The sequence below is a fragment of the Homarus americanus genome, unplaced genomic scaffold (genome assembly GCF_018991925.1).
Source record: "Homarus americanus isolate GMGI-L3 unplaced genomic scaffold, GMGI_Hamer_2.0 scaffold24260, whole genome shotgun sequence".
NCBI classification, from domain to species: domain Eukaryota; kingdom Metazoa; phylum Arthropoda; class Malacostraca; order Decapoda; family Nephropidae; genus Homarus; species Homarus americanus.
Genome location: NW_024721079.1, coordinates 8292073 through 8356138, shown reverse-complemented (window position 1 = coordinate 8356138; position 64066 = coordinate 8292073). Strand labels below are relative to the sequence as shown.

Sequence of the window (64066 nt, the reverse complement as noted above, 5' to 3'; positions counted from 1 at the left end):
CTTTTTTGGTAGATTTTAGTGTATATAAACAGAAAATAATTTCAGTTTCAATATTTTGCAACCTTTTGCTAGGTAAATTTTAGCGTGAAATTTATCGAAAATCTAACGTAAAGCTGCATTAGTGCATTACAATTAAATAGTGAACATTGCTTTCTGACTTCATTCTTTAACAACCCAACTAACAATATTTTTTTCTGTTTCAGATTCTGATGCATTTATAAGTTGATAATATTTGCGATGGCTGTGTGTCAGGACGAGGAACCAAAATCCAGCCATCTCAGTCACTATCTTGGGTCTGGGAGAGAGCTCCTGAAGTCGGAGTTGCCTACATTGAGAGATGCTTTGAGATACGGTGTTTTAATCAGGCAAATCAGTGAAAAGAACCAAAGAACTTACACAAACAAAGACATTGCCAGTGATATGACCAAAGCTGTCTTGGCACAGTACACTCTGGCTAACGCTCAGTTCAAGCCTCCAGTCATAACAAGTCAGAAGAAGATTAGAGAGACTGCTAGCCAGTTGGGAAAAGGCAAGAGATATCTCTCTGGGAGAGGAAAACTTGCAGTTAAGGACAGCTTTGCCAAGCAACTGGACCAGTTATTTGACATAATTACTTGCAAGTGCCCAATTGTTCTCTGTCCTGAGTTTGGATGCGATCGTGACTGTAAATCCGAGGCCCACATCTCCTGTATTTGCAAGCGTGAACTGAAGATTCCTGTGATCGAACTGGCATTTGTCAAAGCACAGAGAGAGAAGACTGGCAGTATAGGGGCTCTCATGATTTCTAGCCAAGATATTCCGGAGTCCAAGAGACAGGAGGCTGCCACAGAGAGACAGAAGAGGAGAAGAGTTGCCGAGGAAAAAGAGACTTGAGAAGGCCCAGGGTGAGGTAAAAAGGCCGATGATTGGAGTCAAGCTGATTCAGAGTTTAATGACTTCCCCATGGCTGATCCGAGTGCTGACCAGGAGAATGGTGACTTTGTCCCTAACCCAGAAAAATAATGATCCCAAACCTTCCAGGCATAAGATTCGAATAGGAAAGATATCCGAGCATAGCTCTGGCCAGCATGCGACACCACACTGGTCTCAGAGAAACTGCAGAGATAGCAACAGCTGCCTGGATTGACGGTGGTTTGATAACACCTGATGATGTTCACCTGGTGATAGATCATAACAAAGTAAGGAGAGCTCAGGAGAAACTTGTCAGTAACCTAGAAGAGGAGTTTGATAAGGGGATAAGAGAAAATGGAATCAATTGTTTGTTCTTTGATGGGAGAAGGGATGACACTAAAGTGTTCATGAAAGTTGGAGATTCTGACAAGTTGTTCCCTGCCATGGTGAAGGAGGAGCACTACTCCTGCTGCAGTGAACCAGGAGGGAAGTATTTGTGGCATTTCACTCCAGAGAAAGATGACATCAGGAAACCAGCTGAGATAGTGACAGATAACATTGTGAACTGGCTCAGAGAGAGGAACGTAGACCAGACCCTGCAGGCCATTGGAGGGGACAGCACCAACACGAACACAGGGTGGCAAGGGGGGTCATACAGTGGATAGAGCGGAAGATTGGGAGGAAGCTGGTCTGGATTGTTTGTGACCTCCACACCAACGAGTTGCCACTCAGACATCTGATCCAGGAGCTGGATGGCAAGACTCTTTCAAACAACAGATGGTCTGGTCCTCTTGGCAAGATGCTGGACTCTGCCACTGAGTTAGAAATAAATCCGAGCTTTGAAAAAATCACAGTTGGCCCTCCACTCGTTGAGCTTGCACATACTGTCATTGACGACCTGAGTACTGACCAGTACTATGGTTACATGATTTGCAGTGCCATCAAAACTGGGGTCATGCCTGATAGACTTGCTTACCTGCAGATAGGTCCAGTCTCACATTCTAGGTGGCTCACAACGGCTCTCAGGTTCTGCAGAATTTGGGTCGCTCATCATAAACTGAAAGGGAACCAGCTTCACAACCTGAGACTTATTGTCCAATTCATCGTGAGTGTCTACTTGCCAAATTGGTTCAACACCAAGGTCAAGTCATCGTTCTCCGAAGGTCCGAGGCATGTTCTCTTCCAGCTTGAGCTCCTGAGGAGTCAGCCAAGGAAGGTTGTTCAGATTGTGGAGCAGGCTGTGAGGAGATCTTCCTGGTATGCTCATCCCGAGGCAGTTCTGCAGACAATGCTCTGCAGTAAGGATGAGGAGGAGAGAAGAGTGGCAGTCAAAAAGATCTTGGATATGAGACTTATGAGAGGATCTGGGCATGACGAATCAGTTGGTGATGATTCCTTCAGGGTCAGGAAGACTCCTGAAGTCAATCTAGGTGCCAAGACCCTCACTGATCTCATAGATCTGGATAACATCCAGGCTGGCAGTGAGCCCCCTCTTACCTGCAGCCTCACCAATGTTCAAGTCAGAGCTTTCCTGGACAACCCCATGCATGTCCCTGCCTGGCCCTCGCACACCCAGAGTATAGAGCGTTGTGTACAGCAAGTGAGCGAGGCCAGCAGTCACGTGTACAGCCAGGAGAGGAGGGAAGGCTACATCCGAGCTCAGGTGGTCAGCAGGGAGGTGATGAGTAGAAACAGAAGCAAGAAAGACATGTTCTCTATGGTGTGCAACAACACCGGGTCGTAGTAGTAAAACCGGTTTTTGTATTTGATGATTTTGTTTTCTAAAGGAATATTAAATTTAATAAATGTGTCAAGATCATTCGTTTCACTATTCTGGATCATTTTCATCCTAATAAATTAACCTGATACATTTACTTTACTTTAAATAAGCTATTTAGTGGTGTTGGTAAAAGGGTGGGAATACTGAATTTTCATAAGATTTCAAGTTAAAATTTACCAAGCAAAAAATGAAAACTTTTCAAATCTGAAGATATCACATGATTCTGCACATAGAACTACATCATTAATACCATGGGCCGATTTTTCAAACTCAAAAAAAAAAATTCGCCTCCGTATGACACACCCTACTAGTCCGTGTCACTTGGGCCTTCCTATAGGTACCTTGAATTCTCTCTTAATGCTATCTGTATACATACTTAAGATTATATGCATGGACACTGGTATAATTGGTATAAAACAACATACAGCATACGAATTACCCCTTCCAAATGTTTACCGTTTTCTGTGACACTCCCCACTAGAAAACATAGATACTCCCATAGCGTGGAGAATTTGAATGTTATGCAGCTGTTATATGAATCAGAAGAGATTATAGGGATCAGTACTAATGTACAGTGATCCCTCGGTTAACGAGCGCCTCGGTTAATGAAATTTCGGTTCACGAATTACCTTCCATAAGATTCTTAACTTCGGTTAACGAGCATTCCCTCGATTAAAGATATTCCTTACGAGCGGCCCCCCAACATGTTTTCGCTTGCACACTAGCTGTGGTATTAGTCCACCAATACAGTAATCGGTACTAGAGCTTAAATTCCTTACCATTTTAGTAAATGTCAAGAAGTTTGTACTATTCAATAATTTTAAGTCTTATTTTAAATTTTTTAGTAATTTTAACAATTATTTAACATAATTTAAGTACAGGGAAACTAGTGTTTAGCGCGCCAAACAGCCTGTCAACACACCATACAGGCCTCAGTCTCTGTGTCTTTTCAGTGGAGGTAACATCTTGCTTCAGACTCTCTTCAACATAAATGCCTTTTTTCTGTGTTTCCAGTCAAATTATTGGTAATTTTGAAATATATTTTACATATTGACAATATATAATGCAGTGCAGTGTTGATTTAAAGAAAATAATCTTGAATTACACCAAGTGAACTAAAATTTTATGGGTGAAATGGCGCCATGGGGTTCCACCCCAATTCCTTCTCTTCTCCCTTCTCCTCCACCCCTATTCTAATTCCCATCATCATCATCATCATCCAGGAGCCTTCTACATACACACCTCAAAGTAAGTGTACTTTACTACCTTTTGTTGACTTTCGGCAATTTTCGGTGAGCTGGACCCAATTACCCAAATACCCATTGAAACAATGGTTTCGGTTAACGAGCAACCTTCTGGAACGAATTGTGCTCGTTAACAGAGGGGCCACTGTACGGTATACTTTGGTCGGATTTTTTAAATACTTGACCTTATGGGACCTCATTCATATTGGCGGGCGTTTGTAAGTCTGGGACCCCTTGTCTAGGACTCAAAAAAGCCATTTTCCAATCACTGGGGTACCATTTGCTCATCCAGGCATTTACAGAAGAGGAACTTCTTTTACTTTTATTCTCTTCGCCACTGATCGGCTCGTTAGCCGCTTGGGTGATCGGTCACGTCTCTGATTACTTTTCCTTTTCATTTATCCTCTTCACCAAAAGATCGGCTCGCTAGCCACCCTGGCGATCGGTCACGTCCCTGTCAGGCACTGTTGGCAAATACTGGGCATGCACCAGCTCCTGAATGTACCTGAACCCGCTCCAGTGTTGGTCAAGTCTTGTCTTGAAAGAGCTCGCACTCGGTGCCGTCACAACACTCATTGCATAACTTTCTTAGCACTCTGGGATGCACCGTGTCAGTGCTGGGACTCATATGAACCTTTAGCTTTGACAAATTATTTCTTATACCATCTTCTGAGAACACAATGTTGGTTAGCACTGTGTCAAACTGTCTGTCCTCAAATGTAGGAAGATTGTTTGCATCTTCTCTTGTAAACACTGAGGAAAAGAATCTGTTACAACGCCTCCGCCTTGTCCGAGTCAGAATCTGCGTAACTACCATCTTCAAGCCTCAGGTCCGATAAGCCCACTTGCCATAATTTTGACTTTGGAAAGCAATAAAATGCCTTTGGGTTTGACTTGACTTCGCTCACAATCTGCCTCTGGAACTCTTTTTCAGCTCTTCTACTCTCTGACTTTGCTTGGTTCCCAGATCTGGCATACAACCTCTTGTCCTGCTTATCATTTGTCCTAACCATCTCGAATTTCTGAGTTTTCTTCTTAACTTTGCCGGTCTCCTTGTATTCCTGGAGGCACTGGGTTTGATCTTGGGAATATATTTATTGATCAAATGCTTCACTTTACCTGCTATGATATTCAGCATAGTGTCTGTGTTCTTATATCTTGGTGAGTCAGGCCAGTGAATAGCCCTCATCTCCTCCCTCATCCCTTCGTAATTACCCTTGTAATATTTTAACCTTGGCCTGGTTTTGTCACGAACCAAGTAACAGTTAAATTTGATGGACAACGTTTCGTGGTGACTGGTGCCAATGGGGGCTAGGTGTTCCAGCTTGGCCACTGTACCCTCCTCATTAGTCATGATGAGATCCAGTGGTTTGGGTGTTTGGTCCCCTCTGTAATGAGTCATATCTTTAACGTGTTGGAATAGAATATTGTCTCTCAGAGTTTCTAGAAAAAGGGTAGTGGGATTATTATTGCCATTTGGCGTGGTTTCATGTCTCCAGTCTATGTCGCCAGAATTAAAGTCCCCCATAACTAGGAGGTGGATAGGGTTGAGTGCCTTTGGTTTAATAAGCTACAGTTTGGGGATCTATAGATACATCTGACAATGAGTAAGTCTCCCTTTAATTTAATTTTACACCACTTTGATTCTTCAAAAACATCCTCAGCTTGCACTCTTACTTAGCTTTCTCTAAGGTCTTGCCTAGCATAGATAACCACGCCCCTTTTGCAAATTGCTTCAGAAAGGTTCATAAATGAGTCATCCATCTATATCAAACTCACATTCCTCCAGATCAATTCTCCTATTCTTGTACAATTCTATCACACCTACTATATCAGGTTGATGTCTCTAACCTTGGTAGTGACTCCTGCCTCTTCCCATTCTCAGCAGCTGCCTTGTTTACTAAATACAGTGGGATATGCTATAACGAATCTAATTGGTTCTAGAACCTTGTTCGTTATAGCATTCGTTCCTTATAGGATTAATCCGTTCCAGGCCCCCAAATACAACCACTTAACACTGAAAAATATAATATAAAATAGTAAAAATTGTAAAAAAGTGCATAAATATGCATCTAAACCCCTGAAATAAAGAATATCATTAATACTTGTAATAAAAAACAATAAATTATTAAAAAAAAAAAAAAATTTAAATAATGTTCGTTGTAGGAGTTTCGTTCGTTATAGCATTCTCAATTTTATAGGTAAAACCGTTCGTTATAGGAATATTCGTAGTAGGATCCGTTCGTTATAACATACCCCACTGTACATTGTATTTTGTGGGGTGTGGTCAGAGATGACATTGTTTACATGGAACTTGCCTCCCACCAAACATTGCTGGTCTTCTTAATCTAACCTGATGATGTAACTAAAAAGGATAAAAATCATATAAAAAACAGGTGATCATCCAAGTGGGATGACGCCTTTGAAGGAGCTCAGACTTGGTGCCATCACAACACTCTCTGGCAGATTTTTCCAAGATTTTAAAATTTTCACCCTGAAAAAGTTTGCCCTCAAAATTTTCTGTACCTGTGGCCTCTTCAACCTTGACCTTTGATCCCTAGTGGGGTGGCATCCACCAGCCCCAGGTATGTATACTTGACTGAGTAGTGCCCTCCGAGATGTTTTAAACTTCAATTAAGTCACCCCTTGCCCGTCCATAGTATAAGTTAGGTAGTTGCAGGCGTTCTAGTCTCTCTGGGCAACTAAGGAACAGTAATGCAGGCACCAGTGTGGTGGCTCTCCTTTGGACATTTTCAATAAACTGAACCACACTTATTACTGTCAATACAATAGTTTTCATGGCAGTAGGCGTAAATAATATTTATGAGTATAATATCATAATGACCTAACACTAGGTACACATGGTTCCTCTGTCATCTCTATCATGATGGTCTCGGCCAGCCAGGCACCGCCACCAATTGTTGCTAATCACTTTGCCAAAGACATCCTAATTCTCACAAAGTGGAACTGTCAAAGGTACTGGCTTACTGTACTTCAGTGGTGTGGTGAGGGAGGGGCCCTGGGGGGTCCTTGGGTGACTGCCAGGTTAGTAATTACTGACCGCTATGGGAACGTTATGAATCATAACTTTACTGTAACCAAATGCTACTCCAAACACCACTGTGGTAATCTCTTAAAAGTTAGTTACATCATTTATAAAATTGATTAACTGCAAATTTTCTCTGAAAATCACCAATGTAAAATCGAAGTACAGTAAGGTCTCAAAGTACACATATCCAGAGTACGTGACCCCACTTATATGTGGTCGACCCCGATCCACCCTTATGCATGTGATAGCTTCTACTACATTATCACTACAAATAATTGTAATTTAATTCGGGAATTCTTAAATTGCAGGTGCCTAAGTTAACAGTTCTTGTCCTTTTCTGGTTTTATTTAATATTACACACCAAGTACACTGACAAGATATGAGAGGATATTATGTGAATCTTTTTGAGGGAAAACTGCGAATATATAGTATAGCTGCACTTACACTCACATTTATAGTCATATTGTTGTATTTCAGACATCTACAACATGCTGTCCTGAAAAAGTATCCAGAATTAGTCTTTCCAAAAATATGGATGTGATACTATTCAGAAATAGTTACCTTAACTTGGAAAAAAAATCAACACAGGGCAAAACCATTAAAAAAGATGGCATTCTGTTACAAAGAATTTAACAAAAAAAAATTGAAAAAAATTGATTACAATAAATGGAAATTATAAAGAAATAAAAAACTATATCCATTTTAGGTTAAATCTTTCCATTGTCACAATTTCCCAAAACAAAAACACAATGCATCATGTTTCATGGTACATGTACAGCACATAAGGGAATACAAATGCATAAACAGGGTCTGAAGCAACTTCCTTAAACATAGTTTTAATATCTTAAAATATCAGCTACCACATCTTCCATGGCAGACAAAATTACCTCACAAAACAACAATCGCAGGTATACAGGGGGATCTCGTTATATGAGAATTCGATGATACGAGGTTGAGGAATTTGCACCTTATATTTGCTATTCGAGCGATATTGTTCAATGATACAAGAAGCGAGTACAGTGATGACTGGGATTAGTTGTACTGTACTACAAACTTTTTCCTTAAAAAAACCCATAATTTTGAGCAACATATTACTGTACTAACTTTGTACTCAAATGTATGACATTAAAGGACTAAAATTTTTATCACTTGTGCAAACTTTATTATTATTATTATTATTATTTTTTTTTTACGGATATTAGCCCACCCGGACACAGGTCACTGACCCACAGCAGGGCCTGGGGGATGATGATGATGATGATAATAATAATAATAATAATAATAATAATAATAATAATAATAATAATAATAATAATAATAATAATAATAATAATAATAATAACAATAATAATAATAATAATAATAATAATAATACTAATACTAATACTAATACTGTACTAATACTAATCATAATCATAATCATAATAATAAAAATAATAATAATAATAATAATTCATAGTAAATCAAATTTATAATAGAAAAAATATTAATAAAATAATCATGATAATGACAATAATAATACAGGTTGACAACCCTTTATCCGAAATTCCGAAAACCGAAAAGCTCTGAAAACCGAAAGGTTTTTTTTTGGAGCAATTTTTTTTTTTACTGGGATAAGCCCACCCAGGCATACTGTAGATCACTGACCCACATCGGGGCCTGGGGGGCAAAAATGTAATAGTAATACTAATTATAATAATAATTATTACTGTATAATAATAATTATTCATAGTAAATAAAATTTTTAATTAAAAAATACACCAAAATAAAATAATAATGATAACAATAATAATAAAATATAATAATAAAATTTATAATAATAATAATAACAATAATACTGTATTAATAAAATAATAATAATAATAATAATAATAATAATAATAATAATAATAAAGAAATACAAGAATGAAAAAAGATAAAAAAGTGAGAAACACAACCTACAAGTAGACCTATGAATTATTATTATTATTATTATTATAATTGTTATTATATTTTCGCCCCTCAGGCCCCAATGTGGGTCAGTGACTTGTGCCCGGGTGGGCTAATACATACACACAAAAACAAAAAAACAAAAACTAACCATTCTGAAAACCGAAAAATTCCGAAATCCGAAATGCCTCTGGCCCCAAGGATTTCGGATAAGGGATTGTCAACCTGTAATAATAAAGAGCCATAAAGAAATACAAAAATGAAAAAAGATCTAAACTGAGAAACAATATACAGTATGTATGTTGTGTTGTCAATAGTAAGAGAAGCAATTGGAACTCTGCAATTGTGTGTAAATGAGGCAGAAAGTCAGATCAGCAACCTGGGACTTGGTGATGTTTATAATAAAATTAATCACTATCTTACAAGGATTCCAGCAATGCACGATATATTCTACTAAGTCTAGTCTGTGACATTTTATAAGATAAAAACTTTAAGCCTAAAACTACTGGCTGGGAGGATGGGGATGAGGTGAGGTGTTGATAGACGGGAGGGGGGGGGAAGTTACCAAGTGCATAGTTATCAGTCAAGTAGAGGGAGTTTACAAATTGTCACTGAATTGACTTGGCAGAATATAACTAACATTGCTGGAATTCTTATAAGATGGTGAATAATTTGAGTATAAACATCCCATAATTTGCACTAGACAAAATAAAATTAGTAATTAACTTAGTACATTTGAGTACAGGTTTGCCCTTAGGACAATTATTTCTTTTACCTTTTTCACAATATGTATTTAGGATGGTGTGTGCATGTAAATGGGTAAAAATAATGAAGAAAGTTACGTATATCTACACGAAAATACGAGTTGAAAAACAACCATATCACCTCACAGCTTGGCCCAGTAGGCTGGTGTTTGCTGTAACAAGTCTAACTTGGCTACAGTGCTGCTCAGTTTACCCAGCCGAGTAGGCAGAACAAGCAGTGACTTGGTCTGTGACAACTCTCGTGACATAGATGTGCAGAGACGTGTTTGTGAGCCACTCAGCCAGGCCGCGCACCCCACCCTTACATCCCTACCGTCCTCCACCCTCTCCCTTATCGCAGTGTTTGAATCTGCTATCCCAGTTTGTCCGCTCGTACTGAATTGCATTTATTTACTGTCATCTCGATACTCGGTGCGCGTGTATGCATTTCTATTTAACCCCTGTATTATTACCTCCGTTATACGAGTTTTTGCTATACGAGCAAACTCCAAGGAATGTATCTACTCGTATCATCGACATTTTACTGTACAGTGAAAAAAGTGAAAGTGGGCCCCATAAGTATGACCCCATTAATGGCAATGTGGATACAGCACACTGTACACAGTAAGTCCTCGCTTAATGTTGTTTCGGTACTACGTTTTGTGTTGTCACGGACTACTTTCTACGGCGCATCACCCGCTCGTCTGGCTGCGCTACACTCTCTCGGCTCGGTGCGCTGCTCTCACTTGCGGAAAATCACAGCGTCCCCAAGTGACACCAAGCCAGTCTCTGTTACAACTTCACAGCATTCGTGCGTGCTTAAGTGTTTTCCTTGCTCTAAAACTGTACTCTAACCATTCAAAATGGCTTCCAAGCACCCATTAAGTGCTACTGATGTTAGTGTAGTGAAGAGGCAATGTAAGACCATTACCCATGCTATGAAAATGGATGTATTAAATCGATTTGAAAAAGGGGAACGTGCTGTGGACATAGCCGCTGTGCTTGATCTATTCCTCACAACAATGCGCACTATCTGGACCAACGCTGACAAGATTAAGGTGATAGAGTAGGTGGAATAGATGCTGGCAATGTGGATGGAGGACTAGAATCAACGCAATGCCCCTGCGAGCCTTATGGTTATCCAGCATAAGGCTAGATCCCTGTTTGACGAATTAAAGGCAGAAGAGGGAGAAGGATCGAAGGAAGAGACCTTTACGGCCAGCCGAGGATGGTTTCATCGATTTAAGTGTTGCTATAACTTCCACAATATTAAGATGACTGGTGAAGCTGCCAGTTCAGATATGGTTGCTGCCGAGACATCCCGCCAGAATTCAAACGGATTAATCAGCAAGGAGGTTACTCACTGAAGCAAGTCTTCAATGTGGATGAGACTGGTCTCTTTTGGAAGAGAATGCCTGAGAGGACCTATATCTCCAAGGAAGAGAAAAGAGGGCCAGGTTTTAAAGCAGCCAAAAAATGCTTGATGCTGCTGCTTGGCGTAAACGCTGCCAGTGACTTCAAGCTGAAGCCTATGCTGATTTCTCACTCTGCCAACCCACGGGCCCTGAAAGGTTACTCTAAGGATCATCTTCCTTTCATTTACAAGGCAAACAAAAAGGCATGGATAACCGGCACCATATTTAGCCAGTGGTTAAGCGTGTACGCCGTCCCTGCACTAAGGAATACTGTACCAAGGAGAACCTTAACTCAAAATTCTTCTGATCCTTGACAATGCTCCAGCTCATCCTCCCAATCTTGACGACTTGCATGACAGTGTAAAAGTTGTATTCCTGTCTCCCAACATGACAGCACTGATGCAGCCTATGGACCAAGGTGTCATCGCCACATTCAAGGTGTATTATTTATGCCTTACCATGGCCCAGCTGCTCAAGGCTACAGACGGAGAAAATGAACTAGTGATCAGAGAAAATTGGCGCGGTTTCAACATTTTTCATGCAATTGACAACATTGGTAAGGCATGGGAAGAGGTTTCAGAAAGTTGCCTGAATGGTGTGTGGCGTAAATTGTGGCCCTAGTGCATCAACAGTTTTACGTGATTCACGGACTTCGTTCCAGTTGTGAATAGGGATATCCTCAGCTTGGCTAGACAGGCAGGCTTTGATGAGCTGGAATCAGAGGATCTTGAGGACGTCTTGGCATCCCATACAGAAGAGCTCACCAATGAAGATCTGTAACAATTTACAGAACACAGTCCCGTTGAAAATGACAACGACGAAGAACCTCAACGACCACTAACTTCAGAGAGATTGGCAGAATTGTTGAACATGTTCCAGCAGGCAATGCAAATGCTTCTGGATGACGACCCAAACAGAGAACGTAGCTCAAAGGTTCAACGCAGCATTGAGGACAGTCTTGGTTGCTACACCGAGATCTATAAGGAGAAGATGAGTAGCACCAAGCAGTAAACACTGGATTAATTTTTTCGTCGCGGGACAGCAGGAGCCTCTTCACAACAGCCGGCAACCGAGAAGGAGCAAACAACAACGGATGAGGAGCAACCAGCGGTGGAGGAACCCCAGTCAAGAGCAGGAGGAGGAGGAGGCAGCCGCAGTGACTCACCACCCTCCTCCTCCGCTCCCGCCATCCTCCTCCTTCGCTTCACTACCCACCACACACTCGCTCTACCACCTCCGCCCATCGGTGAGTTCCAATACAAACTTAGTACTGTAGTTCTATATACTATTCTCTATAGAAATGGCAATAATTTTCTGTATATGCAACTTTTTCATGGGGCAAAGGAAGGCTCAGGAACGTAACTCCTGTATTTTATCTATTTCTTATTGGGAAAATTGATCCACTTAACGTTGTTTCGTATGACGTCGCATTTTCAGGAACGTAACCCCGACGTTAAGCAAGGACTTGCTGTACTAAGCCTTTGGTACACAAGAAGGCAGCATCGAAACTTAGGCACCCATTTACAGCTGGGTGAACTAGGAGTGCCCGGGGATCAAACCACAGACCCATGGAACAGGAGGCGAGTGCTGTATCCACTTAACTGCCGCACTTCGTGTATACAGTACATCATCCGAAAATAGAAACACTGCTTTATTTAATACATAAGTGCTTCATATTTGAACCAAATCTACCTCGCCCTTCTTGTCATGCCATCCACAAATGAACAATGGGGCAAAATGAAGAAGTTCATAGACAAGCATCTCATACTTAGTACTGCACAGATGAAAAATTAACAAAATTAAAAAAATTAATAGGAAAAATTAAAACCTAATTTTATTGTTTCTGTATTATTTAATCATGGTGCACAAATTAAAATAAATAAATATTCTCAAAATTAAAGTATCTTTTCACTAGTCTGATATTCAATATATAAAATAAAAATTTCTGATATAAACTATGTAAAATATATATTCTTCACTGTATAACATTCATCTAAATTAGAAAAATAAAAACTGTGAGGAAGGAGAGCAAATTAAAAACTGTGACTCCCTGTACGTACTGTACTGTATATTTATCATAATCTAATTTTAAGAATTCTATATTGTACTGTATATTATAAAGTCAACATTGATTTTATCCATTAATGAGAAAAAATATACAATATTTCACTTTTAAGTGCAATATATACTGTACAATCAACAAGAAGTCAAACACTAAACACTTGGAACTGTACAAATCTTGCATATCTCTCTCTTGAATGGTATGATAACTGGAAATTTTCACATCCCTATGTAAGAACCAACTATGGTCTGGCTTATATGCACAATGATTACACAAGTACAGTACAGGTAACCCTCAGTATAAATGAGATCTGCCTGCCAACTTCTTTATTATGTATCATATACATTTTGAAGAAAAACTTTGGAATGACTGACATTTGTTCTATATGAGGCACATAGAACCAAAGTCGGATAAGCGCCATAAATGAGATACTGTACCGTACAGACAGTCCACGGGTTACATACGAGTTCCACTCCTATGGAAGTTCTTACATCGAAAATGTACTTTAGTCAAATCACATACAGTATTACCCCGCTTTACACGGTTTCACTTTCCGCGATTTCTCATTTACACGGTACCTTGCCAGAACAGGACTTTCCGCGGTGCATCTACTCATATACGCGCAGTGAAGTATATATATATTTTTTTTTAGCTCGTAAAATTCATACAAATTACCCGGCCAGAATATAATTTATGTTGCTGGAATTCTTACAATATGATGATCATTTTGAATATACACATCATGGATTTTACATAAGACATACAAATTTTAGATCTAATGTAATAATTTGGTTTAAACAAAGCAAATATTTTATCGTTTGTGCAAAATATATGAAGTTTACGTTCAAAATATTCCCTGACCTGCAAGGAATCCAGAAATGTCAATTATATTATCCTAACTTTAGTCTGAGGTATTATTTATTACTAAACGTTAAAATCTAGTGTTTTCACCCAAACATTTCTCAGAGAGGTAGGAGCTCGTGAGCTGGGAAGAGGGGGGGGGGGGAATTTGTGTCCATTATTTGAATGGACATTAACCTGGCGACTGTATTTCTCTTAAATATTAATTGTGAGAGCATACCATCATAAAATTAAGATGTTATTTTTACTACAACATAGGTATTGTGTCGGAAAAAGTGGGGTTTGGGGGTCGGCCCAGTCTCTATTGGAATTAATCCCATATGTTCTGTTGTTCACTTTACGCGGTTTTCACTTTCCGCGGTACCCTGTGGGTTCAATTGACCGCGTAAATCTTTACTGGGTACTACTGTACTGTGTGTGCATACTGAACTTGCAGAACAATGTTTAAAATCCCACTTTATCATAGCCTAAGTCCTTATATACATCTAAAACCACTTAATTTAAGAGAAAAGTTGAAATAGAATGAAAAAAATACACAATAAATAAAGTAAAAAATAATTCAAGTAAATAAAATATGGTAAATTTAAAAGTTTAACCTTGTTCATATCGCCGGGTGTTCGTAAGTCGGAGGTACGTAACCTGAGGACCTCCTGAACAGAGAAAAATGCAGTTAAAGTTTACAAACCTTCAAATTACCATAACTTTGGAAACTGAAGATATTGGAATGATTCAAGTGGCAGATTGCACCATTGTTAGGGCAGATTTAATTGATACTTTTTTGTGGACTGTACATCAATTTCATACCAGAAAATGCAGTTAAGGTGTTTATTATGGTGATTACTATAACCTCTTGGACATTTTCAGTTCTGAATAAGATTAGTTATGATGTACAGTGGCCTAAAGGTATCATGTTCCACTCCTAGATGACCTTTTGAAACAAGTGGCCAACAATATATTTTTTTCATTAATATTTGTACTGTACTGTACTCAAGATTTGTGCTAAGCAATATCAGTAAAGAAGGTTTGACTGATTCCAATTTCCAATGATACCACATGTTCGGAAAAGCCACTAAGGTCAGGACCACTATACCTGTGGGCAACTGTACATAATTATCCTACATCAAAATATTCAAATTTAAACAAAATATAATGCTTCTAAATTGCTAATGTTAGGATAATTTTCATGATTACTAATAATCATATCAAGATTGCTATTATCTGATTATGACAACATAATCCAGAGTAGTATATATAAGCTTCAATTTGTTACAAGAATGTTTGCATTATCACAATTAGTTCAAGAGATATAGTGAGTTCCATTTTCCAAAACTTTAACCAATTTTCTGGCATTTTTCTTTTTTAGTGCATATGAAGTTATGGCCCATATAGCCTCAAACATGCCATAAACATTATATAAGAGGGGGTTATGTTCCTGGCTGGGATGTTTGAAGGTACAGTACTTGGACTGATTAACTGATGATAAAAAAACAAACAATACTGAATATAAAATTCAACATCACCTTCAATTGCGAGGTGTGCACATGTTATCATTCTCACCACCAATGGAAAAAATATGTTGTTTTGGTGCCAAAATTACTGTCCAGCATGTCGATGACCAGTGCCGTCATGAGAACATATTGTCACGGGTCAAACAGATCAGAATCTTCACCCCAGGGAGGGTAAACTTAAAATGAAACAGGTAAAATGCGAGTTGGTCACATGACATGATCTGACTTTACATGAACTGAGACCCACACTGACATAAAAAGTTATCCCTACTGGCCATTCTCACAAGGACCTGACCTAACCGATAGTAGAGATCAAAGAAACCAAACGGTTGTGACTGACATTAGCTTGCTTTGTACCATTTAAAATCTTATGATGATTCCTGTAAATTATGATGTTTGTGTATTTTGGATAAAATAAATATAGTAAGATAAATTGTTACTATAAGCAACCTTTTTCAGCTTATAAGGAGTCAAAACTTACCCCCAAAACAATCAGCTTAAAATAAAGTTAGTTTATCTCAAGGCTTTGCTGCAACTTAGAATACCAAACATATTCCCATCAACATTATACAGTAATACAGTATATTATATAAATAATGGTGTTAAGGTTTCAGAAAGCCTTGGCTTCAGTTTTGGTTTCATTACCATTTAATGTTTGGATTTGCCTTTGGATTTGTGAAAATCCAATGGTTTCGGCTTTGTTCCCATGCCTGGTAGGTATATCCCAACAAGGCATGGTAGAAAATTGTGATTTAGCATGGCCTGACTCCAATGTCATTCTTCGACCTCCCCTAAAAAAAAACACGCACACACATGCATGCATAAATATATATATATTTCACTATACCTAGTAACTGGAATGGCATATAAAACACAGTGGTCCCTCGGTTAACGAACGCCTCAGTTAACGAATTACCTTCCATAAGAATCTTCAATTCGGTTAACGAAATTCTTACGAAAACATGTCAATATGTTTTGGCTTGCTCACCAGCTGGAAGATTAGTCCGCCTATACAGTAATCGGTTCTAGGGCTTATATTCGTTTCCATTGGAGTAAATATCAAGAAGGTTGTGTTATTCAATATTTTTTCAAGTTTTATATTAAAATTATTACAGTAGGCTCTCACCAATAACGACTTCCACAATAACGTTTTCAACAATAACGGTAAGTTACAATAGATACCCATTTTTGATAATAACGTCTGGATTCTCTTGAAAAACGAGATTTCGTGGGAAGCGTCCGAGCGCATCAATGATAGCATTTGTTTGCTGCTATGTTGATGATGTCCGCTCCGCCTCACTCTCACACACGCTCCGTGGAATACAACGCTGCGCCCACGTGTGAGATTTTCGCCTCTATAACCAGTGGTTGTTAGGGTCGGTGATCAATAATGGCTTCCGCATTTTTGCCTGTGGGGGCTAGGGGAGGTGGTGGAGGGAGTGATTTGCCACCTGAATGCCCAGGAACTTTTAAAGTGAGGAAATTGAACTGTCCTGAGTCTACAGTGCGAAATTTTAAGAGGAACTTAGAGGAGACCAAGAAGAGTATTGCGCTGGCTAAAAATATTTCGATAGTGATGGAAATGCGAGGCAAGCTATGAATGATAAAGGCGATAGAAGCAGGTTGTTAGTGATAACAGCATTTTCTTGTGAAATGGTTAGCTTGTAGAATGAAAGACAGTGCAAGTGTTAGCGGCCCTCAGATACGGAACAACCATCACGCCAAGCACCTCAAAAACTCCCCCAAGCTAAGTGTTATGTTACTCAAACTCTTGATTTTGATGATTGAATAACAATTCTTTTTATTTCAGCTAACAAAAAGTGTTAGGAGGGCTTCTAAGGGGAAAAAATGGGTGAAATTCTTGTGGCGGCAGCACCAATAAACCCTTTTTACATGTATTTTAATGTCACACAAATAACATTTTCGCTAATAACTGTGTTTTTCAGGCACCTATTAGACGTTATTGGTGAGAGCCTATTGTAGTCGTTTTAACACTTAACATAATTGCAGTACAGGGAACTAGTTTTTGGTGCTCCCATCAGCCACTTCACTCACCCACCAAGGCATCAGTTTGTGTCTCTGTTCAGTGGAGGAAACATCTTGCTTGTGGGTCTCTTGAACACAGAGTATTTTTACGATTTTACAGTACAATTATTGGTCATTCTGAAATTTATTTAACATATTGACAATATATAGTGCAGTGCAGTGTTGATTTAAAGAAAATAATCTTGATTTACACCTAGTGAACTTAAAATTTTATTGGTGAAATGACGGCATCAAGCACGGGGTGATTTCTCTTCCATCCCCTCTTCCTTCTCTTCTCCCTTCTCCTCCACCCCCACTTCTAATTCCCATCATCATCATCAACCAGGAGCCTTCTACATACACACCTCAAAGTAAGTGTACTTTACTGCATTTTTTTTTACTTTGTATGTAATTTTAGGTGAGCTGGAACCAATTACCCAATATCCCATTGAAACAACGGATTCGGTTAACGAACGACCTTCTAGAACGAATTGTGTTCGTTAACCAAGGGACCACTTTAATGTATATTTGGCTTGTGGAGAAATTTCTCAAAACATTTTGATCCCTGCACCTATTCAAACTTAAAGATAATAAAGCCCTATGCAGATGGGGATACTGTGGCAATTTGCTGTTACTTTGACTGCAACTGTTGTGGGGTAAGTCCAGTAAGAATTAAATTGAACTGTTTATAAAAGCTCATTCTTGACTCCTGTGACATATGCCTGAATCCTAAGTAGCGTCATAAATTTTAAAGAGCATACAGGATAGAGAAAATCATTCAAGAACATATGTAAAAGTAAATACTAACGTGTAAGTGCTAATGACAGAATATTCGAGGTATTACCATAACATTTACCATTAAATAAGAACTGATACAGTATAAGCAGAACTGTGTAAGATTATATATGTATACTGGATAGCATTCCCACTGTCCATAATGATTTAGCAACCAAACAAGCCTCTGCATTTCCACTTCTGATAAGCTAGTTGTTTCGAGATGTTTAAAAGTATGGTGATGTTGTCTCAGGTTAATGCCTTTCTTGTTGTGTTGGGGAGAATTATTCCAAGAAGGCCACCAGCTGAAAAGAAACAAGAAAAATATTAACTCCCAAACGCTTTTCAGTGTAGAAGCAGTATACAGTGGTATCCCTGTTAGCCGCAACAATTGGTGGTTAAAAAGATGTGGATTAAATTATGTGTTTCAGTATTGGTTGTCTCCTTTTCCTTACTGAAGGGCTTCTATACACCTGATGTTGTTCTAAATGACACCACAGTAAAAAGTGGCCACCAAAATAGGGGTACAAAAGCCAATATTGTCATGTCATCCTGTATAGTAGCAAAGCTAGGATAGAAATTAGGGTTTTCTCTAATTGCGGCAACAAAATAGCTGCCATCGCCAACATGGGACGCTTTGGAAATGCCTCCACATCCCAAAATGCACAACTCATCAATATTTTGCACATATTGAACAGGAATTGGGAAACACCAAGAGCACCTTAGTTTTCATCTTTATTTAAGACATCTTTAGGTCACGAGACCCATTAATCCCCCACCTTACCTCCACCAGATGACGCACAGCTCATGGTGACACTTACTGACGGAGAGGGGAAATACATTTTTCATCAACTTATCGGCTTTATTTAATATTTATTTGGTCAACCTTTAAAAACTTATTTATTGAATCATTTAGTAATAAAAACGACATTACATCCATATGGATATCCATATCATCTCCATTACACACCAACATCATCTCCACTACACACCCATATCATCTTCATTACATTTCCACTGAACATTCCACATTATCTTCATTACACATCCACATCATCTTCACTACACACCCAAAATTTTCACTACACATCCACATCATATTCACATCATCTCCATCTCCACTATAGACCCAAACAATCTTCACTACACTTCCACATCATATCCACCTCCTTACGTGTTGACAGTTGTCAGGGAGGGGAGATAACAAAGTGCGTAGTTATCAAGACGTGGGAAGGATGCGCATTAGGTCGCTCTTACGTTATCGCTGACGTCATATGACATATCGGACTGTGATTGGGCCAAGCATCCTTACCTCCCTCTGCCGCTAGATGTGATTGATCTAATGTAACATGACGTGCCCTGTCACCAGAGGGAAGAAGTCGCTGACCTAGCCAGGCCAGTCTCATTGTTCTCAGTCCGCGTATACAGTTCTCTCTTGTGCCTGCTATTCTCCTCCCAATGGCTTCCGCTGGACCCCCACCACCCCCGAGAAACCTTGAACTACCTGGACCAAGCCATGGTTATGTGAAGGAAGTCATCGAGTTGGCGGAGAAAATCAAGAACATCCTTGACAAAGACACAGTTAATCATCGGTATGAAGTGTCTAATAACCTTCTGTCGAAATTTATGAAGCCATATGACCAGATGTATGACGACAACATCAATGTACTGTACTGTATTTCATTGTAGATTTTTTATCTATGTCGGACTTACGACCTGGATTCGGGTCCCTAACCCCGTCGTAAGTGTGTAGTTGTATATATATTGATTTAAGGGCGATTTAGGAGTGTTTGTGACTTTACGCGAAGTCCCAGGAACGTAACTCTCATGCAAGTTGCGAGTCTACTGTATATAAAACTTTTTTCATAAACTGTACAGTAGACTCTCGCCAAATGTGGATTCTAGGCATCTACGGTTTGTACTCTGCATACTATTTTACCACCCACGGCATTGAATTTCGAGTACAGTATCTGCCGATTAGTGTGGGGACTTTATCCCTCCGCAGTCTAATGTACAGTATTTCTCCGTAAATGTGAGGAATGAATAAAAATAATACTAATAAATAGAAGAAAAAATATTGCATTGCCATTTGACAATCGTTTCACTAAGGACTTGGCCCACGATCATGGGCTGACTCCCATAGCTTGGTCTGGTAGGGAGAGGCTGAGATCCCTGACACCACTCCCCCCTCCCACCCACCCCTTCCCCTCCCCCTCCCACGATGCGACACTTAACTCCTGTAGACGTAAGAAATGTTTTTTCTATGTTTTTGACCTTATGATAACCATTTCTTTTATATACTTTTTTACACATTCTGTATAAACATTGTGTGAGCATGTAACAGTAAAAAAAAAATAAATAAATAAAAATAATTTAATGAATAAAATTACATATACAAGTCATATCTCTGTTAGCCGGAACACTTGGTGCAGAGCACTTTCGGGAATGAGAGATTTCCGGGTAACGAGACGACTCTCTCAAAGTCGGAAAAAATTCTCACTCCCGGAATTTTCCGGGCAACAGAAAAATGTTCTTGGAAGTTCCAGAAATTGCCCATTACATCATCTCTTGAACCTGAAAAAATATTGCCCATCCCTGGAATTTTCTGGGTATCGGGAAAATTTCCTCATAATTTTCAGGAAAACGTGCCCTTTGGAAAATTGTTCTGAAAAAATTTCAATTTCAGCTCTTGGAAAGTTCCGGGTTTGAGGGATTCCGGCTAATGGAGATATTACTGATCTACCCGAAAATACAGCTTGGCATGGTAGGGGGAGAGCCAATTTCCACTCCAACTATTGGAGAGTTCTGGGGATCAGGGATTCTGGATAACTATATTCTGATTTTCCTTGTCAATTCTATCCCAAGAAAGTATTGACTTGTATCAGTGATTTGGACCTGAATGAGATCATGAAAATTAAAAGAGAGGTGAATATATTCTAATTACACAGAACAGACATATTAAAGACATTTGTGGGAAATTCAAAGATGTAAGAGCTACCTTTCAGGACAAAGGAGTAAAGGGTGAGAACCCTTACTGAATGCTAATAATCAAAGATTTGCATGAGCCTGACAACTCTGCATTATTGCCTTCATTGTTTTATGGATGTTTTGTTTTCCATCCTTATATAGTTGCTGTCAGGCAAACTTGAAACTTTTTTTACAGCTGGACACCCATTGGACAAGGCAGGCTCTGTCATGGGTCAGTGATGTAGTTGAGGCTACAAACAAAAGTCGAATGAGACCATTTACAACTTTAGCCTTTATGGATCACCTGAAGATAAGCTCTCCAAGTGCTCATCTGAAGCTTCAGCCTTAGTTTAAAGTTTTACCACCCTGAAACTATGTGGGAGGGCTAATCTCCAGGTAATTCACAGAGGCTACATTCACAAAAGGTTTCATTCATGGTCTTGACTACACCACTGCTTGAAGGAGACTTGCTGACTGATCTGTAGGCCATAAAAATGGACTCCCACTTAAACTAATTTGCCATTACATGTTAATGTTTTCATATTACTTACACACTAACAGGGCTGCGACCATAAATATTGGAATAGCACAGTAGACATCCACCAGGTAGCCAAATACAATATTGCCTGCTATTGCTCCTATGCGAGCAGACAGCAAGGTGACTGCCAATGCTGTTGACCTGTCGTAGAAAAAAATAAAAAAATAATTACGCGGTCTACAAAAAAGTTTAATTTAACACAGTGTATGACAGCATAATTTAAAATACACAAATGACATTTTTCCCAGCATACGCTGGTGTACATATGATAGTCACTTATTATAACCACCTAGGGGTTAGCCAGGACATAGTTTTTAGTCGAATAAAAAGAAAAATGCTACTCTTTTCATAGCTGATCCACCTATGAAGCGAGTGGCAAACTGGCTTAGTAAGAAATACATCAGAAAAAAATAAAATGCATTACAGGTATGTCCAAAAAAACACAAAAAAATAATTACAGTATATTTTAAACTAGGAAATGAATTTATATAATTAAATTACAGCTTACCAAAGAAAAAACAAATCTTTCAAGTAGACCAAAAAAAAGGTAGGAGTGTTACATACTGGGTACTTAAAATCCTCATCAAGTTGTGAAACATTTCCATGGAGGAATAAAGAAAAGATGGAGCATTTGACTCAAATTTCCACAGTACTGTACAGTGGTCCCTCGGTTAACGAGCACAATTCGTTCCAGAAGGTTGCTCATTAACCGAAAAATTCGTTAACCGAAACCATTGTTTCAATGGGTTTTGGGTAATTGGTTCCAGCTCACCGAAAATTGCCTAAATTCAACAAAAAAGGTAGTAAAGTACACTTACTTTGAGGTGTGTATGTAGAAGGCTCCTGGATGATGATGCTGATGTGAATTTGAAGTGGGAGGTGCAGGAGGAGAAGGGAGAAGAGAAGGAAGTGGAGGTGGAGGAGAAGCATTTTACTGCTTCTTAGACGGTGAGTCACTTTCCATGAAAATGTCAGGAACCTCTGGACTGACAGATTCTCCACCATGAACATCCTCTCTCCTTCTTGAAGTGGAAGGCTGAGGGTTAGCATCTTGTTCCCTCTGCCTTTTACTGAAGAAAGTGTCAATTTTGGTCTGTGGGGCATCTGTCCTCCTCATCATTAACTCATGTTTAAAGAAGGAGACCATTGTGTCCTCAACATGACACAAAGTTAGTTCAGATTTTTCCACATCTGGGTACCTTGAAGCCAGTTTCCTAAACTTCTCCCAATAGTGAATAACATCTTTCAACTCTGAAGTTGACATATGGTCATCACTTTCCTTTTCCTCTTCACCATTGTCAGCCTCTAACATCTCATCTAGTTGCTGCAAGTCTTCAGGAGTAAGTTCCTGTTCATGAGACATCACAAGCTCTTCCACATCATCCTCCTCCACTTCAAGGACCAATGACTGACCAATGGACACAATCTCCTGGTGCAACTCTGTTTCATCCTCAAATCCCTCAAAATCATGGACTACTGATGGCCACAGTGCTTTCCATGAAGAATTGAGGGATCTAGAGGAGACTTCATGCCATGAGGACACAATCAATTTTACAGCCTCCAGGATGTTAAACTGTGTCTTCCAGAACTGTGCCAGTGTTAGTTCAGGATCAGTGAAAGTTGCCTGATGACACCTCCTGAACATTTTCTTCATGTACAACTTCTTGAAGTTGCTGATCACATTCTGGTCCATTGGCTGTATGATTAATGTAGTGTTGGGAGGCAAAAACAACATTTGACAAAGTCAAATTGAGACTCCAAAGTTCTGTCAAGTTGAGGGTCATGACCAGGAGGAGAAGAGCCTTTAAAGGGAGTTTATTGGTGGTTAGGTAGCTCTTCACAGAAGGGCACACCTCAACAGCCCATTCATTAAAGAGCTGTCTTGTTACCCATGCCTTACGGTTGGATTTCCAATAAACTCCAAGCCGTCCTCTTACAACTTTTTGTTGCTTGAACACCCTGGGGTTCTCAGAGTGGTAGACAAGCATAGGCTTCAGTTGGAAATCCCCTGAAGCATTGGCACCAAGCAATAGAGTGAGACGGTCTTTCATGGGTTTATGCCCATGTAAAGAGGCTTCATCTCTGGTGATGAATGTTCTTTTGGGCATCTTTTTCCAAAACAGCCCAGTTTCGTACACAGTGAACACTTGCTGTAGAAGATAATTTTCTTCATCCATCAGTTCTTCAAACTCCACTAAAAACTATGCTGCCCCTTCCTTATCAGCACTAGCAGCCTCACCATGCCTAACTACACTAAAAATGTCACTTCTTTTCTTAAATTTTTCGAACCAGCCTTTGCTGGCCCGAAAATTTTCAAATTCTGTGCCTGAAGAACCAGGTTGATCTGTCTTTAAATGTTCGTAAATCTCCCTGGCTCTTTCACAAATAAATTCAGTAGAAACTGAATCACCTTTCATCTGTTTTTACCTAATCCAGATGAGAAGTAACCTCTCTGTTTCTGCAATTAGGGATCTACCTTTAAACACTCTGGTAGATTTGTCTCCCACTTTCACTTCTTTAAATTTTTCTTTCTGTGCAAGAATTGTCAACACAGTTGATGTCGACATGCCATATTCTTTGCACAGCGCATTTGTTCTAATGCCTTCTTCATGTTTTTTAATAATTTCCTGCTTAACTTGGATTGAAATCGCTTTTCTTGATCTCTTGGGACCCATGCTGGATTCAAACACAATCTCAACACGTGATATTTTAAGTTTAATTGCTGTAAATAAAGAATATTTTCTTCAAATTGCACTGCGCTATATATTGTCAATATGTAAAATAAATTTCAAAATGACCAATAATTTGCTTGGAAACACAGAAAAAAGCATTTAGTTGAAGAGAGTCTCAAGCAAGATGTTACCTCCACTGAAAAGACACCAAGACTGACGCCTGTTTGGTGTGTTGACAGGCTGTTTGGCATGCATAAAACTAGTTTCCTGTATTTCAATTATGTTCAATAATTATTAAAATGACTAAAAAATTTAATATTAAACTTTTAAAATTATTGAATAGTATAAACTTCTTAATATTTACAAAAATAGTAAGGAATTTAAGCCCTAGAACCGATTACTGTATTGGTGGACAAATACTACAGCTGGTGGACCGCCAAATGCAAGCGAAAACATGTTGAGGGGCCGCTCGTAAGAAACTTGTTAATCGAAGGATTGCTCGTTAACCGAAGTTAAGAATCTTATGGAAGGTAACTCGTTAACAGAAATCTCGTTAACTGAGGGATCACTGTACTGTGTAGGTAAGTGAAAGAAATTAGTAAAAGGTGAGAGACCTCTAACAGAATACCCTCTACTATGGTCAGAGGGCTTGACATGTTTCAGTGGCAGACTACCACGTCCAACAGATCTGTATAATTGTGCTGCATAAAAGTACAGGTACCACTAAAGCATTGTCTCTTTCCCTAACTGTGAAGTTAAATACAGGTCCACTACCAATTTTCAGCTCCCTTAGCCCCAAAGCCTTGCCGGATGATCCATTTTGCCGGACCAATGAGATCAGGTAATAATAATTCAACAATACACCTCTGATCCACTAATTATACACCTCCTGTGTCTCTAAAGCACCATGGACTACTAGAAACTTAAATTAAACAAATATTAAAGGTAAATTAAATGTGAAAAAGCCATAATTTTGAGCAACATTACTGTAAACACTTTGTACTGAAATGTACTACACTAGACAAAAAAATTTATGTCTTGTGCAAACTATGTGATGTTTATACTCAAATTAATCAATATCTTACAAGGATTCCAGCAATGCAATTTATATTCTGCTAAGTACTAGTCAGCTAAATTTTATAAGATAAAAACTTTAAGCCTAAAACTAGCTTCACCCTGGCTAGGAGGGAGGGAGGGAAAGAAGTTAAGTGCCCCCTCATAATTTTGTCCGGACTACAGTAGAGGTGCCGGACCATCAGTTCCCGGAAAATCGGTGGTGTACAAATACCTATTCACAGTTGGGTAAGCTGGGATACCTTGGGCATCAACCAATAATCCTGATGACAGGAGGCAAGCACAGTACAGTGAGTTCTGCTATAATGCGTGTTTTGATAACGCGAATTTGCTCTAACGCGATTTATGAATTAGGAACGATATTTGTATAATGCGAACGCTTGTTTGCTATAACGCGATTTTTGCTGACTATTTCTCCAATTTTGTGGTATTAACTGTGAATATGGTAAAGAAGAATATCCAAGAAGCGTTCTGGTGATAGAATTCCCGGCGATGATCGTAAAAGAAAGGATATAACACTTGAAGAGAAGCTCGATGTTATCAACCTCAAAATCACCCTTCTCCCCCATCAAGTTACATTCATATTTTTTCAAGGTAAAGTGTTACATTTACTGTATGATTTCATTATTAGATATGAATGTAACATTTATTTAGACTGTGCTATCCTTTGTGTTAGGCTAACTACTAAATTTTTTCGATTTCGAGTAATCTGCACCTAACCCTATTTTCTCCATAAGCCCTGTTATTTCTATTACGCGATTTTCTATAACACGATATTTTACAAGAACACAATTATCGCGTTATAGCAGAACTACCTGTATCCACTTAACTGCTACACCCCCTAAGGGTATTTATATCCTAGTTTATAGTACCCAAGTGTTATGTTCGAATATAGCACAAATCTATTTCTTAAAACATACCGTAGATGTGTAGGAAACAATTCCGCACCAAGGCAATCAAGAGCATTGAAGCCCATGGTACTAACAGCCCCAAACACACAGGCGAGAATGAGGTTATCAGTTGCAGTCTTCACAAAATACACACCAAATGCTGCAGCACCAGACAACACCATGCTGAACACTGCAACAAAAAAGAGAACAGAGGTTAAACAATAAGCCATCACACCACATCATTACTTTTCCTTATCTTATTTTCCTACTTTTACTTGGTAATCTCCTTTCACTGCAATACAATATACAATTAAAAAACTGTGAATGAGGGATTGAGACATGGAATTCCATTTTATGCAGCTTGACCAAATGTGAGTCTTTTGTGTCCTACTTCTCAAAAGTTTTAGTAGATATTCTCTACAACTATAGTGTTTCCACGCTAACTTGGCCCATAAGCCACGCCCCTCTTCTATAAAAATAGCTAATTGGTTCAAAGAAAATGTTTGTGTAGCTGTCCATTTATTCATACTAATTATGTTCACAATTGGTAAGCAGACCTGTTATTCTCTAAAATAATGTTAAATATCTGGAATATCAAAATGCAATTGATTTCACGGCATCAGCACTCAGGAAACATTTACACAAGATGCAAGACACCACCAGCCAACAGATTATGGTAGCTAAACTCAGTTTCAAAGACACGGGAAAAGTATATTTAGAAAATGTTCTAGTACGTGAATGACCAGAGATAGTAACATCGGTGATCACGTACTTGAACATTAAAGACTAGCTGCAGGTTAATACCTTTCAGGCATATAACTCAATAAATGTCTGTCTGTCAGGGGTGTGGAGCGATGGTGTTAATGTCTGCGCTGGCTGGGTCGCATGTGCCTAATTGCCCTATTTACAAATGTTTATGGGACTTGATACACTAGAATTTTGGTATTTATAATAAATAAAAGCATACATTATATTATTTTCATTTTGTATGCTCAAAAATAATAAAATCAGTAGCTGCATCAAGTGCCATAAATATTTATGTAGAAGCAAAGTAACTTCTTCAATTACAATCCGTGCAGCTGGCCGCTACGCAGCAAAGTTGCCACATTTTTTCTTTTACTTTACATTGCAGTACTTATATCAATCAAATGATTCAATAAAATAGTGATATAAAAATTAGAAATGTATTACAGTAGATAATGTGTTGTCGAATGGTAGACCCTGCTGCCATATGGCATTGCAAAAATTGTGACCAAGTCCCAGGTTGGTGATCTGACTTTCTGCCTCATTTACACACAATTGAGGGTCTCAATTGTTTCTCTTGCTGCTGACAACACAACATACATATATCGTTTCTCACTGATGATCTTTTTTTTAATTTCTTTATGGTTCCTTATTATTATTATTATTATTGCAGTGTTTTCATTATTATTATTGTTATTATTTTTTTTTTATTTTTTTATTATAAATTTTACTTATCTGAAATATTATTATTATTATTATTATTATTGTTATTGTTATTATGTTTTCGCCCCCTGGGCCCTGATGTGGGTCGGTGACCTGTGTCCGGGTGGGCTAATACCCGTAAAAAAAAAAAAAAAAAAAAGATGATAGTAAAAGGATTAAACAATTGAAATTGATGATAGAAATTATAAGTGCAAAACTACAGTAGAACCTCAAGAAATCGAACTAATTGGGGCAGACCCGTCTGAAAAAAGTGAAAGTCTGAAAAAAGTGAATACAGTCGGCCCTTAACATACGCGGGTTTAGCATACATGGATTTGCAAATACGCGGACTGCCCCGCCGGAGTAATATTCTGTACATTGAAGTAATTGAAGTACATTCAAATCGCGCGCCATTCAACTCGCATGCGGCACCGAACACGGGACACCGCCCGCTCCCGCAACCTCACACACACACGCATAGCTCTCCCTCACTCAGTCAGTCAGTCTCGCTGTAACCACGCTTGTGTTGATATCAGCATTGTAGTTGCAAAAATATTACATTTCCGTGAATGTATTATATCAAGCACAGTATGAATAGAATATCACTAATATAACAGTATTTTAACCGAAAACTATTAAAAAAACGAGTAACATATCTTGAACATTGGAAGGTTAGGTAAAGTCTTTTGTTTTCATGTAGTTTATCCTAATTTACATTGAAATGCATTACGTTTCAGCAAAACTACAATTTATTTATGAGAATATGGAAATGTAATATTTTGCTGAAATGACGTACGTATTACAGTGGAAAGTGACGAAAGCAATGACTTTCGCTTTCTTTTGTTCAAAAGATGTTACCGTAATCGCTTTTCGAATGGTTTTTAGTTAAAAAAAACTGTTGTAGTACAATAATATTCTATCCTAATTCACTTGTGATGCAACGGTTTTTTTAACTGAAAACCATTCGAAAACAATTACGGTAACATCTTTTGAACGGAAGAAAGCGAAAGTCATTGTTTTCGTCATGATTTTATCCCACTTTCCACTGTAATAAGTACGTCATTTTAGCAAAAAAATTACATTTCTGTGAATGTAGTATATCAAGCACAGTATGAATAGAATATCATTGTAATATAACAGTATTTTAACTGAAAACTATTAAAAAAACGAGTAACATCTCTTGAACATCAGAAGGTTAGGTAAAGTCTTTTGTTTTCGTCATGTATTTTATCCTATTTTACATTGAAATACATCACATTTCAGCAAAACTACTATTTATTTCTGAGAATATATTCATTCAGGCACAGTTTAGGTAAAATATACATGTGCTGTAACATTTTTTTAATTGAAAACGATTCGAAAAACACGTACCCTCTAGCCCTGTTCAAGGAGAAGACTGGGAGGAGCTGTTTGGTGCTTAAGACGATGACAAGGAAAATGATTTTGATGGATTTTAATGAAAATATTCAGAAAGACCCTGGCACTGTCAAGGAAAGTGGCTGCTGAAGGCTTCCAGGACATGGCAGAGGACGAGATTAGGGAGCTAATTGAAGAGCACGACACTGAGCTGACCGAGGAGGATCTACAGGAGTTAGTAGACTCAGGCAAGGAAGAGGAAGAGGAAGCGAAAGGGAAAGAGGAAGAGGAAGAGCACCAAGAAATAACATTGGAGAAGTTGGGGGGAGATGACCAGGAATATTGAGGCACTGAAAAACTTGGCCTATAGTATGGACCCCTCCATGGTGCGTGCCCTGAAATTCATGCGAGGGATGGATGACATTTTTGCTCCATACAAAAACATCATGGAAGAAATGAAAAGAAAGAGACGACAACTCCCCATCACCATGTTCATTGATCACCGAAGGAGAGATTTAACACCATCAATTACTGGCGGCAGTGAGGAAGCAACTGAATCCACCGTTGCCCCCACTTCACCACCCGTTATGGAATTGAGTGACGATGAGCCCGATGACCCCCATCCTGTCACCGAGGATAGGTACTGTACAGTAAAGTGAAATTTTTATCTCTTTTTTTTTTAATAGCTTTTCTTGCCATGTTTATTGTTTGTAAAAATGCACAGTACAGTTCAGTACTGTACATAGGAAGTGGAGGTGCAGTTATTCACAAAACATTTGTGTTTGTTGTCGGTAGTAGTGAAGGTGAGGAGGTGGAGGAGGCGGAGGAGGGAGCGGAGGGAGCGAGTTGGGAGGAGTGGTGATAAAATTGTGACGAAAGCAATGACTTTCTCTTTCTTTCGTTCAAAAGATGTTACCGTAATCACTTTTCGAATGGTTTTCAGTTGTGGGATTATAAGGCTAATGATAGGATAGAATATTATTGTAATACAGTACGAGTATAACAGTTTTTTAACTGAAAACCATTCAAAAAGCGATTACGGTAAAATCTTTCGACGAAAGAAAGCAAAGTCATTGATGATTTTATCCCACTTTCCACTGTAATATGTACGTCATTCCAGCAAAAATATTATATTTCCATATTTATTTCTGAGAATACATATTCATTCAGTACAGTTAAGGTAAAATATACTTGATGTAATATTTTAATGAAAATACATCGTCACAGATTGATGTTTCTGTAATGAACAAAAATGTACAGTATCTATAAATAAACTTTAATAAATGAATACGTTTTACATTGTCCTGTGCTACTCGTTTCCATTGTTTACTGGTAGTTAATAGGTAAATATTTTTCAACCTAACGAAACTATTACCCGTTTAGAGGTCGACCCCCAATTTTTTGCCAAATAATTTGGTCTTAAAAACTCGAACTACACACAGGTATATACGTAAATAAGGACATGGGGGGCCAGGGTTTTTTTTTTGGGGGCAGCAAAAATACACGGATTTTTAACATCCACGGGTATCTCTACTACGTAACCCCCGCATATGTTAAAGGCCGACTGTACTGTATATGTGGGGGTGAGATAAAACTGTTTATCTGAACTGTTAAAGAAAATCAGTTGTTGTCATGTTATTACTGCACTTCAACAACTAAGGTCTTTAAGTGTATAACAACAAGGTTATTAAAAGAACATTACATCAACAATAAAAAAATGAAACAGAATTCTTTGGGTACCTAAAGAGTAGCGACGTTGTACCAAAACAACATTAAGCGGGGGCGACGTTATACGAGGACTTACTGTACAAGTGTATTATGTATCTGCATGCACCCTGGTTTATTCATTAATCAGTTGTCTAAGTGTACAAGTAGCCAAATTGAGTCAACATGTCTCACTCAAAGGTAGTACAGTGGGGTATGCTATAATGAATCTAATTTGTTCTAGAACCTTGTTCGTTATAGCATTCGTTCGTTATAGGATTAATCCGTTCCAGGCCCCTAAATACAACCACTTAACACTGAAAAATATAATATAAAATTATAAAAATTGTAAAAAAGTGCATAAATATGCATCTAGACCCCTGAAATAAAGCATATCATTAATACTTTTAATAAAAAAACAATAAATTAGTAAAAAAAAAAATTTTTTTAAATAATGTTCGTTGTAGGAGTTTCGTTCGTTATAGCATTCTCAATTTTATAGGTAAAACCGTTCGTAATAGGAATATTCATAGTAGGATCCGTTTGTTATAGCATACCCCACTGTAAATAATGTTGTTAGGAAGGTATCTTCATATCAAATACTATAGTGTGTTATAGTGACCCTGTTGTAAGACCTTCTAATACAGTACTGCTCATCCTTTTATTTTCAAGTCATATTACAAATTACATACAGTGTTGTATTTTTTCTTTATTACTGAAGATGTAATATTAATCTTGATGAACAATAAACCATTAGAAGCCAATCATATGAGAATATAATACTGAATCAATAAATAAACCTGACAAATGTGGCAACATCCGATCTGCTCCAGCCTTATTACATACTCATGTGTCTTAGTTCTCAGTAGGCCTATAACAAATCTTATTACACCACTGTACAGTATGCATTTAATAAGTGTTGTTCATTTCATAATTTTTTTTTAAACTTCCCTATTTCTTAAAATATATATATTTTTTCTGGTGACCAGACCACCTCAGAGTCCAAAAAATGCGAATTCTGATACACTGAAGTCCGATTTATCAAGGTTTTACAACTGTTAATTAGCCAAGCCAACCTTTATAAAGTAGTCTATTACATTAAAGTGTGTGTGGTTGTGCACTGAACAGCTGACTCACCTGCCGTGTGGCCGTGTGGGTGACAGCAACGTACAAAATGTAAGGTGGTCAAACTCACAAACTCAAGGTCGAATCTTGTAATTACTGTACCGCACTATTAATTCTGAAAATAATCAGTAAACCCTCAAAGATCCAAACTAAAAGGGGGGACCACCTGTCGAAAAAAGTTGATTGTCTGTATCTTCCAGTGAATTTATTAAATGTATAAAAACGATAATAATATACAAGTATAAAAATACTATACTGCCAAATTAGTAAATATAAGCCGAATGAAAGTTTAACACAGTCACCATTTGCATACACTCTCTGCTTCATCATAGCAAAGGAGACCAGCTGGGACGCCGATTCTCTAACAATACTTCCTACCCCCTACACTCTCTGCACTCCTTTCGTTCCCTCACTGAGCCAGCTAACTCGTGTGCAAAGAAATGTATATTCCCTTTACGTGTTTGCCCGGAAAATTATTTCTTTTAACTTTTTCACAATATGTATGTACTGTAGAATGGTGTATGCACGTAACTGAGTAAAAATAAATGAAGAAAGTTTGTACCCTGTATATCTACCCAAAAATATGAGATGTAACACATACCATAACACCTCACAGCTTGGCCCAATAGCCTGGTGGTTACAGTGACGAGTTTAACCTGGCTAAATTGCCATGATTAATCACTATTATATCAGTAAACACTAATAATAACAATAAGTCCAGTGAAATATGGCAGGGAGCGAGGAGAGTTACAACTGCAGACAACGCTCAACTAGCCCTCATTCACTCTCCTTACTCGAACCAGTTTTCCGGGAGTGCGTTCGAAATAGGTATGGGAGAAATATATACATTTTAATCTAATTTGAAAATGGTGAAGGGCACAGTGATAAACAAATTATATAAACCAAGCACTTACCTAAGATAACACAATAAAAAACATTGTATCATTACTAGAGTGAATGAAATAGTATTCCCACAACCAACAATTCACAACTCTGTTTATGTTTCTAGCCTCGGGCACCTGTGACCTGCGCACTGACATCTTATTTACACGAGCCTAAGATGATCTTTGCTTTGCTTTGTTTTGGGAATGCTTCTTAGCCCCCGGAACCCCCAAATTTTGGACAAATCTACAAAAATCCGGATTTACCGGGTCCAAATCTTCGAGGGTTTACTGTATTGATTTTTGAGTTTAGCTACCATATATAGATTTACTTAGTTATATTACTATACATTTTTCACATTGGTTTAACATGTTTCGTTTAATACTATATGTACAGTACTAGAAAGAATATTATCAGAGAACATGACAGAGATTTATCGAGTCAAATCATACACAGTGCAATAATCTAAAATATTATCATAGGAATATATTATGAAGTGGATTAAGATGAATGAATTACTGTATGGGAATAAAATATGAATTATATTTCGATACAAATCAACATTTGGGTACATAGCTGGTTAGGGTTGGCTGAGCAGAGAGGAAAAGAGGGGGGTGCTGTTTAGATCTCACCTTACGTTCGTCAGCCAGCAATCCCATTATAATGACTGCATGCAATTTCATCATAATTCCTATATTATTTTGGTTCATTTGGTGTTGGGTTAATAAAACATTACTGAAAAATAATTAATTTTCCCCCCAAAATCCCACACTCAATCCTAGATGAGCAATTGCGCTGTAGAATATTCACAGTCTCTTGTTTACAGAGCGGTACACAGTTGATCATTCCTGCTTTCTCTAATAATGTTGCCAGAACTCACCATCTCTCAAGCACTGGATTTTTTTGGTATTTTGAGTAACTCAGAACCCTTTTTTGTCAAATTAACAAGGGTACTGTGCAGTACGCCCGGACAATTTGCGAATTTTTATTTTGTGGTCCTCTATGATTTGTGGATGACACCCTGGATGTACCCAACAATGTCTGCAGGTAGTTTTAAAGTTGCCGACATTTTTGTGGCCTGGACAGGGAGACATTTGTTCTGGAGACAGTAATTTCCTTTACCTGTATTGTATATATGTGTGTGTGTGTGTGTGTGTGTAGACACACACACAAAACACATACAAATGTATAATACAGTGGTCCCTCGTTTAACGAACGCAATTCGCTCCAGAAGGTCGTTCGTTAACCGAATCATGTTTCAATGGGATATTGGGTAGTTGGTTCCAGCTCACCAAAAAGTACAGACAAAGTAAAAAAAAAAAAAATGCAGTAAAGTACACTTACTCTGAGGTGTGTATGTAGAAGGCTCCAGGTTGTTGGTGATGATGGGAATTAGAAGTGGGGTGGAGGAGAAGGGAAGGAAGTGGGGATAGAGGAGAAATCACCTTCCAGGGGACACATGCTTGACGCCGTCATTTCACCAATAAAATTTTAAGGTGTAATTGAAGATTATTTTCTTTAAATCAACACTGCACTGTGCTTTATATTATCAATATGTTAAATCAAATTCAGAATGACCAATAATTGTACTGTAAAAATTTAAAAATACTGTGTTCAAGAGACCCACAAGCAAGATGTTTCCTCCACTGAACAGACACAAACATACGCCTTGGTGGGTGAGTGAAGTGGCTGATGGGCGCACCAAAAACTAGTTCTCTGTACTGCAATTATGTTAAATAAGTGTTAAAACGACTAATAATTTTAATATAAAACTTGAAAAAATATTGAATAGCACAACCTTCTTGATATTTACTCCAATGGGAAAGAATGTAAGCCCTAGAACCGATTACTGTATTGGCGGACTAACCTACCAGCTGATGAGCAAGCCAAAACATGATATGTTTTCGTAAGAATTTCGTTAATCGAATAATTGTTCGTTAATCGAATTGAAGATTCTTATGGAAAGTTATTCGTTAACCGAAATTTCGTTAACCGAGGCGTTCGTTAACCGAGGGACCACCGTAATGGGAAAATCCTCTCACAAATAATCAGAAACAAATTTATTAAAAATAAGACAGCGTACCCTCAAGTCTACTCTGTGCTTTATTTATATCAAAGCAAGGAGTAGACTTGACATTTGGTTAGTTGGACTTGACATTTTTAATAAATTTGTTTCTGATTATCTGTGAGAGGATTTTCCCATTATTATTTACAGTCAACCCTCACTTTACGCGGTTAATTCAACCCACAGGGTACCGCGGAAAGTGAGAAACGCGTAAAGTGAACAACATAACATATGGGATTAATTGAAATAGAGACCGGGCCGACCCCCAAACTCCACTTTTTGACGACACACATCTATGTTGTAGTAAAAATATTATCTTAATTTTATGATGGTATGCACACACAATTAATAATTAAGAGAAATATCAATTGGCCCTCACCTGTATCACTTGTATCACTATCCACCACAGAGGCTTGCAGGGCCTCTTTGTCAAACCCCTCAAAGTCCATATAAGTCCATATCCTCACTATAATTATCACTATCACTGACTTGGGCCGGCTGTGGTGGGTGGCGGGTGAAGAACTCGGTAATGTTTTGATGACTGAGTGACCTTGTGCGCACCCTGCTCGCGCCGCTTACACAACATGGCGGATGGTGGGAGAGGGCGGGAGGTTTGGATCCAAAAATGGCGCAGCTCGCCAGCCGCTCTCTGCGTAAAGGGGTACACGCACCGCGGAATGTGAGCATTACGGTTTCGGCAGGGTACCGCGTAAACGTGGAAACGCGGAATGTGGGACCGCGTAAAGCGAGGGTTGACTGTATTATTAATGAATTGTATTGCTCATTTTGCACACACAAACATTAATTCAATCAAAAAGACTTTCAGTAATAAACAAAAATGAATCTTTTGTACATAAGAGAAATGACGCTGTTTACACGATTGTGCACATCGTCTGAACGTTGGTGGGCCGTTCAAACCCGTCGAAATTCGAGTTTCCGCAGTCAAAACTTTTAAATGTTTTTTTTTTGTGTGTTCAAATAGAAAACGTCGAATTAAAAACTCGCGAAATTTGAGAAGCTACTGTACGACATTTAACCCTTCAATATGTCTTCAAAGAGACCATGAAGCAGAGAAAGTGGTGCTAGTGCTTCCAAGCGTAAGCACAAGTCACTATCTATCCAGGAAAAGGGTGAATTTCCATGGTCCGGAAATTTCCATGGTCCGGCACCAGTCAGGTCCCGAGGTTGCCGGACTAGAGAGGTACAACCTGTACTACACAGTTTTGGAAGAAAGTTTTCCTGATGAGATGATTCATTTCTCTGGGCACCTCTCAAAACTAAAGAAAGATCTTTCATCACCTCAGATGATGTTGGAGTAAATTCGAGGATTGGATATTGTTGAAGTGTTTCCAAATGTTGAAATAGCATTGAGAATTTACCTGACATAGCCAGCAGCAAACACAGAAGGAGAACATTCATTTTCAGTTATCAAGCGTGTGAAAAAGAGATTACGTTCTTCTGTTTCCCAAGACAGACTCAGCGACCTTTCTATTCTCACCATTGAATCAGATATTACCCAAACACTTAACTTTGAACATGTTATAAATGAATTTGCTCGCAGCAAAGCACGTAAGAGAGCTGCCAAATGATTTTTTTTTCTTCACATTACTGTACTTGGATAGGCGTATCATTATGTTATTCTACTGCGTGATATAATAGTCACATGTTCTTCTGGTTCACTTCACTTGTTTTATTGCTTTTTTTTTTTGACAATTAGTTTCATTCATCCAATACAGAGAACAAAAAGCCTCACAGAAAGTTTGGTTTTGCCAAAAAATATCTTTAGATTACAGATATCTCATATCATAAATAATAATAATGGAAGCCCCTCGAAATCGAGGATGGCCTGCCCAAGGGTCAGCTGGGCGTGAATTTGTTTAAGGTGTAGAAACTGTCGCCAACACAACAACCACACCCTAAGTTAATGAGCTGCATGACCCAGTGTCAGGGAATAGTCCGAGAAGACCGGACAACTCGCCAACTGCACTGGCGAACCATTACCCCAGAATACGATCCGCAAATCGATTAACATCCAGGTTCCCAATTACTGCTGGGTAGACAGAGGCAAATGGCATAAAGAAACTTGGCCATAGTTTCACCCTGCCCGAGGATTGAACTCGGGTCCGCTCGCTTGCGAGACGAGGATGCTGACCATTACACCACAGGTTGCCACATATCTCATATCATATACCAATTAAGATGACCTTACCATTCATTGCACTCCCCTTCAGAAGGCAGGATTTGCAGCCTCAAAGGACCTTGACCTCTACACCCCGATTGACGTTCCAGAACATGCGCCTTTTCGCTGCATTGTTTGAATGACCAGTGTGGGTTATCAGGTTCCAGTGTGATTATTTGCCTGTCACGCCACACGCTCGGCCAAAGGGAAGCTTCCTGAATGTAAGTACTGTACCTACTTTTGTTTGTTTAATTTTCATTGTTTGTCAATTTTATCATGTTGTATCAAAGTAATATTGCTAAAAGTAGTGTAGTATTACTGGATAATAATGCTATGATTATGTTATAAATGTATTTATTTGTGAAATAATTAATATTTTATGCATTACTTGCTCTACCAAACACAAAGACAGCCAGACAGCCTGGCGACCGACTGCGTGTGTGTTGCCAAGCACTTTTTATGAAAAATAATGGAAATAAAATATTATAAATTAATTGTTTAATAAGTATTATGATCAGTAAATATATGCATTACTGGTCATCCCAGACACAAAGGCATGCAGAAAATGGGCGCTAAGTGCGTAGTGACCACGAGTGTCAGCTGTCAAAACAACACCATCCCCTTATATCCCTTGCCACTGCTGCCCCAGGAAAGTTTCTAGAGGGTCATTATATAGTTTTTCTAGCTTCTTTTTGATTGTTTTATAATTTAAAAATGTTAAAAATTATTTTTGGAAAAGTTGAGTTTTCTTGATTTACCCCAGCGTGGGTGATACAGCCAGCGGCACCCTAGCCCGGGGTGTAGGGGTTATTTTAAAAAATTCCCAGGAGAGCAGGCCCATGACCCCCTAGAAGGTACATCTTTGAATCCATCCCATTAAGTGCCACATTTATAATGGCCTAGGGCCCCACAAACTCTTAATCCGGCCCTGCAAATATTGGCCAATAATTTGTTATTGTTGTATTTTTCATATGGGGGTAGGATAGTGCCTTGATAAGTCATAATCTGGGATAACTTAGCAAGGCCAGAGCCCCATACGTGTCGAGTTATCAAGGTTTTACTGGTAAAATTCTGATACATACCTAAAAAGAATTGTCTTCCAAGTCTGTCCATGTAGAAAATGGTCCACAAATTAGCAGGCAGGGGAGCTACAGAAGTGATGAGAGTATTGATAAGAGCTTTTTGGTCTATTGCTGGTTTATCAGAATCGCAAGAACTTGGGGTAACAGTGGAGTTTCCATGGTAGTGGGCCAGATTACACACACTGACCTGCGAGTAAGCATGGAAATGGGAGGTAAAGTACTGCTCTGTTCATTATGGAAATGTCAAATGGCCCTACCCTCTTTCTCTCTTCTTGGCTTGTGATTGGCCAATTGTAAAACATATAATTAATGAAAAACTGTAGTTTGACTAAAATTTGCTTCCAGAGAGGATACGGCCACATTATCCAATCACGAAACCATATGTCATATTGCTGGACGGGGCCGAGAGTGACATTTTCACACTGAACAGACTATAGGTTATATCAAGAGGCAAGAGTAAAGCAAACAAATGATTTGGTTGTTGAGGTGGATGGGAATAATATAGCAAAGTACTACAGTTACATCTGTTTTGTAATAAGGAAAGAATGGATGATAACAATTGATGAAAGAGAACATATATATGTCCCTTGATTCTGACCAAATAGCACTATAGCATGAAAGGGATTATAAAAAACAAAAAATATAAGGTACCTCTTCATTGGGATGCTCATCATAGTATTGTTCAAGACGATTGAAAAGCTCTGGAAACCATAACCAGAGCCCATAGTACCTGTTTTAAAGTAAAGATATATTCCTTGCATAATTTGAGCCCTGCATAAGGTATTTCACGATAAAACTTTATGAAAGGTACCTACGGAAATTACTGTATATTCATTCACTCTTTCTGTAACTCCTATTCTTTTCCACTCTTTAAATTTTGTTTTATGTTCACATTTAATATCCTTCTTATGCACATGATTGTCAAATTTTATTATCTACCATATAACGAAATCTGTTATGAAAATTTCTTCATCACAACTAAAATTCATCTACTCAACTAATCCACCATATTTCTATACTGTACAGGCGTGGACCGTTATACGATGGGATTAGGGACCTAAAAAGATCATCGCTAAGCGATCGATAGTATACTGATATTAATAACTTATGAGGGAAAAGTAGGTTCCATTTCCTGAAGAGCCTAAACAGGTTTTATAAACTGCTGCTATAATGATTAAATAACATATAAATAACCCAAATAATTTATAAATAGACATAAAAAACATTAAATTTATACAAAATCCAGATTTATTTTTAGTCATTGTACCTTAAATGATAATATCATGTAAGGTACAGTAAATAATAATGGATACCCCTTGAGATCAAGGATAGCCAGTCCAAGGGCCACCTAGGCATGAATTTGTTTAAGGTGCAGAAGCTTTCACCAACACAACTATTACACCCTGAGTTAACGAGTTGCATGACCCAGTGTCAAGGAATAGTCCGAGAAGACTGGACAACTTGCCAACTGCACTGGCTAAACATTAGCCCGGAACACGATCCGCAAATCAGTTAACATCCAGGTCCCGAATTACTGCTTGGTAGACGGAGGCAAATGGCATAAAGAAACTTGTCCATATTTTCACCCTGCCCTGTACACACACATATAATGGACGTGTACAGAAGCAGGTTGCGATCCTCCAGCAGTCACTATAAGTGGCAGAAGGAGGATCACTTTTTCATAGTGACAATGTAGGAAAAGTACTGTGTGTGTGTGTGTGGCGGCCTGTGGTGTAATGGTCAGCATGCTCGCCTACCAAGCGAGTGGACCCAAGTTAGATCCCCGAGCAGGGTGAAACTATGGGCAAGTTTCTTTAAACCATTTGCCTCTGTCTACCCAGCAGTAATTGGGGACCTGGATGTTTATCAATTTACCCAGTGCAGTTGGCGAGTTGTCTGGTCTTCTCAGACTGTTCCTTGACACTGGGTCATACAACTCGTTAACTTAGTGTGTGGTTGTTGTGTTGGCGACAGCTTCTGCACCTTAAACAAATTCATGCCTAGGTGGCCCTTGGGCTGTCCATCCTCGATCTCAAGGGGTATCCATTATTTTGTGTGTGTGTGTGTGTGTGTGTGTGTTATTCCCATATTATAAGAATATGCAAGCACATATAAGTTGCAAAATATAATGTATTGTACAGTGTATCTTTCTGTACTATACTTTGAGAAGTATACAGTATTAAGAATTCCACTGAATGTCTCTCAGGAAGCAGAATCACTTAACAGAGTCAACAGTTGTCGATATATACATGTCATTGTCACACATTAATCTATAATACACAATAGTTTAGATAAAGAAATTAATAAAAATATCTTATAAAATATTTTTTTTTTATGTATTTATTAGGTTTTGCATAACGATAAATGGTGTTAATTTTTGTAAAACTGATCGATTGTATATACTGTAGATCCATTATATAACGGTCAACACCTGTACATAAATTTTAAGAAAAAGGGCCATAATAATAATTTTATACTTACCCAAACTGTATTGCAAAGTTTATCAAGAGCATAATGATGGTAACTCGTAGAAGAGAACGACCAAACAAAGCATTTGTCTGGCGAAATGTCTGATAGAAGGCCATTACAAATGACTTCCACAAACTTTGGTTTATGTCTGCCTGAATTTTTAGCCCGGAAGTGTTAATTAAAGTCACCTGAAAAAAAAAAGCACATCATTAGAGGGCTTAACACTTACGCCCCCAGTGATGTACTAAAACGCCCGACTAGTGCGCCCCGGGTGACGTACCAAGACGTGCGCCATTTCCCGTGTGACTATTTGCCTGTCACGCCACACGCTCGGCCACAGGGAAGCTTCCTGAATGTAAGTACTGTATCTACTTTTGTTTGTTTAATTTTCTTTGTTTGTCCATTTATCATGTTGTATCAAAGTAATACTGCTAAAAGTAGTGTACAAGCAGTTGTATTGTAGTGTAGTATTACTGGAAAATAATGCTAGATTATGTTACAAATGTATTTATTTGTGGAATTATTATTATTTTATGCATTACTTGCTCTACCAAACACAAAGACAGCCAGACAGCCTGGCGACCGACTGCGTGTGTTTTACCGAGCACTTTTTATGAAAAATATTGCAAATAAAACATTATAAATGAATTATTTATAGGAAATAAGAATTATGATCAGTAAATACATGTATTACTGGCCATCCCAGACACAAAGACAAGCAAAAAATGGCCGCTAAGTGAGTAGTGACCACGAGCGTCAGCTGTCAAAACAACACTGTTCCCTTATATCCCTCCCTCAGCACTGCCAGGAAGTTTCTAGATGGTCATTATATAGTTTTTCTTATTTATTTTTTATTGTTTTATCATTCAAAAAGGTTAAAAATTATTTTTGGAAAAGTTGTGATTTTTCTCGATTTACCCCAGCGTGGGGGGTACTGCCAGTGGCACCCTAACCCGGGGCTTATGGGTTAATGCTCAATTTTACAGCTGAGGGGAAGAGACAAGAATACTTTGAGAACAAATACACAAGACAAAAATATGGAAAAATAAACTGTACTTTTAAATGAAAAAATATCTAGCTAAGAAAGGCAAAATAAAGAATTAAATCTAAAATCACATATTAAAAAAGCCATAAAAGAATGGCTCAACAATCTGCCTGCTAAACATTCAAGCTTGGAACCCAAGGAAGTCCTTACTTGATGCAGGTGGGGTTAATATCAAGATCAGCCCAACTCCCTTGCTGCAGCCCTAGGGTCGCATACTCAAAAACATTTACAGGATTTGTATCTCTTTGTTTACCACGTAACTGGACTTACAGTCTCCGATCGGTATACTCAAAACAAATATTTGGCAGTGGACTCCATAAGTGAGCCCGTAATCTAGCCCATAACTTACAGCACCTAAGGAGTTGCTGAAACACGATCAACCCGGATATAGTACTGTAGTCGCTATTTCCAGATAGCATAAAAAAAATTAATAATATATGTTGTAATAATACTTGTTAGACTTGTTTTATCATAGAATAATGAAGAAAATGTTTTGTACATCAATGTACTAAAATACGATATTAACGTTTGTCTTTTTAGTTCATTTTTTTTTACAATAAGAAGAGGCTTGAGTGTTTCTATTTCTTGCAGAATGGAAGAGACGCAGCTTTTGTCTTCTTACAACTGTTTAAGTAATAGTACCAAAATATAAGATTTTTATTGTCCACATTTATGGTACAATTTTTTTTTTTATGACTGAGTAAACTTGCAGAGAGACCTTATTAATGTGGTAAAGCTGTAAATATCCTTCAGTAATGAAAGCCAATTATGAGGTCAAGTGAACATTTTTGCCAAGACTCCTTCCTTTGCTAGGACCAAGTTATAACAAGTTATTCTGCCAAGTATCCAAGAAGCACCCATGACTCAGAGTTAAATAATACCTAACCTAAAAGAGTTCATCAAACCTAATAAAAAACGGGGGTAAAAATTAAGTGGTAAAGCCTTTTTTTCTTAGAAAAAAATTATCTTCATAGGTTTTTTATCCAATACATTCAGTAGTTTTTTTTTTTTTTGCAGCAAAATTAGTGAAATGTATCTTACTCTAACAAAACCTAACCTTAACTAAGCTTACCGTACCTTATCTAATCTAACCTAATGTTACCCTACCTAACCTAACCCAAGAAAGACGGAACGCACATGACAAACAATTAAGTTCTCTAGAAAAATTTCGATTTCTTTTTTAAAAAAATACAAAGAAAGACGGAACGCACATGACAAACAATTAAGTTCTCTAGAAAAATTTCAATTTCTTTTTAAAAAAAATAAATTTGCAGAGATAACAAACTTTTTATAATCATTTCTCCAACATATCTATCAGCCAATATTGCAGTGTAAGTTGAATCATTGTATCGTGAATCATTAAAATAAAGCAATAATAATAAGATGCATTAACAGTGTGACCTTTTCATATCTTTTGTATGTTTTTTACCCTCTTTTCCCCCAAACACTAAAATTAATGAAAAATGCATACTATTTTCTTTAAATAATGTTTACGAATGCACTTTATACAATATAAATGAATAATAATATGGTCACACAAGAGGAGATGGGACGCCATTGTTTTTGTTAGTGTTTACAGCCGGGAGTCCGGGACGATGGTTCTACATAAGAAAATGAAGAAAATAAGACCCTGTAGTAAAATTAATGTAAAAAATTTAATATAGTTGTTTTAAGTAATGTTATTTAATGTTAATAAATGGAACAATAGAAGTAGCTAACCACTAATGGCAAACAAAAAAGTGAGATGGATTGGGAACAACAAAATATATGTACGTATATTAGGAAACAGCGTCATTTATCTTAAGAATATGTACAAAAGATTCATTATTGGTTATTACTGAATATGTATTTGATTGAATTAATCTTTCTATATGCGAAATGAACAATACAATTCATTAATGATACGTAGAATATTAAAACACAGCAGAGGATAAGAGACGACATTGTTGTCAGTGCTTACACCCATAATTCAGTTAACCATTTGAAACTGAAGAAAATAAGACGCTGGTTGTTGTTGAAGTAAAATGAATGTAAAAAATATGTATGTTTTAATTAATGTTATTTAACGTACAGTAGAAGTAACCACTGATATTAAAGAAAAAAGGCGAGACTGATAGTGGAACGCCAATGTATACGTGCGCACTCAAGGAAACAGTCACTTACCTTAAGAATATGAACAAAAGATTCATTATTGTTTATATTCAAATTATTCACTGTCTTGCAATGATTCCAGCAATGCAAATTATATTCTCCTAACTTTAGTCTGAGATATTATATAAGATAAAAACTGTAAGCCTAAAACCCTGGCTGGGCAGAGGGAGGGGAGGGAGGGAGGGAGCGGGAAGTGAGGCATACGTTTGACAGTTAGCGCCGAAGGTCTAGTGAAGTATTTATTTGTTTGTTTCTGTCCTTTAGATTGAGTTTTGGTTTTTGCTTATAAAATTTCATAGAAGTGACCGCGGAGAACATAATTTACATTGCTGGAATTCTTATAAGATAGTGATTAATTTGAATATAAACAAGCTATAATTTGCACTAGACATAACAAATTTAGTACCATACTCAATTTAGTACACGTCTACACTACAGGTTTGCACTTCGGTCATTTATTTCTTTTAGTATGGTGTGTGCATGTAAATGAATGAAAATAAATGAAGAAATTTATGTAAATCTACCCAAAAATAGTTGAAAAACTTTACATTATAAAATGTACTACCTACTGTACACTAATGTACTACAATTTTGATCTCTTGTGCAAAATATATGACGTTTATATTCAAATTATTCACTGTCTTGCAAGGATTTCAGCAATACAAATTCTATTCTCCTAACTTTAGTCTGTGACATTATACAGTATAGTCTTCATTTACCTGGTCAATTGAACCTGTGGAGGTCGGCGTAAAATGAGAAACGCGTAAACGAAATAACAGAACATATGGGATTAATTGAAATAGAGACTGGGCCGACCCCCAAACTACACTTTTTCTGACACAATACGTATGTTGTAGTAAAAATAACATCTTAATTTTATGATGGTATGTACACAATTAATATTTAAGAGAAAAACAGTCGCCGGTTAATGTCCATTCAAATAATGGACTCAACTCCCCCCCCCCCCTTCCAACGCTCGCTGGCTCCTCCCTCTCTGAGAAATGTTTGGGTGAAAACACTAGGTTTTTAGGTTTAGTAATAAATAATACCTCAGACTAAAGTTAGGATAATCTAATTGACATTGCTGTATTCCGTGCAAGACTGCCAATAATTTGTAAATGTCATATATTTTGCACAAAAGATAAAATTTTTGCTCTTTCTAATAAAATTCTTAAATTAGTTCTAAAATTTGTATGTCTAATGCAAATTTTAGGATGTTTATATTTAAATTAATCACCATCTTATAAGAATTCCAGCAATGTAAATTATATTCTGGCCAGGTAATTTCTATGAATTTTATGAGCTAAAAACAAATATCTTCAGTAAATAAACAAATTATACTTCACCCGCATAAATGATGAAATTTACCGCGTAATTAAAACATTTCATTCTGGCAAGGTGCAGCGTAAATGACCAAACGTGTAAACAAAAGCCGCGTAAATCCAGACTATACTGTATAAGATAAAAAATTTAAGCCTAAAACACCAAACCCTGGCTGGGTAGATGGGAGGGAAGTGACAGTGACATGTTTGACAATTGGCGCGAAGGTCTAGTGAAATATTTATTTGCTTATTTATGTTCTTCAGCTTTGCTATAGTTTGCACTAGACCAAAATTTTAGTAATCATTTAGTACATTATTTTGAGTACATGTACAGTACAGCTTTACCCTTAGGACAGTGTAGCGTGCCCAGAGAAACATTAGGCGCAAAATTTTAAATACGATGCGCCAGATTGACTCGCGCAAAATAAGAAAGATTTGCCTTAAATTAAAACATTGTCCTTAATTGTGGGTGTTGTTTTAAATCAATTATCTTAAATTGAATCGCTTTAAATCTACGTTCAACTGTATTGGACAAGTTTTTTGGATTAATTTTACACCAAAAAACTCCCTATACTGAACTGGCTGCTCACCAATTATTTGGGTAAAGAGAGGTAATACTGAAATATTATAATATCAAACTTTACAATCTACTACATTATCATAATAACTTACTGGGTATTTCTTTGGTGATTTATTGTTATTTTGAGCATATACTTTCTGTAGAACAGCAATAGTTTCGTCATGGCGGCCTCTTAGTAGTAAATACATGGGAGATTCCGGGAGCCATATTATTACTATGGCAATACTGAAAGAAAAAAGGTATTTCATGTCAAAGAATGACTCAAATGGTATAAGAGCTTCTTAGAAGGCTTAGTAAAGATAAAGATGAATATTTTTCATATGTTTTTGAAGGCTAAAAATAAAAGTACCTAGAGAAAACATTACCTATCAACTGAAGTCCATTCCCCAATTGAATAAGATGGAAGAACAGAATCCTCAAACAGTACTGATCACATATATCTTTTCATGTACTGCACAGTAATTAAGAAATACGTACACTGAATAAACTAACTGGATTCATACTTCATACCTACACAATTTCTGATTCCTACCAAAGCTACATACGCAATTTTGGACACAAACACGATCAGTATTATCAGAATACAGAAAAAACTACAGTATTATTAGAGGGACAGAATTAGGAATAATTTTTTGTTTTTCAAATGAAACGAACCTCAGCCCCATTTCGTGACCAGAGAGAAATGAAAATGTAAAAGATGAAACTGTACTGTGAGCTTGGTTTGTGTTATCTGGTTGAGGTAATAGGATGACTTGATTACCATATTGGATATAAGCCTTCAAAGATCAATGTTTTGTTAGACTAATATACAGTACAGTAATAACACCTGGTAAGGGAAACGGTCAGCACAAGAGTACCAAAGATGAACAGGTGCTCCTCTACTTAAGAACGTTCAACTTACAAACTTTCAGGGATACAAACATCATCACTGAGGGAGGTTACCTGCCAGAACAGGTGTTTAATGTGGATGAGACTGGATTATTTTGAAGAAAATTCCAGATAGAACAAACATTACCGAAGAGGAGAAGAGTGAGCCAGGTTTTAAGGCTGTATTAAAGGGTATAGCTGTACTAAATATCCATAATCTTTAAATTTTTTACAATATGTTTGCTATCTACAAGAGTAAAGTTGGACTTACAAACAAGCCTCAGGAACGTAACTCGTTCGTAAGTAGAGGAACACCTGTATAGTATAGTACCTACATTTCTTACCCTTATTCAACCCCTTCTGCATCTTCTCCTACCTAAGAACTTTTTGTTGTTTAAATATAATTTACACTTTCCTCTACTCTAATTATTGTAATCCTTCAAAATTCTACTGTACAGTATATGTTGATGTAAACTTCCTCCTGTTCTCAAACTTTTATAGTATAGTCTTGTACTTTAATATTGGTAAGCACACTGTACCCTCCTTAATTCGGATTGTCATAAATCAAATTTTGGCATTGCAAGGATTCTAGCAATGCAAATTATATTCTCCTAACTTTAGTCTCTGATATTATATAAGATAAAAACTGTAAGCCTAAAACTACCAAACCCTGGCTGTGAAGATGGAGGAGAGGGAGGGAGGGAGGGAGGGAGGGAGGGAGGGAGGTGACATTTGACAGTTGGCACCGAAGGTCAAGTGCATGTTTATTTATCAGTCCTCAAGAGTGACTAAGTTTTTCTCTTATAAAATGTCACTGAAATGACCGGGGAGAATATAATTTACATTGCTGGGATTCTTGTAAGATAGTGATTGATTTGAATATAAACATGCTATAGTTTGCACTAGACAAAATTTTTAGTACAGTAATCATTTAGTACATTATTTTGATTCATGAAGAGTACAGCTTTGCCCTTAGGACAGTGTGTACATGTAAATGAGCAAAAATAATTGAAGAAAGTTATGCATGTTGAACCAAAAATATTAGTTGAAAAACTTTATGTAGACAGACATGTGTTGTTTTGAGATTATTCATCCGAACTCTACAATAGCCGGAATTTAAATTTTCTTGGAAAATCGTTCCCAAAGCTGGAATTGTCCAGAAAATTCTAGGGATGGTGGATTTCTCAAGGTTGGAAAGAGGAAAATCAGGTGTATTTTCCGGAAATTCCAAGAAAAATTTTCCGGTCCCGGAAAATTCTGGGGATGGGGGATTTTTTTCCCCAGCTTTGAAAGATGAAATAATGCATCATTCGGAAAATTCCGGTACCCGGAAAAATTCCGGGGAAGGGAGATTTCTTTCCAGGTTCAAGAGATGATGTAATGTACAATTTCTGGAACTTCCGAGAAAATGTTCCCGGTGCCCGGAAAATTCCGGAAAGTTCCAGGGATGAGGATTTTTTTTTTTAGGCTTTGAGAGTCGTCTCGTTACCCATAAATCTCTCATTCCCAGAAGTGCTCTGCACCAATAGTTCGGGTTAACAGAGATATCACTTTTATCAGAATTTAATAAATATTATTGTAGTGTATAATGTCTCTCCAAATGCCCTGGTTTATTAACTGATCAGTTGTCTATGTGCAAATGAAGCCAATTGAAGCCATCATGTATTAATTAATTAAAAAACAGAAATAATAAAGTAAAATGTGTGTGCTGTTTAAGTGTTTTGTCACGTCACCTTACCACCTGCCTCATCAGCTCACCCCTTCCTTGTCACCTGACCTCCTGCCTCGTCACCTCACCCTTCATGAGCTCACCTCACAGTGTTACATTTATATATTACTGTATTATTTCCTTTATTATAACTGTATGTACCGGTACATTTGAAAAAGTATTTATGCTTGCACAGTACAGTGATCATAAAGATTATTTCATGTGGCAGCCAAGGAATGGCCAGGTGCAAAAACTGAACAGAATACGAACGAATAATCAAACACAAAACTTAGGAAATTTTTGAATAATGCTAAAATATTCCAAACTCAGTTAAGTTGATTTTTCGGTAATTCAAGTGATCCAGAGCCTCTTTTTTTTTAATTAATGAGGGTACAGTCATATCACTACGTAAGTCTACTATATCTTCTATTTCTGATGTTACTGATGGGTCTCTCACACTACAACATATAAAGATAGTCAATTAACAAAATAAAATAAAATGTGAAAAATTAAAAATATGTGAATGTCATTTCTTACATGAGTGAAGGAAGAGCACACACGGTGAGGAAGATTCGCCATGAGTTGTAAGAAAAGTTTGGACTCACAAAGCCAATGTCGCTGGGAATTATCACAAGACCAAATACTGTAAGAATGAGCATAAAAAAATAAATATTAATAGAGTGACACATCTATTTAATTTGGGTATTGGTTTGTGTAATTATCTGCAAATATTTTATTCATTTTCTATATGTTTTCTGAAACTTTAGTTGAAATGAATTAAAAAATTATACAATGCAGAAATGGATATGTCTGGTATATGATTTAATCAATTTGTTATAAACAAAATTTGATATTATATTCAGATAATATCAAAATATAAAATAAGCTATGTAAATACATACTTCTTCCTGGCTATTGGAAGTTTTTGGGGTTTTTGGTTTTCAGGGTTAAAAGGATACTGTGTAGAGGAAATTCCATTGTATCAAGGTCCATCAGATGTGAAACCTCCATCTAATTGATTATAAGGAGAGAGAAGTCCGATATATGGTGGTTTCACTGTATGAATAAACATACTGTGTATGAAAAGGTTGATACCGTATCTAAATAAGGACATCCAATAAATGCTACTCTGTCCAACATTCTACACAATGTATCACTAACTTAGTGGTGGTGGTGGGGTACGGCATAAACTTGGGTCATAACGGAGAGCCTCATTAACCCTTAAAACAGCAGACATCCTCAATGGACATTTTAAATTCCCTGTGTACCAATTTTGAACATATGGGAGGTAAGTAGGGAATCCTTAAGGCACAAATATAGTGAATTAAAAAAAATATAGAAACAGTAATGTACAGTAATGAGGTTTTCAATAGCACACACCTGCAACAAGAATATTCCCAACCATCCAGAATGTAGCTATGGTACTCAACGCACCACCTCGTTTGTTGGGAGGCTGAAATTCACTGACGTACGCCCATACTAAAGGGATGCTTCCACCCACACTAAGAGAGGTTAAATAAAATATAATACCTGGTACCTGTACATATTTAGCATCTTTTGTGTGAGTTCCATAAATCATTTATCTTAAAAGTTGAAACTATATTAGACACAGAACTAAGAAACACAGGAGGAAATGTAATTCAAGTATGTAACCTTGACCATGACAATAAAGATACAAAAAAAATATTAGATACTACCTGGAAACATAATACAGTGTATATATACAGTTGTATCCCTCTTAACGCGGTTTCACTTAACGCGATTTCTCATATACGCGGTGCCTCGCCAGAACCGAACTTTCACTTAACGCGGTTCATCTACTCATATACGCGGGAAGCGGCGCGGGCACGATGCGCACAAGTTCGCCCAGTCATCAAAACATTACTGAGTTCTTCACCCGCCACCCACTACAGCCGGCCCAAGTCAGTGATAGTGATAATTATATTGAGGATATGGACTTATATGGACTTTGAGGGGTTTGACAAAGAGGCCCTGTAAGCCTCTGTGGTGGATAGTGATACAATTGATACAAGTGATACAGGTGAGGGCCAATAATCTGCCCTCTGCCTCGGAACCATTACTTTAGGTCCGAACACACTCCAGGTTGTAGATTCCACGAAGCTCCTCGGCGTCACCATAGACAACAAACTAAATTGGAAACCACACGTCAGTGAAGCTGTCAAATCCTCCAGTTTCCATCTCCACCTCCTCCGCCGACTCAAGTCCCTCGGAGTTCCTGCACCCGAGCTCCTCAGTGTTTACACAACATTCATACTTCCCAAGCTCACCTATGCCTCCCCTACCTGGTCTTCCTCCCTAAATGCCACACAACGTAAATACCTAGAAAAAGTGCAAAAGAGGGCATGCAAGATTATTCTCTCCCCTTCCTACTCCACATGTCAAGAAGCGCTCAACACACTGACCCTGTCGACTCTCACTGACCATCACCACGACCTCATCTGCAAATTTGGTAAGAAGCTTCTACACCATCCTCGACACCGGCTCTACTACCACCTGAGATCCCTAGCCCGAGAATTGCTGTTCGACACCACAACCGCATCCAGCCCATACGTGCACGAACTGATCGCTATAAGAACAGCCCAGTCCCAACCATTGTAAAAATTATCAATAACTTGTAATAAACCAGTGTATTCACTCCCAAGTAAATACTACTTCTTGCACTGTCACTATGTTGAAATGCACTGTAGTTTGAGCTTTTCCCCATCTAGTTATTATATATCTTATTTGTATCACTTATGTTACTTGTATATTATTTGTAATTCGTAACCCATTCCCCAAATATGTAACTGTATATTTTCAGCCTTCTGGCTGCAAGCTCTTTCAATAAACCGTTAATTATTATTATTATTATTATTACACTCACACTTCATCCTTGACCACCGACGGGTCAAGACGGGTCAGATGCACCTGGAGCTGCTCAGCAGCAGCCACGTCAACTATTATGTTGGCCCACACCAACTCCCTCCCCTGAACCCTCCTCCCCACCGGAATATCAACAAGTTCTCGCCAGAAGTTACTATTTCATTTGGGAAAGGAATGGAACCAGTGTTGAATAGTGGTGAACAGTGCTTAAGTCAGTGAAAAACAACTCGGCAGTTACAGTTGAGTCTTACCCAAGCTAACCTTCACACAGTGAGGTCCCAGGTACCCAGTGATAATTCCCCTGAGACTCCACGATAGAGAGGCCTGGGACCACACCTCACCCATTTGAGTGAGTGAAGTCCTGTGGCAACAGACCACGTGGTGTCCCCATGATGCTACGACACCACGTAGTGAATGAGTTGCTACAGCATCATGTGAAGTTCCTCATAACACCATCTGTGAGGGAATTACTACACCACGTGATGCCCCTCATAACACCATCTGTGAGGGAATTACTATGCCATGTGATGCCCCTCATAACACCATCTGTGAGGGAATTACTACACCACATCAGGCCCCTCATAACACCATCTGTGAGGGAATTACTCCATCATCAGGCCCCTCGTAACACCATCTGTGAGGGAATTACTACACCATGTCAAGCCCCTCATAACACCACCTGTGAGGGAACTAGTACTCCACATGAACCCCTCATAATACCATCTGTGAGGGAGTTACTACACTACGTGTCTGCTGTTCAACACCTCAGCTCACATGATATACGTGTGTAAACATTAATCTGTATGTTCCTTCACCTTTCTCTAATGAAGGCTTTTGTTAAACCACCAATGTATGTAATAAGTCATTTACGTCCAATGTATATTTTCAGCCTTCGGGCGCAAACCAAATGGGGAAAAAAGGTCAAGAGTGAGAAATGATATAAGAAAAGCCTAAGTAAGGAAGCATATTCCTTAACACATAGTATCTGACCAGTATGGGGAGGATCATCGTGTTTCCGCCAGGGTCGGAGTGGTGGTCCAGCAGGCGCCACGTTTTTATTACTATTATTATTTTATTAATACAGTACAGTCGGCCCTTAACATCGCAGCGGGTTTATAATACGCGGATTTGCATCTGTGGTTGCCCCGCGGATATTCTGTACATTGAAGTAATTGAAGTACATTCAAATCTTAATTCAACTCGCATGGCAGCACGAACCGCAGGACACCGCCCGCTCCATAACCTCACACCGCCACATAGCTCTCCCTCACTCAGTCAGTCTCGCTGTAACCACGCTTGTGTTGACATCAGCGTGGTTGCAAAAATTCATTTCCGTAAATGTATTAAATCAAGCACAGTATGAATAGAATATCACTAATATAAAATACTTTAACGAAAACTACTAAAAAGCAGTAACATCTCTTGAACATCGGGCTAGGTAAAGTCTTTTTTTTCATGTAGTTTATCCTTAATTTACATTGAAATGCATTACGTTTCAGCAAAACTACTATTTATTTCTGAGAATATGGAAATGTAATATTTTGCTGAAATGACGTACGTATTACAGTGGAGTGACGAAAACAATGACTTTCGCTTTCTTTCGTTCAAAAGATGTTACCGTAATCGCTTTTTGAATGGTTTTCAGTTTAAAAACTGTTGTATTACGATAATATTCTATCCTAATTGACTTGAATAAATAATACGATACCATATTTTTGAATATTTTCATTAAAATCCATCCAAATCATTTTCCTTGTCATCGTCTGCAGCACCAAACAGCTTCTCCCAGTCCTCTCCTTGAACAGGGCTAGAGGGTACGTGTTTTTCGAATCGTTTTCAGTTAAAAAAACTATTACATCACATGTATATTTTACCTAAACTGCGCCTGAATGAATATATTCTCGGAAATAAATAGTAGTTTTGCTGAAACGTGATGTATTTCAATGTAAAATAGGATAAAATACATGACGAAAACAAAAGACTTTACCTAAGCTTCTGTTCTTGAGATGTTACTCGTTTTTTTAATAGTTTTCGGTTAAAATTCTGTTATATTACAATGATATTCTATTCAGTGTGCTTGATATAATACATTCACGGAAATGTAATATTTTTGCTGAAATTACGTACGTATTACAGTGGAAAGTGGGATAAAATCGTGACGAAAACAATGACTTTCGCTTTCTTTCGTTCAAAAGATGTTACCGTATTCGCTTTTCGAATGGTTTAGTTAAAAACCTGTTGTATTACAATAATATTCCCTCCTAATTGACTTGAATAAATACTTGAATGGAAATATACAATATTTTTGTTGAAACTACCCGCGTTTCAGTGTAAAGTGTCGTACGTAATAATAAATGGTAAACAATTTGCCTTCGGCACTCGTGTTTCAGGCACGGCGAGCTTCAGTTTATAGGACGTAGAGTGTTTTTAGTGAAGGTTTTGTTGTTCCAATACCCTCAAAAACGTGGGTCGAACTATAAACGAGGAATATCGTAAATTAACGATTTCTTGGTCAAAAAATCAGGGTCGACCTATAAACGAGTGGGGGTTATAGACGAGTATATACGGTATTTGTTTATTTATGTCCTTTAGATTGAGTTTTTGTTTTTTGCTTATATAATTTCATAGAAGTGACCGGGGAGAATATAATTTACGTTGCTCTTATTCATATAAGATAGTGATTAATTTGAATGTAAACATGCAATAGTTTGCACTAGATTAAAATATTAGTATTCATTTTGTACATTATTTTGATTACATGTACAGTACAGCTTTGCCCTTAGGACAGTGTATGCATGTAAATGAGTTTCAATAAATGAATAAAGTTACATATATCGAGCCAAAAATAATAGTTGAAAAACTTTATGTAGACAGAGCTTGGATGGCTAAATTTTTGAATGACCAATAATTTTAGTATAAAAAATGCACAAATATTAAAGAACACAATTTTTTTATATTTACTCCACTAGAAAAGAATGTAAACATAGAACAGATTCCTGAATTGGCAGACTAGCCCATCAGCTGATGCTCACAACAAAACGTGATGTTCGTAAGGATTTCGTTTATCAAATTTTTGTTCGTTAACCGAATTGAAGATTCTTATGGAAGGTAATTCGTTAACCGAAATTTTGTTAACCGAAATTTTGTTAACCGAACCATTCGTTAACCGAGGGACCACTGTATACCACAAGAGGCAATTATTACTCCATAATGATACTTAAAATAATCACTTTTATAACAACTTACCTTGAGCTTCAACAATATATTATCAACAGCAGTGTGTGTATAACTGGTAAGGAGTACGGATAATCCCAGAGAAACCATCAGCCGAACCAATGAAACTATGGTAGATGTTTTGCCTGTGCCAAGAAGAAAATAAGATTAATTCATTTAAGTGCATTAGAAAACATATATATATATATACAGGGTGTCCATAAAGACCTAGTGCAGTTTAAAATATTAATAACTTAGGTTCTATAGGATATAAAACAATCTGTAAATTCCATTGGAGAGGTAATTTATTATTTTCTTTATTTTTTTATGACCAAAGAAATTTATTTGCAGAAAAGACTCGAATAACGAAGGTAATGTGACCTCCAATATTGCAGTGTAAGGTGAATCGTCTTATCGCGAATCATTAATTACCATTAAAATAAAGCAATAATAATGGGATGTGTTCCCAAGTGTGACCTTTTCATATCTTTTGTGTGGCTTTTTACCCTCTTTTCCCCCCCAAAACAATACAAGTAATGAAAATTGCGTACTATATTCTTTAAATAATGTTTCTGAATGCACCTTATACAATATAAATGAATAATAATATGGTCACACAAGAGGAGATGGGACGCCATTGTTTTCGCTAGTGTTTACAGCCGGGAGTCCAGGACACAAAATAAATTCTGTAAGTTTGATCTACGTATCAACCTAGCTGGCGCTGGCGCCGTATGGCAACTCAACCAACTCAACTTTAATAACATAGCACGGAGTTGACTTGAGGGTAGACTCACATTTTTTCTACATTACATTTTGTTGTCGTGTTCTTTATTATGGTATTTGTGAGAGGATTTCCCCATTATTATTTATTTGTATGCATTTTAATAATAATAATAATAATAATAATAATAATAATAACTAATGGTTTATTGAAAGAGCGTGGCAGCCAGAAGGCTGAAAACATAGTTACATAATTGGGGAATGGGTCACTTAATTGACAAATAACACAAAAGATACAAATATGATATATAATAACTAAGTGGGGAGAAGGATATACTACAGCTCATTTCAACAGTGACAGTGCAAAAAGGTAAGATTGGCTGGGAGTGAATAAATATACTGGTTGATTACAAGTTGTTAAAAACATTCTAATGGTTGCAACTGGGCTGTTCTTATAGCATGTGTGTGTGTGTAATAATAATAATAATAATAATAATAATTAACGGTTTATTGAAAGAGCTTGGCAGCCAGAAGGCTGAAAATATACAGTTACATATTTGGGGAATGGGTTACGAATTACAAATAATATACAAGTAACATAAGTGACACAAATAAGACATATAATAACTTAGATGGGGATCAGTTCAAACTACAGTTCATTTCAACATAGTGACAGTGTAAGGAGCAGTGTTTACCGGGAGTGAATACACTGATTTATTACATGTTATTGATAATTTTTACAATGGTTGGGACTGGGCTGTTCTTATAGCGATCAGTTCGTGCACGTATGGGCTGGATGCGGTTGTGGTGTCGAACAGCAATTCTCGGACAGGGGATGTCAGGTGGTAGTAGGAGCCGGTGTCGGGGATGGTGTAGGAGCTTCTTACCAAATTTGTAGATGAGGTCGTGGTGATGGTCAGTGAGAGCCGAAAGGGTCAGTGTGTTGAGCGCTTCTTGATATGTGGAGTAGGAAGGGGAGAGAATAATCTTGCATGCCCTCTTCTGCACTTTTTCTAGGTGTTTACGTTGTGTGGCATTTAGGGAGGAAGACCAGGTGGGGGAGGCATAGGTGAGCTTGGGAAGTATGAATGTTGTGTATACACTGAGGAGCTCGTGTGCAGGAACTCCGAGGGACTTGAGTCGGCGGAGCAGGTGGAGACGGAAACTGGAGGCTTTGACAACTTCACTGACGTGTGGTTTCCAATTTAGTTTGTTGTCTATGGTGACGCCTAGGAGCTTCGTGGAATCTACAACCTGGAGTGTGTTCGGACCTAGGGTAATGGAAGGAGGTGGGACAACAAGGTCGGAGGAGAGGTGGCTGATGTGCATAACCATGGTCTTGGGTATGCTGATGGTGACATGGTTGTTGTGCCCAGTTTTGGAGACTGTTCACGAATCCTGGAGGGCGCAGACAGTTGGAGAATTGTTGACGCTGATCCCAATGGTGGAGTCGTCGACATATTTCCAGCGAGCAGGGGTTTCTTTTAGGGCATCATTGATGAGCATAAGGAAGCAGAGTGGTCCCATCTTGGTGCCTTGGGGGACGCCACAGGTGAGTGACTGAAAGGTGGAGACAGCCCCTCGGAAGCGTACAGCTTGGCGTCGGTCACTGAGGAAGTCTGTAAGCCATGGTATGAGACTTCTCCGAAGCCCGAGGTCAATAGCTTTGTTTTTGATTATATTGTGGTCGACTAGGTCGAACGCTTTAGTGAAATCAATGAAGGCGACAGCTACAGACGTTTTTCGTTTCTCGAGATGGCGTGGCGTGAATTCCAGAAAGCTGACAAGACAGTGAGTGGTGGAGGAAGTTTTCATAAGCTGTTAAATTGCTGAGGGTCTAATGAATTCTGCAATATCAGCATAAGCCCAGTCAAAACACATAACTTTCACACAGATTAGCTGGGTATTGGGGGTGATTTACAATAGGCTGAAGCTGATTTAAGGATTAAAAATATTGACTGGGCACTGGTGGGATACATAAGAGGCTCTAGTGTGTGTGTGTGTGTGTGTGTGTGTGTGTGTGTGTGTGTGTGTGTGTGTGTATATGTGCATGTATGTATATATGCATGTATGTATATGTGTATGTATGTATATGTGTATGTATGTATATGTGTATGTATGTATATGTGTATGTTTGTAAATGTGCATGTATGTATATATAGGCGACTTGTGGTGTAATGGTCAGCAAAGTCGCCTCACAAGTGTGCGGACCCGGGTTCGATTCTTGGGCAGGGTGAAACTATGGGCAAGTTTCTTTACGCCATTTGCCTCTGTCTACCCAGCAGTAATTGGGGACCTGGATGTTAATCGATTTGCGGATCGTGTTCCGGGGTAATGGTTCACCAGTGCTGTTGACGAGTTGTCCGGTCTTCTCGGACTATTCCTTGACACTAGTTCATCCAGCTCATTAACTCATGGTGTGTTTGTTGTGTTTGCTACAGCTTCTATACCTTAAACAAATCCACGCCAAGGTGGCCCTTGGACCGCCCATCCTCGTTACACGAGGGGCAACCATTATTTATTTATATTTATTTATTTATTTTATATATATATATATATATATATATATATATATATATATATATATATATATATATATATATATATATATATATATATATATATATATATATATATATACAGTTAACCCTCACTTTACGCGGTTAATGTAACCCGGAGGGTCCCGCGTAAAGTGAGAAACGCGTAAAGTGAATAACATAACATATGGGATTAATTGAAATGGAGTCCGGGCCGATCCCCAAACTCCACTTTTTGACGACACACAACTATGCTGTAGTAAAAATATTATCTTAACTTTATGATGGTATGCACACACAATTAATAATTAAGAGAAATATCAATAATATTAGGTTTTTTAACACTTACATTAGTAGAAAAAATGGCTGGGCACACGGGGATGGGCGGTTGGTTCCGAGGCAGAGGGCAGATTATTGGCCCTCACCTGTGTCACTTGTATCAATTGTATCACTATCCACCACAGAGGCTTGCAGGGCCTCTTTGTCAAAATCCCCAAAGTCCATATAAGTCCATATCCTCACCATAATTATCACTATCACTGACTTGGGCCGGCTGTGGTGGGTGGCGGGTGAAGAACTGGTAATGTTTTGATGACTGGGCGACCTTGTGCGCACCAAGTTCGCGCCGCTTACACAACATGGTGGATGGCGGGAGGTTTGGGTCCAAAAATGGCGCGGCTCGCCAGCCGCTCTCCGCGTAAAGGAGTACACGCACCGCGGAATGTGAGCATCCTGGGTTTCGGCAGGGCACCGCGTAAACGTGGAAACGCGGAATGTGGGACCGCGTAAAGTGAGGGTTAACTGTATATATGCAGTGGGGTATGCTATAACGAACGGATCCTACTACGAATATTCCTATAACGAACGGATCCTACTACGAATATTCCTATAACGAATGGTTTTACCTATAGAATTGAGAATGCTATGACGAACGAAACTCCTACAACGAACTTTATTTTTTTATTTATTTTTTTTTTTTTTTACTAATTTATTGTTTTTGTATTACAAGTATTAATGATATTCTTTATTTTAGGGGTTTAGATGCATATTTATGCACTTTTTTACAATTTTTACAATTTTATATTATATTTTTCAGTGTTCAGTGGTTGTATTTGGGGGCCTGGAACGGATTAATCCTATAACGAACAAGGTTCTAGAACCAATTAGATTCGTTATAGCATACCCCACTGTGTATATATATATATATATATATATATATATATATATATATATATATATATATATATATATATATATATATATATATATATATATATATATATATACAGTATATGGTGTAGCGTTGGCGTTGAGCAGTCTCACCTTTTTCTTTACCATTAATGGTTAGCGACTTCTATTGTTCCATTTATTAACATTAAATAACATTACTTAAAACACCCATATTATTTTTGTTACATTAATTTTACTACAGCTACAACCAGGGTCTTATTTTCTTCAGTTTTATATGTAGAACCAGTCAGTCACTGGTTTTGTAAACATTAAAGAAAACAATGCCTTCTCGTCTCCTCGTGTTTTAATATTCTACATATTATTAATGAATTGTATTGTTCACTTTGCACACATAAATATTAATTCAATCAAAAAGATATTCAGTAATAAACCATAATGAGTCTTTTGTACATAAGATAAATGACGCTGTTTACACGATTGTGCATGTATGAACGTTGGCCTTCTGCTGTCTCACTTTTTTCTTTACCATCAGTGGTTACTTCTACTGTACATTCATTCATTAACATAAATTAGAAGAAACATTTTTTTTACATTATTTTTACTACAGCTACAACAAATCTCATTTTCTTCAGTTTCAGATGGAGAACCATCGTTCCGGGTGTAAACACTGACGACAACAATGGCGTCCCATCTCCTCGTGTGACTACATATTATTATTCATTTATATTGTATAAGGTGCATTAATAACCATTATTTAAAGAATATAGATTTTATTTTTCATTAATTTTTATTTTTGGGGGAAAAGAGGGTAAAAAGCCACACAACATATATGAAAAGGTCACACTTGCGAACACATCTAATTACTATTGCTTTATCTTAATGGTAACTAGTGATTCATTATATGATTCACCTTACACTGCAATATTGGAGGACACATTAACGTTGTTATTCGAGGCTTTACTGTATGTATGTATGTATGTGTGTGTTTCAGACATTGTAATTATCTTCCAGGAACATGAACTCTCCTCACCTGTTCCCGGATATCCTTTTAGAAGGATATAGCTCTCAGCCATGAGTGTTTTAAGCACAGCTCTCTGTTGACTCTTGTTCAGACTTTTAAGGATATGTTTACCCTTTGAAATAACCGCATGTGAAAGCCCTTTCTTGAATAATGGAAGGTTTCTGAAAAAAAATCAGGAGATAAAGATCAAAGACATTCCTGAAATTCCCTTTTCTGGCAGAACCTACAGGTAAAAGTTGCCAGTTGTGTACAATCAGTCAGTCTGAGTTTATATATATAATCCTGATAGAGCAAATGCTAAGAAGGTTTTAATCACCCGCCTGAGGCCAAAAGGTCTGATGATATTTTTTAATTACAGTATACATTATGTGTATGTCAAAATACCAATTCATAATTGCCACAGCCTGGACAATAAGGTACAGGAGAGGGTTTAAAATCAATACTACGAGGTGGTGTTTTTTATGATGCCGGAATATATATATATATATATATATATATATATATATATATATATATATATATATATATATATATATATATATATATATATATATATATATATTATATATATATATATATATATATATATATATATATATATATATATACTCAGAAATTTCAGAGTAATTTCAAATGGGAATGGGACAACTGGCCGCCGCCATCTGGCCGCCGCGGACTGGGGGTAAACTGCAAACGCCTAATTTTGCGCTCTCAAGGCAGGTTAGGTTAGGTTAGGTTAGGTACTTCATGGGCTGCGGCCAGATGGCGGCGGCCAGTTGTCCTAGACCCATTTCAAATGCCCCGCTATTAGCGATACTGAGCGTTCAAGGTCATCTGAGGGGAGAGAGCGCTGCCTGCTCATAGCGAGAGATTGCGGAACTAGGCCTATATGATATTAAATGTAATTCACCGAATTAATAATGATGCGATTCATGAAGTAAGGGACTATTATTGAATTTGAAATTATTATAGATCGTTTATTAGTCTGAATAATGTTACGGGTGTCCCAAGGAGTTATTAGTTAGGCGGAAAATATGTCACGTAGACCTAAGCTAACGCCTTGAGGAGACGCGACGCTGGCTAGGTCTCAGTCGCGGGAAGCATTCACACAGACAAGACGTCCCTGCGCGTCTGTCACAGAAATAGTCACGTGGCCTAGTCACCTGTGCTGCGCTATGGCAGTACAGTGACCCCTCCGTTAACGAACTCAATCCGTTCCAGAAGGTCGTTCGTTAACCGAAAAGTTCGTTAAGTGAAACCATTGTTTCAATGGGTTGTTGGGTAATTGGTTCCAGCTCACCGAAAATTTCCTAAATTCAACAAAAATGGTAGAAAAGTTCACTTACTTTTGGAGGTGTGTATGTAGAAGGCTCCTGGATGATGATGATGATGGACGAATGGGGGTGGAGGAGAAGGAAGAAGAGAAGGCATTGGGGTGAAGAGAAGTCACCCATGGCGCTTATTTCACCCATAAAATTTTAGCCTTCTTGGTGTAATTCAAGATTATTTTCTTTTTAAATCAACACTGCACTGCAATATATATTGTCAATATGTAAAATATATTTCAAAATGACCAATAATTTGCTTGGAAACACAGAAAAAAGCGTTTAGTTGAAGAGTCTCAAGCAAGATGTTACCTCCAGTGAAAACAGAGAGAGACAGTAACTCCTGTTTGCTGTGTTAGGAGGCTGGATGCCGCACATTAAACTAGTCACTTTACCTTCAATTATGTTCAATAATTGTTAAAATGACTAAAAATTGAATATTAAACTTTAAAATTATTGAATAGTATAAACTTCTTGATATTTACTAAAATAGTAAGGAATTTAAGCCCTAGATCCGATTAATGTATTGGCGGACTGATACTAAAGCTGGTTGCCTGGTCAGTGCAAGCGAAAACATGTTGAGGTCGGTTACGTAAGAACTTCGTTAATCGAATTTTTTTCGTTAACGGAATTGAAGATCCTTATGGAAGGCAGTTCGTTAATCGAAATTACGTTAACCGAGGTGTTCGTTAAACGAGGGGTCACTGTATAACAAGTAAGTCTCATTCAATCTCGGACAGGGTTTAGATAGGGCAGTGGTAAAGTTAACTAGAGCTAACAGTGAGTTCATTTCAGGGTTTCCGTCAGAACCCACTTGACTGGAGTTGACCGGAGTTTGACTGCGAGAGATTGACTGCCGTTTGAGACTGCCGTTGATGATTGAGGGTGGCGATTGTCGCCATTGGACCGATCAGAGTAGGCCTGTCACTGTTTAGCGGGGTACCAAAGGAGCTCTTGAGGGAATCTAGCCGTCTGGGTGCCCAGCTGACGTCAGCTCACAACACCACATGTCCCGAGCCGCTTAGTGAAACCCTCTTGCTAACGGGAAGCTAAAGCTCCTCTCAACTGCACAAGGTCTGATTGGCTCACTCTCTTCCTGCCCATGGACGCACTGGGAGTACACCGAGGCTATCTGAGTATATTAATGGTCACACACTGAGACCGTGAGTCTAGGACTCTAGGAGATACCTAGAGGAACATTTTATCTTCCTTATTACGGGTGTAGTTAACACCATTCCTCAGACTGATATTATCTTGAAGTGTGGAGTTAAATAGTCCTAAATAATTTTGATAGTATTGTTTTTGAATGTTTGTGCCATTAAGTGGAACCAGAGTGATGCTGTGATTTGATTCTTTTAATGCATCTAATTGTTCTTCATAATTCTGATCTCAGGTATAACCTTGTTCCCCAGAGTAGTGGTTAAGTTAGGTTAGGAAGTGTGCATCTGTTGGGGTGCTATTATTTTGTTGAAAGCCCTTAAGGCCTATTCATTGTAGAGTATTTAATTTCTTATTTTTATTACCATTTCCTCAGTGACTGATATTGTTTTGTTGAAAGCCCTTAAGGCCTATTCATTGTAGAGTAGTTAATTTCTTATTTTTAATACCATTTCCTAAGTGACTGATATTATTTTGTGAAAGCCCTTAAGGCCTGGTTCATGGGTGCAAGCAACATTTCTTAATACTTCAAATTTATTGTTGCCTGTGTTTCTAATAATTTCTATATCATGTATAACTTTTATTCCCCAGAGTAGTGTTTTAAGTTTAAGTTAAGAGGTGTGCATATTGGTGTACCATTATTGATTGTGTTTGTAGTGTTGGAGGGAATATAAGTGTCTAAATTTTACAGTGTGTCTCATTCATCCCAGTCACAGACGCTATCCTTCCACGGGTCACGGACAATTCATTTTGTTTAGTAGATTTAAGTGTTCTTGTGCTGGTTCGGGATTTTTCTCAAAGGGCGCTTCCACTGTCATTACCATCTATTAATTTTTAATAAACCCCAAGTCAAGTGAGAAATTAAAGTCCAGTAAATTCCGACCGGTTACATATATATATATATATATATATATATATATATATATATATATATATATATATATATATATATATATATATATATATATATATATATATATATATATATATATATATATATATATATATATATATATATATATATATATATATATATATATATATATATATATATATATATATATATATACAATCAACACCTCAACCCACCAGGATTCGAACCCACGGCACACAAGCCTATGACTGTGACTGTGCCGTGGGTTCGAATCCTGGTGGGTTGAGGTGTTGATTGTGTAGTCCAAGGTTTTATTAATATATATATATATATATATATATATATATATATATATATATATATATATATATATATATATATATATATATATATATATATATATATATATATACATATGTATATGCAAGTAAATCACTGTGAAAAGGCTAGAATCATTTCAGGGGTGAGTACAGACTACAGTCTGTACTCACCCCTGAAGATGTGAATTACACGAAAGCGCTTGGGAACTTCGTGTTTTCTTCTTTCCTTGTGGTTATCAGCATATATATATAAATATATATATATATATATATTTTATGTAGATCCACAATGAAAACGTGGATAAGATAAATCTTGATAAAATCAAACGGGAAAAGGGAAACAACGTTGTTTCCCTTTTCCCGTGTGATTTTATCATGTATATGTATATATATGTATGTATGTATATATATATATATATAT

At 37.7% G+C, this 64066-nt stretch overlaps 1 protein-coding gene across 1 annotated transcript; it reads right to left on the bottom strand.

The window, feature by feature from the left end:
* Positions 1–17898: 17898 nt before the first annotated feature.
* Positions 17899–50116, bottom strand: LOC121861528 (synaptic vesicle glycoprotein 2B-like). Its single transcript, XM_042359361.1, has 9 exons — positions 49784–50116; positions 48941–49046; positions 45921–46053; positions 40743–40918; positions 38913–38991; positions 38262–38448; positions 26453–26612; positions 21800–21927; positions 17899–18586 (listed from the first exon to the last, which is right to left on the bottom strand). The coding sequence occupies exons 1-9, from the start codon at positions 49980–49982 to the stop codon at positions 18531–18533; spliced, it is 1224 nt and encodes a 407-aa protein (XP_042215295.1). The 5' UTR covers positions 49983–50116; the 3' UTR covers positions 17899–18530.
* Between the last annotated feature and the right edge of the window lie 13950 nt (positions 50117–64066).

Bases quoted from the DNA above. Each gene is read 5' to 3' on its own strand.
- LOC121861528 (XM_042359361.1), bottom strand. From the start codon at position 49,982: ATGATTTATGGAACTCACACAAAAGATGCTAAATATGTACAGGTACCA. The intron at 26,613-38,261 runs GTATGTATCAGA...TTTTTGTTGCAG, and splicing joins TGGAAGACAATTCTTTTTAG to TGTTCAGCATGGTGTTGTCT. The intron at 18,587-21,799 runs GTAAGTAATATG...GTTTCTTTTCAG, and splicing joins GGTCGCAGCCCTGTTAGTGT to CTGGTGGCCTTCTTGGAATA.